Raw genomic sequence first — 72,089 nt, 5'->3', positions numbered from 1 at the left:
AATACAGGAAGTGGAAAATATTTGAGGGGCAAGGGAATTACTGGTTCTCTTCAACCCTTTGTCAACAAAGCACTGGACAAATTCAGTTTCTATTTCTTTTATGCATCTCAACTTGCTTTATAATCCTGGTATTATTTAATCTCCCATTAACATATTGCAGTGCAAACCAGAGCCGTCAGCATATGTCATCCAACTCCTGTTGCTCTCAATAAATAGGGCTTTTTTCAATCTTCATAGGATCATACCCTGATGAAGTGACAAGGCATTGTAGCTTCAAGGTACAAACAGTAATCCTCTGGAAATAAGTTGCTGTGTATCACTTACCCAAATCCATTTCTCTGTCACAGGAACAGTAATGACCTATTACAGTAATTTCATGAGGTAAAAAATGCAGAATAATGAGGCCCAGTGCAACCTAACTCTTCCTATTGTCAACATTGCCAGAGGCAACAATGATTTCTGATTAATACTGTATGACAGAAGATTTCATAGAGGCATTGTAAATGAGGTGATCCAGCACTAAGTAAGATATTTCGTTTTGGTTTCTCATGTCAAGTCAAGGAAAAGAAGTTTTGAACTGTGCATAGGCTAACAGTAAAATTACTAGTTCCCCTCAATTTAAAAAACTCCTGATGTTTTCCACCTAAGGTAAACTGATCTTTTCTACAGCCTCAGAATAGCAAACTCAAATCTGTAATCATAGAAGAACTCAGTTTTCCTGAAAACATAAAATAAGATGATCAGTCATAATCCAATATGAAGGAGTGATTATAAACTTAATTTTAGGAGACCCTGTTGCCTATTCTTACTTAATCAAGAACTAATAGAGTTTTGGGCAGACTTAGTTCTACTTTTATGGAAAGGTCTGCTAAATAATTATTACTTTGAAGCTGAATGAGGTTATGTTTAAATTTTTCCATTATGGTTGCACACAGTAATCTCTAAACATGTAAACATGTTTTGGCTTGAAAAATACATCAGAAGATGCTCTGATGGCCAAACTAATGACTGCAAAAGATCCATTACTGATTGTTCTGCTGTTTCATAAATGTTTCATTGCAACTGGTGCTGTGCTGAAATTCTTTTGTATTTTTTACATTCTCATTCAAGTCTGATGAAAAAGTAATTGTGTTCATAAGCAGTTTTCCCCCTCAGTTAATTTAAAGATGGCAGAGAGTTGAGTCAGAAGTCCATCTTTCCTTATACCATCATCGTCTCTCTAGAAGACTGCAACCTCCTTGTTTTCTCATGCTTCAATTAAGGGAAAACTTTTTGACAAAATTCTTCCCTTGTGGTTTCTCTCCTCTCCTCTCCTCTCCTCTTTTCTCAAAAGGGAAAGAGTAGGCAGTCCAAAACTTCTAAACCTGCCATGAATGAGCTAGTAGAACAAACACCACTTTTGTAGGGCTTTCCCCCCTCCTCCCACTGAAAAAATTGGAAGACATATTTTGGCACAATAATAAATTGCAATCACTAAGAGAAACTGAGTGGGACTGTGACATCTGGGGTGATGGTTAACTCTTTATTTGTGCCATGTCCCTTATGGAAAACTGTCAACCACTATTTTGCTTGACAAATAAAGCATATATATACTGTCATTATATAAATTCATAATGTAAATGGCTGTGAGAAAAAGGGGCTGTTCAGAAGTGATCTCTCAGTTGTGGAACACACCCCTCACCCTGGAAAAAGTTGGATCCAGAGACATGTTCTTCTGGAGCCAGGTAAATATCTATATTTCCCCAGACAATTAAAATTATACTGTGGCTTTATATTAATATTTTTATCTCTGTGGAATTCATGTCATTTTAGTTGCCTCCCAAATGCAAGTTGCTCCAGTATATGATTTTCAGTGATAAAAAGTGATAATGGCCATGCAATGATTTCATTATAAATTTAGCTTTAATGAAGAATAGCATTCAGAATATTCCATATTTTTCTTCCAAATAATATGTAAACTATCAAGGCAGATTATGGTAAAGTTGAAATCCTGGGATAATCATTGATTACTAAAATAATAAAAATAGTGAGTACAACCCATTTGTAAATTCAGCACCAGTCTTATGGAAATTTCATGGAGGATGGATTGATGGAGACTGATCCTATCAGTCACTACCAATCATTATGAATATATCCAATCTCCAGAATCAGAAGAAATGCAACTCTGTATACCAGTGTGGGAAGAACAAAATAGAATACAATTATTGTGCTCCCATTTTGGAGCTTCCAAAAATATCTACTTGGCCTAAAAGAAAGCCACCGTCTTTTCTAATCGAATTGAATTATCCATTCAGTCGTATCTGACCCTTGGCAATTCCATAAGCCAGGTCTCTCCATGATTTCCAATCTTGTACAGCTTCTTTCAGTTCCTTTATATTTTGGCCTGTGTCTGCTTTGATTACATCCAACCAGTGCATTCTTTGGCATCCTCGTCATCTTTTGCCACTGACCGTTCCAATCTAGTATCAGGCTGTTTGTTTCTTCCCATATGAGAACAGGGTCTCAAAAACTGATGCATTTGATTTCACTTTGGGAGCCATGCTTCTGCAACAAACTACAAACTTAAAACAAATAAACCTTCTCCCATGTGCATTCCATTCCTAACAGCTGATGCCAGCCCAATAAAACTGTAATATATTTTATTGCAAGCTTTTGGCTCTCAAGTGTGCCTTTCAGAACTGGTATCATTTGTTAGAGGGGCACTCTGTGATGCAGAACTCAGGACTGACCACAAGAACTTAGAGCAGTGTTCCTGAAAGTGTAGTTTGCAAACTGTTACTAGTCCGTGATGAGATAAGTACTAGATCTGAGAGTACACATGTAGAAACTTTTATAGCAATTTGTCATTGTTGCAACATCCAAGTGTGTGAACCGCAGATGCATTACACAAGCTATAGACAAGCTATTGTCAAACTTGCACGGTGAATCATATGCAGTGCAAGCCATGTTCCAGTCATGCGCAGAAGAACCATGTTACAGTGTTTGATATTTTAATGTTAGTTTGTCAACTGTAAGCCAAAAGTATATAAAAATCTGGGAGGATATAAGCATTTATTTTTATAACTTGTGATTTTTACATTCATTTTAATTTTTAATTAAGCCTGATTTTTAATTTATAGTTTAACATTATTAGCTGAATTAGAGAAATAAAATTTGTAATATTTATTTTTAACCCTAAAATTTCCAAAATGCGGCAGTAGTAGTAAACCAAATGATGATGATGGAAGTGATTCTGAAGAAATGAAAACCAAAAGATTTCATACTAGTTTTATTTGGAAGTATGATCCATCATACAGTTTTGTACCCATAATTGATTAAGAACTGCTAAAACCAGAGTATGTTATTTGTGGAGATGTACTTGCTAATGAAACTATCAAGATCTAACTGACATTTACATAGAAAGCATACAGAAGTTCAAAACCGAAACAATTATTTGAAAGAAGAGTATTGGATTTAAAAAATTGACAGAAGCAGATGTTCAATATTTTACAAAATAAATATTAGCTCATTGCAGGCTTCTTATAAAGTAGCACTTTGAGTTGCTAAGACTAAAATATCTATACAATTGCTGAGACATTAGCTAAAAACTGCATCAAAGATGTTTGCTTGGGTGAACCTGTCACAAAGAAGATAGCTCAAGTACCACTTTCCAAGGACTCCATAGCTTGACATATTCAGGAACCTGCTAATGACAGAGAAGACCAACTCATAGAACAAATAAAGCTAACAATTATTTTTCATTGCAACTTGAATGCACAGATATTATGAACATGGCAATTCTTGAAGTATAGTGTGATTTAACATGATGGTGATATGAAGGAAGTTTTTTTTTTCCTGTTTCATTGCTGACAAACATAACTAGCTCTGAACTATATAAAACTATGAAGAATTAAATTGTCAAAAATGTGGTATGTTCTGATGGTGCAGCTGCAATGACAGAAAAACATTTTGGAGTGGTTACCTAAATTAAAGAGTTTGGGCCAGAATGTAAATGAATGCTCTGCTTCCTTCATCAAGAAAGTCTTACAAATAAAGAATAGAATAGAACAGAACAGAACAGAACAGAACAGATGAATAAAGTCACCTGAACTAAATAGTGTGCTTAGTTACATGGTAAAAACTGTGAATTACTGTATACAAAAGTGAATGTATTAAATTCAAGATTATTCTCTTCATGATGTTGTTTATGATCAGTTTCCATATTATCACATAATAAAGCAGTAAAGAGGAGGAGGAGGAGGAGAAGGAGGAGGAGGAGGAGGAGGAGCTGCATGCTGAGGTATGATGATTATTGTAGGGAGAAATTATGTTGAAAATATTTGAACTATGGAACAAACACTTAGAGTTTCTGTTAGATAAGAAACCAGCTTGTTCCCAGATGTGAATATGATAGCCAGACATGCTTATTTTTCTGATATCTTTGGTATTTTTATGATCTTAATACTTCCATGCAAGGAATGCAACATGTTTTTCAATGGCAGATAAGATGAAAGGGCAACAGTAAAATTTAGAAGCTTGGAAGGACAGTGTTTCTACACATTGTTATGACATGTTCCATAATTTAACAACGATTAGCAATGAAGTCTTACACATCTGTGAAAAGTTATCACCAAACACCTTATGAATTTGATAGAACATTTTGAATTATACAGCAAAAGAAGATCCACCCATAGGGAATTCATGGATCTAGAATCCATTTCTTTCAATAAAAGATAATTTAAATTAAACTGTAACTTTACAGGACAAAATATTGGAACTGGCCACTGATGAAGGATTGAAGATGATTTTTGAAAATACAGCATCACTTGCCTCATTTCGGATAAAAGTTAAAAATGAATATCCTGAGCTTGCTGAAATTGCTTTAAAATCTCTTCTTCCGTTCCAATTAACATAATTTTGTGAGACTGATTTCTCTACTATGAAAGTTATTAAAACAAAACATAGAAACAGTTTAGTTATACAGTACATTATCCCCTACAAGTAAGTTGTCATCAATCCAACCTAGGTTAGATAAATTAATAAGCAAGAAGCAAGCTCATTGGTCACATTAAAATGTTAATTCAATATTACATTATTAAATTATCGCATTGCATTAAATTATTACATTTAATATTGTTATTAATTATTAAATATTGATATACATAGTGTTCAATCAAAGTGTGCATATAGGCATTTAATATGGGGAATTGCTATTTCCCTCATAACATTCTGTTTAGTTGCAAATGCAAAACAATAAAAAGTTACAAGTGTAATAGTGATTTTCTATATTAATTACCTTGATGCACACTTTCGATGAATGTATATAGTTTTGGTAATTATTTTCTTTTTTCCTGTGTTATGCTTGCTCTAATTATATTCACTGAAATGTAATTTTATGTTTGTTGAAAATAATAATAAATTGTATTTTGTACACATTTTTTAAATTTCACTTTTCTAATAATTCATTTTTATTTCATGTTACAAAATATTAGTCTGCAACAGATTATAAAAAAAAATCCTTGTCCTTCACCACAGATTTGAGAAGCACTGACCTAGAGTATCTTCAGACTTCTAACAAGTAAATATCAGATCAAGTGTATACAATAATTATTGTTTTTTTATTTCATTTGATACATACCTGCTGCAATCTGACAAACTCTCAGCTGTTTACAGTACACCTATTTAAAAAGGCAATAAAATATCCATAGTACAGTAAATGAAACAGAGAATAAGAAATCAATACAATGCAATATAATAAAATATCTATGATAAACAAATGAAATAAAATAGATGTAAACTGGTCAACTATCCATAAAGCCAGCACATGGATATGAAAGATAAAAACAATCTAATGTATTATAATCTAGTTTGCTATGGCATGAGTCACACCCAAGAATGGTTGATGTCTCCTTTTAAGAATTAATAGTAGGGGTCTATCAGGGTGCAAAGTCAGTTAACAGCTTTGACTGCATGTTGCCAAGCAACAAGGTGAACCCAATGTAATTTGTTTCTTAGTCTACTTCACTTAAGTATAAGATTACTAATGTATTCAATGTACAGAATGTTGATTTTATTCTCTATAAAACCTGATCTATTCTTCAACTAAGCCAGAGGATTGTTTGCAAACTACTGTATTATAGGAGTTTTTTTTCTTTGCTAAGGTTTTAATATAGCTCATTTACTCAATAAAATTTGTGGGATTTAATTCATTTGCTGCTAATAATATTTGTACCCGCACAAGAGCTGCAGAGGCTCTGATGCAGTCTCACTGGATATGTGGAATTTTCCAAACAGTCCCCAAAGTATTATATTTGTGTATATATACTTAACAGAGATTATTTTTCTTAGTCAATCACTTACCCAGAAATAACTAATATTAAATGAACAATTCCCCAATAATGAAAGCACTTGTATATGCATTCAGTTAACTGTTGAAGGTTATCTCTGATTCAAGCACTCAAAATGCAGATGCAATACTTTCTTTGACCAGCTTAATACATGCACATATAGAGGCAAATAGGCAATTTGTTCTTAATAGTGAGCAGCTCCCGAAATATAGCACTGAACAGCAACATTTGTGAGCAAATTGCACAAAATACACTGAAATAAAAAGCTGATATATTTTGCAGAGTAAACAGATTTCCTTAAAAAATGAAAAAACCAAGTCTGCTAGTGGCCTCACTTTTGGTACACCCTGTATATTAACGGAGGCTGGATTGAAAGAAGTTGAGAGTGAAGTTAAAGCTAGAGGTAGAAGCTTCAATAACCTACACTATGTTGACACTACTCTAATAGATGAAAATGCAAATGATGTGTAAACTCTGTTAATGAAGGTCTAGGAACACAGTGAAAAAAATGGGACTAAGATTAAATGTAAAGAAGACCAAGCTAATGACAACAGGTACAGCAACCAGCCTTAGAAACTACAACGAAGATTTTGAAATGGTGGATAGCTTTTGCCTTTTTAAGATCAACTATCAACAGTAAAGAAGCCAGCAGTCAAGAAATACAGCACAGACTAGCACTTAGTAGGATAGTAATGAAGGCCTTGGAAAACATATTCAGATGCTGTGGCATGTCTGTACCTACAAAGATCAGAATCATGCAGATACTAATTTTTCCTGTGACATTCTATGGAAATGAAAGTTGGCACTGAAGAAGCAGGACAGAAAGAGTATTAACAGTTCTGAATTTTGGTGCTGCAGATGACTCCTGAGATAACCAAGAAAATAGCAAATGGCTCATAGAGGAATTTAGTTGAGAGCTCTTACCTGAGACATATATGCAGGCTCAAATTATCATATTTTGGACCATTTATGCAAAGACGTAGCTCCCTTCAGAAGTCCATAATGCAGGGGATGGGGGAGGAAAAAGAAGATGAGAATGATTAATAGCAAAGTGAATAGATTGAATTACAACAGTACACCACTAGATGATGTGAAGGTCAAGCTGGGAACAGATCATCCAGGACAAGGTCTACCTTTATGTTTGTTAAGAGTCAACACCAACCTGATGCCACATAATCAATCAATCAATCTGGCAGTCATACTTACTAGGTCTAACAGCATCAGAAACAGTAGCACTAGTGAGTCTAATCCAGTGCAAGTCCCTTGAAACAGTCCTAATCTCCCTTTTTTTGGTCTTTCATCAACTGTAATGATCAGAATGGCTCCTCACTTAGCCAACTGGAGGTCAAATTCCTGTCCACTGCTTTGCTTAAGCACTCTGGCTCCCAGATCATACCACCTGAGTGCCAATGGCAACATGGATTTTTTTTTTAAGTGAGAAAAATAGCAAGGCAGTGTTCCAATCAGGTTGACTGGAACACATTTGTCTCAAGAACAGAATATTCAGAGTACATGATCTGAGCTCAAAATAGCTGTCACTATAGAAAGAGAGAGAGAATAAATAAATAAAATGTATTGGCATGCACTGGGGTCCCAGCCAAAAGAATGCAAAAGAGCCCCAAACTAACTAAGGTTATGGTTGTATGCACTTAGAAATGTTAAATAGGAATGATAAAGAAAGCAATGTCAATCATACTGTGATTTTACAACTGGAATGTAGCGTCTGATAACACTGTAGGCTGCCCAAGCACTTCGAAATTTCATTTTACTAAAGGGACTCTATAGCCTTTCCCACCCATCTATCTATCTATCTATCTATCTATCTATCTATCTATCTATCTATCTATCTATCTATTTAATTTATATTACCGCCCATCTCCCCTGATGGGGGACTCTATACTATAAAAGCTTTATAGTACCCATGATGCTATGACTCTACACATGGTACACAGCATTAAAATCCCAGTGCAGGTATTATCTTGAAGAACAGCTTTTACAATTGCAGCAGGGGAGGAAAAGGTTCAAAACTTTTCCTCCCTGATGCGATCATGATAATTATCAACAGCCTTCTGTCCATTCCAATTGCTTCTCTTTGCACTACAAAAGAATCGTGTTAAATAATATAAATTTGTGTTTGTCCTGTTTGGCTCAAATCTTTAGGCACCATTTTTCCCTTCAGGTTGTTGCTGTTGTTGTTGTTATTAATTTTAGAAATGGAGGAAGAGCAGCAACAATAATAATTTAAAAACTAGAGGGGATATGAATAAAGATAAGGAGAGGCATATGGTTGATGCCTTATAGCGGGGACAATAAAGAGGCATTTGCTGTGCAAGTTGATTATCCAGGTTGTGCAAAGAAGATGGGATTTTTGACTTGCTGAGCAAGTACAGTTTTCTTTTGAGCTTGACTCTTACATCCATTGAGTTTTCTTGGCAAACATGTCATCTATCTATACATTCAACTGCCTTTAGATGTGACACCCTACCTGCCTTCAACACTAATCAGAATGAGAGGTTATCAGAAATATGGAACTTGTAGTGTAGCATTCTATCTTACTTCTCATCTCATCTCTCCCTTTATCTTTTATTTCACCCTTTACATTTCTTAAGCAATTGGTAGAAATATAAAAAAGATCAAAGTCTTCTTCCGCCTTCTGCAGATATTTTGGAACTAGCTGCTAACTGTCTGGAAGCTGTAGTCCCAACCTGTCCGCAGGCCACCAGTTTAGAGAAAGCCTATCTAGTTCAAAGCAATGGTCTGAATTAGGACACTGCTATAAAATATTGATAAAACCATCTTACAGAGATTAATTTGTGGAGGGCTAATGCTATATATATGGCATAGAAACAAACAAAGGGGGGGGAGAAAAGGAGTAAGCAAAGCACCTGATAGCCCTGGAGGGGCAGGAGACAGGTAAGAGGAATTAGACCACTGTCTTTTCTCTGGTGTGAAGGGAGTCTGTCAGAGGCACTATGAAAAGTAATTGTTTATGGGAACCTGGTGCAACACTTCCTCCATTTCTAAAATTAATAACAACAACAACAACAACCACCTGAAGGGAAAAATGGTGCCTAAAGATTTGAGCCAAACAGGACAAACACAAATTTATATTATTTAACATGATTCTTTTATAGTGCAAAGAGAAGCAATTGGAACAGACAGAAGGCTGTTGATAATTATCATAATCGCATCAGGGAGGAAAAGTTTTGAACCTTTTCCTCCCCTGCTGCAATTGTAAAAGCTGTTCTTCAAGATAATAGTTGCACTGGGATTTTAATGCTGGGTACCATGGGTAGAGTCATAGCATCATGGGTACTATAAAGCTTTTTGGGAACTCAGCAGCATATTAGTCACAGAAATATATACAGTAAATAAACCCACTGTACCAACTATGTCGGAGGAGGAATTTTCCTCAGAAATGCAGGAATATAACAGCAAAAGTTAAAATACCCCCTCCCATATACTATATACTCAATAATGACAGTTATTAAGAACAGCTAAACTCAATAATGCATGCCAAAGAAAGAATGCATTTCCTGTCATGACTTGTTGCTTGATCCGAATCTGAGAAGGAAACATCATCATCTGCAACTATTTAAATTGTGCATTTTTTATAGTACAAAAGAATTGCTACTGGAGCTGATGAAAGGTGATCCAGTTTAGAGGAGATTTGATCAATCCTCTCCTGGAATCAGTCCCTGAATTAAATCTTCACATCAGTTTGAGGTGTTAAGGGGAATCATGTGCCTTGAACTCCTGCAGAAAGATTCAAATGCCACTTGGAGATTCAGGGGAGTTTCTGGGTTTGCAAAGTTTTAAACACAGTGGCAGATTGGTTTTCATAAACCTGCTTTGCTCCTTTTGCAGGAGGTGGTGGTTGTGGTGTTGATCTTCTACCTTTCCTTTTATCTGCTTTTAACTTTCAGTCTATTTTTCTGAACTACAGTATAGTTCTTACTAGTCTCCATTCTGTCTGCAGTTCCTAAGGTCATTATCCCCATTTTTATTACTTTTCATTCCCCCCAAAAAAACTAATTTTAAAATTCTGTTTTATTTCTGCTATTTATCTGCATCTGTCCATCATGAGAGAATGTATTTATTATATTTTAGACCATCCATATCCCTCTAGACTGATGTTTTTAATTTTTTTTCTCTCAGGACCCCTTCCCAATTTTAAAAAAATATGGAGGACCCAAAAGAGCTTTTGTTTGAATGGGTTATATTTATTGATATTTACCATATTAAAATTTAAAATTGACCCATTCATAGAATATTTATTTATTGAATCATATAAAAATAATATTAATAAAATCGCTCAGATCCATTCTAAGTTGGACTCCAAGCATGAGGCAGGGTCTGTGGAGATGCCGAGGGAACGGACTTACCCTGTTATCTGGGAGCTGTTTGATCCTGTTGGGCCCAAAGAAGTGGACAGGATCCTCTGGACTGTAAACACCACCACTTGTCAACTAGACCCTTGCCCCTCCTGGCTAGTGAAAGCAGCTTGGGAGATGACATGCGGTTGGGTCCAAGCAAAGGGAAATGCATCATTGAGAGAGGGGGTGGTTCCAGTGGCCTTTAAGGAGGTGCTGGTGCACCCCCTCCTCAAAAAACCATTGCTGGACCCTACTGTACTGGACAATTTTCATCCAGTCTCCCACCTCTCCTTTGGTTGAGAAAGTGATGGTGCTGCAGCTCCAGAGGCTTCTGGATGAAATGGATTATCTAGACCCCTTTCAGTCAGGTTTCAAGCCAGGATATGGAATGGAAATGGCATTGGTCACTCTTATGGATGATCTCTGGTGGGGGCAGGATGGAAGCAGTATATCCATCCTGGCCCTTCTTGACCTCTCAGCGGTTGTCGATACCATTAACCATGGTATCCTTTTGGGTTGGCTCAGGGAGTTGGGGTTGGGTGGTGTAGATCTGCACTGGTACACCTCCTTCCTCCAGGGCAAGTTCCAATTGGTGTTGATAGGGAGCAAGAGATCCGGCCCGCGGCCCCTCCTATGTGGAATGCCACAGAGTTTGGTACTCTCTCTGCTCCTTTTTAACATCTACATGAAACTGCTGGGCAAGATCATCCATCATCACAGGATGAAGTATCATCAATATGGTGATGATAGTCAGTTATACATCTCCATCCTGGGTGAAGCAAGTGATGCTGTGACCATCCTCTCTCGGTGCCTGGGGGCTGTTGGGGTTTGGATGGGGAACAACAGGCTTCAGCTGAACCCTGGTAAGACAGAGTGGCTGTCATGAGTAAGGATGGCGAGCAGGGGGCTCCCATCCAGGCTGTAAAGCGCATGCATAGTACTGAGGAATTAGGTAGCCATTCAAAGAGACACAGATCGGGCCCGCCTTAGCCTTTGGGGTTTATATGGCTGGGTTTTTCCCACGCTTATTCAGTTTGTTAGGATTTTCTGTCATGTAGCAGTAATAAAACACTAGAGACCTATTCTTGTCTCAGCATGGTTCCTGGCTGTTAGGACAGTGGCTGTGGATGGGGACTCCTCAGTATCCAAGAATTTAACATCCTTAGTGCTGGATGGGGTTGCACTGCCCCAGACAGACCCAGTGCAATCTGGGGGTCCTGCTGGACTCACAACTCCTGCTCAAAGAGCAGGTAACAGTCATGGCCAGGAGGGCCTTTGCACAAGTTCATGTTGTGCGCCAGTTATGCCCTTTCCTGGACCGGGAGGTGTAATGAATGCCTATTCTAAAACAATATCAGACTCATGAGCAGGAATTCAAAGATATCTGATTTATTAAAGAGTAGTATGCAGGATCACAGAGAAAGCTGAGAATGGAAAAAGCACGCCAAATGCAACTTAAAAACCCTCGGTACAAACAAGATCCCTCCCCCCGTAGAATCTTCCCAGGCTCACAATCCCAGGTGCTCCTAACGGCTTCTGATGGTCCGTGGGAAAAGTCCTTGAACAGAGAACATAACCCAAACACATTCCATTGTAATGAACACAGATACAGAGTGTGGTACAAGGTTTCACAGCAGCTCCCTCCCAAACAGAAACGCGTGTTAGCGCCATGGCATGTGAAATGTTACGATGTACAGTGTACATTGAAACAGTGAACATGACAGGACCGGGAGGCCCTTCACATGGTCACTCATGACCTAGTCATCTCCCATATAGACTACTGCCATGCGCTCTACATGGGGCTACTCTTGAAGAGTATCTGGAAGCTACAGCTGGTTCAATATGTGGCCACGTGGGCAATTCTTGGTGCCCCTAGATTGGCACATATTACACCATTGCTTTGCAAGCTACATTGGGTACCAGTCTGCTTTCAGGTGCAATTCAAGGTGCTGGTTATTACCTTTAAAGCCCTTCATGGCATGGGCCCAGGGTACCTGAGGAACAGTCTCATCCCTATTGCATCAACCCGTCCCACCCGATCATGCAGAGACGGCATGTTACAGACCCATCTGTAAGAGAATTCCATCTGGCGGGGTCCAGGAAGTGCACCTTCTCTGCAGTGGCTCCCACCCTCTGGAACATCTTTCCCCCAGAGATAAGACAGATTCCATCTCTTGTGGCCTTCCAAAAACAACTGAAGACCTGGTTTTGCCACCTTGCTTGGAGCGGGAAGGGAAGTACTCACTCGTGGAGATGGCTAGTGCCCTAAAATGGCCCTTTAGATATACATGAGTGGTACCACAACTATCATCATCATCTGGATTTTATACTGTATTAATGCTTACGTTATATTTGTATCTGATGTTTTTTTATGTTTATGGTATTTCAATGTTTTTATCTTTATTGTAAACTGCCCAGAGTCCCCCTTTGGGAGGATATGGGTGGTGGCAAAATTTAATAAATAAAATAAATAAATAAATAAATAAAATCCATTAGATATTAACATAAATATTTTTCAGGAAAAACTATATTTTTAAAAAAAATCAAAAATAATGAGAAGAGTGATATTGTTTTAAAAGTTTGTAAATATCTTCAATATCTGGTAAATAATTTTGATTTTGTGAATCCCTAAGAGGGTCTTGAAGGACCCCCAGGGGTCCTCAGACCACACTTTAAGAAACACTGCTCTAGACTAATAATATACATGAATGGGTGCTTGCGGTTAGACTATTCCCAATATAATCTACAGGTAGTCCTCACTTAATGTTTCTGTTGTTAAGCACAATATCACATGACCGCACCCTTTAGCAATGGAAATTCTGACACTTCTCGTTGCCATTGTTAAGTGAATCACCATGGGTCATTAAGTGAGGACAGCACGTGGTCACCACTTGTGACCTCCTGCCGGCTTCCCCATTGACTATGCTTGTAGGAAGTCACAAAGCAGGTTGCAAATGGCAATCACATGACCGCAGGACACTGCAACATCATAATTGTGTGCTGGACACCTAGCACCCAGATCGCATGACCACGAGGATGCTGTGACTGAGGTCCAATCATAACTACCACTCACTGAGAACCATTGTAAGTTCAAATGGTTGCTGAATGAGTAGTCATTAAGCAAGATCACCTGTAATGTCTTTATATCTTTATATCTTAGTATAATATATGCACAATGCTAAAAAATACACACTTCCTAGACTTTAAGAAATGTTGCACAAACAAGAAATAATTCCTAGAAGGGTCTAACCTTGACAATGAATTTTGCTAACAAGCTGCCTGTTCAGAAACACCATTACTTGAAGGGCGATGAAATCTCAGTCTTCAACAAACCCTTACTTTTTAAACAGTTTTTGAAAGTGTTTATTTTTATGTTTGAGTAGGGCTGTTTTTGTTTTGGTTCAGCATAACTTCTCCATAGACTCACTGCTCAACAATCTGAAGATTGTCCTAACATCATTTCCTTATCTTATTCTGCCAAAAACAAAGCAGCTGTAGAGATTTTTATGTTTTCCCATTATAGCTTATTTTCAGTGCCATTTAACATCTTGCTTCCTATTTCTGGAAACACATGATCCCATGCCACTGAAATTGGTAGATTCCCTACATGCAAATAGTTCAGTGAAGAGAATGGAAGAAAGCCAGGCATACGATTCACAATGAAAATGGGAAGAAAATGGCAAATTCAGCAAAAAGACAACTCATCAGCTTTCAGTCCAAGGCTAAGCATGGCTACTGAGAAATTAATTGATTATACTTTTAAGTTATTTTCAGGCAATTATTCTTATCTCTTCAAATTATCAGCTTGACTTTTAGAGCTATTTTACTGCTATTCTAATATTTTGAATGGACTGGAGATCATCATCATTATTATCATCTTCTTCAAATAATTAAATATATTTAGATTCATTTTCAGCTCAGTCTGTAAGCCACTTAACCATAGTGCTTGGATTTATGACATTTTAAGCCTCTATAGAATGCAATTCTAGCCATTTCTCCTTGGAAGTAAGTTCTACTGCTTTCTATCTGGCTTTTTTCCTAATGCACAGGATTGTGTTGTTGCTCAATAATGTACTATTTAAACAAGAATAAAAGCATTCCTTCCATTCTTCCTAATTGCAAATTGTCTATCTCTGGTTATTTTGGCTAAGTTGGAGAGATGTACCCGTTTACATTGTCTTCCACCATTGGCACTATTTAAATTTATTAAACTTGTGGAGATGTTTATTAAGTATCACCATTATAAGGTCATTAAAACCAATGAAATTAGTTAAGGGTAATCATAAAATATCTGGTTTAATTGTTCTTCTTCACCCATTTTTCATCTTCCCCAAATATTACTTATTCATAATACAGACTTTTCATATCTAGCCTTATGGCACTGAATAAACTTCAGGTACTTGCTTTAGTCTAAATCGATTTCAACTTAACTGATGCACAACAGCCTTGGCAGTGCCATATAAGTTCCCATGATGGAGAATTCATTTCTATTTGTTACACTTTTTAGTAATTCTTGTGGGCCTCCAGGTCCTACTGAATGCATTTCACATTGACACACAGATATAAATGTTGAATACAAAATCTGCACTCCTGAGCAATTACAGAGCAATGGAGAGGGAGGAGATGAGCAGGATTTATCAGGGCCAGGTGAGATCATGCAAGTAGGACACAAGATTAACAGTACAAATTCCCCTCCCTCCCTCCCTCCCTCCCTCCTTCCTCTTCTTTTTCTTTGATCTTAGTAGCAGCAGGCATATTATATGGAGGGATAGGATGGCTTTCAAAACCATCAGTCTAACATCAGTCCTAGTTTTATGATCTCTGATGTCAGATTTCTAATGTTAGTCATGCACCAGCTGCAGATCTTTCCTCTTCAGACTTTCATAGCAGCCACTTAGGAAGCTCAATTTTTTTTTTCTATAAATTGACTTCTTTCTCTGTGTGTTCTCTGAAAAATCTGATGGCCTCAGACAACCTAGTTACAACTTTTACTTCATAAATTCTGGGATTAAGTCCTACTTAAAACAGTGGGATTCACTTTAGGATAAACAGCACCTATTCAATATGCCTACCCTGGCAAAATACTTCTATAGACTCTGAACACTTTAACATCCTGTTTCATTGTCTGTCCCCACGGTTTCCTCCCTCCCTCCCTCCCTCCCTCCCTCCCTCCCTTCCTGGACTTTCTTTTTACATGTGCACAAAGGGAGAAAGAGAAGGAGAATGACATCCAGAAACTATATGCCATTATATTTTAGGTAAAAAACTTATTTAATCATGGTCTTCACTGTAAGATAGATAGATAGACAGACAGACAGATGACAGATAGATGGATGAGAGATATCAGTTCAATCATGTTCGATTCTTGGAGACTGGACAAGTCCCTGCAGTTTTCTTGGCAATATTTTTGGTTTGCCATTGCCTCCTTCCTAGGGCTGAGAGAAAGTAACTGGCCCAAGGTCACCCAGCTGGCTTTGTGCTTAAGGCAGGACTAGAACTCACAGTCTCCCCGTTTCTAGCCTGGTGCCTTAAATACTACACCAAACTGGCTCTCATAAGTTATATAGTTGAACTTAAATTCTTATCAGTGCTGCATTGGCCAGAATTAATTTGACTCTTCATCCTAATTTACTTTCTCTGCCTATTTATTATGTGGCCGCCATCCTTATGCAGCTTCTGTCCCAGGAATTGCTCACATTAGGATTGTCTCCATGCAGCTCCCTTGTCTATAGCTGGCCCTCCTGTACCACACCAGCATGGGGTCTGCCTTTGATGCCTGATTGACAAGTCATGTTAACTCTCAAAGTATGTGTCCATTGTCTTCAAGATAATCATAAGCTTGTTGTTTTCTTCCCTCTGAATCAACCATTCTTTTAAACCATTATCTGTAATCTCTATGATAGATACTATGTGCTGTTTAGATACTTTCCCAAAGCTAAAACTCACAAATTGTGCAACAAAAAAAAAAGGGGGGGGGGGGGAGATACTAACCAGCCTCAGAGAAGAATTGTTTCAAAGATTTAGCTGAAAAAATAAAATGAGTACTAACATACATATGTGGGGGGCCAAAGCAAGGGAAGTGAGTGAAAAGCTCTTAAGTATCAGTGATTGAAAAACAGAGAAAAACATCATTTAAAGGCCTGTTAAATTGTCATTCTTTTCTTTTGATACTAAATTTCTTTTTGTTTTGTTGTGTGCAGCTGGTAGAATGATGACAAAGCGGCTTGCAATTATCTGAGTGACATTAGAAACCATCTGAAATGGACACTAAAGGAAGAACTCAGCGTCCCCCATCTGCAATTCCAGCTTTGCTTGGCACCAAACCAACTTCACAAATATACATTCCTTTTTTCTTCCCAGTAAATCCCATGGCCAATAAATGCTGCTATGGCAACGAAAGCCTGGAAAGCCAGGGGGGCTTGGATATAAACAGAGTTTAAAAAAAATGTTCTGGAAGAATTGTGTTGTAGAATCACATAATACTGCAGGCCTCATGACATCCTACAGGTTTAGAACAGCTCATTTATTTCCCCATCTCTCTTTCTCTCTTGCCCTCTCTCTCTCTCTCTCTCACACACACACAAACACACAAACATATAGAACTCCATCATGCTATGTGCATCATGCTATGGAATCAGGCTTCTGATGTGTCAGTTTCTAATTACTGTGTTAAGATTTTATAATCAATTATTGTATAATTCATTCATGCAGGTACATTTGTTCCTAGTCATGCAGGGCTTCCTAAAAATAGTTTCTGAAAGAGAAGGCAAGAGTCATAATAAATGTTAATGTTCCTGCCGTTCTCCCCAATCACCCCCAAATCATTTTTCCCCTCAAAACAGCTCTATGCAAGAAATGTAAAAGTTATATTCTTAGATTAGTGCATTAAATAGTTCATACTCGTTTAGTAAATCATATATTCCATACTGCTAGCTTAATAAGATGGGAAGCCATGCATGAAATGACTGCCAGGTTAATGACACAGACAGGCATGGGTGGCATATATTTGCATAAAAAAGCACCGAGTATGCTCCTAAATCCTTTAAATTAGTCATCAGTTCTTAAATAGCCATTTAACTAAGTCTTTGCTGAAAATCAGAAAAAATAAGTAAAGTCCTTTTCCATTAAAGAGATGAAGTGATGTAGGAGCAGACTGTTGTCTGTTTCCCATTTACAAAGCTAGACGTGGCATCAGGAGCAACTTAGCACAACATTAATGAACAAAGATGTGATGTGTACATAGAAGTTGCATATACTGTATATGAAGTGGACTAGTCTACCTCTACCATTATTCTTCTTAATTAAATCTGAATAGATTTTTTTAAAGATACAGATCAGATCAGGGGAACTGAAATGAAGCAGCAGAAATTTTATTTTTATCCTGCCCTTCCTTCAACAACTCCCAGAGGGCAGAGTAGAAAATGAATTGGATAGAGAAATTGTGAATGTCCCAAGGACATCCAGTTCACTTTATAGTTATGCAGAGTGTTGAATCCTGGTTTAACAGTCCTCATTCAGCCCTCTGACTGAAAGAGACTTTCTACAGCTTTTACAAAAGTGGTTGGTAACTTTTCAATATATTTTTTTTTTCCTTTTGACATATTATGATACAAATAAGCTATAAGCTATAGCTTATCTATTTATTGCAGTATTTGTATACTACTGACTCTGACTGGACTCCTGGTGGTTTACAGACAGCTACATTACACCATAAAATCTAAACAGAAACAATTGTCTAAATCATAACAAAGTATTATCGCCCAGGTGTTTATCCTTAGCAACATCACAGATAGAATGCTCTGTAGAACAGCTCTGTTTGACTATCTTTCTAAAACTCATTAGGGAGGGTACCATCCAAATTTCTGAGGGTAGTCTAATTCATGGTAAAGGATCAGACAATGAAGACCATTACTTTCAAGGCCTTTCTCCCAGATACATACATGGGGGAACCCATAACATTCTTATATAGGAAATTTATGGTGGATCAATTGGCACTACACAAAGCAGGCAATCCTGAAGATAACAAGGTGCCAAGCCATGTAGGATTTTATAGCTAATAGCCAACACTCTGAATTATACTCAGAAGCCTATTGGCAACCAAGCAGTGCTGCAGCTCTGGCACAATTCTGGCAGCTCTCCCCTACCAGAACACAGGCTGCTGTATCTGTACTAACTCTTCAAAGGCAATCCCATGTAGATTGTATGTGTGAGGTTCCAGCCAACCTCTGACTCAGAAAACAAAACTCTTTCTGAATCAGAGGGAGAAAATTGTTGCAAGTGGAAGGGGCCTATACCATATGGGAGAAGGAGCTGTTGGCAATCAAGGTTGCATTTGAAGTCTGGCGGCACCACCTAGAGAGAGCTCAGCACATGGTAGAGGTGAGAACTGATCACCAAAACTTAGAGCATTTAAAGACACCCTGGAACTTGAACCAGCTCCAGATTCTTTGGTCTATCTAGAAAACCCAAGTATGAGAAGGGTGCTCTCCCCCTGCCTCCTAGTCCAGTAATTCCTGTAGAGAAATTCGCAGCAACCCAAGCTGGTGATTTGCTCCAACAACTCCAGAAACAACAGCAAAACGACACATGCACCAAAAAGCACGCGAAAGAGAAGGAAGCCTGATCGGCTGCAGAAGGGAATAGGCACACAAAGGATCAGCATAAAAGGCAGATGTGCGAAGAGCAAGCTGCTGGAGACAATCAATCCTTTGAGCCTGCAGTTCCAGCAGAAGAGTCCTTACCCGCATTGGAAACCTTGTCTGTAGCCAGAGGGGAATCAGTGCCAGTGTTTCCTATCAGAGAGGACTTGGATCCTGCAACTGCTGCCACAGAGGATCTTCTCCCTGCCTTACCCAGTAACCTCAGCCTCACGTCCAGCTTCGGACCTCTTCATCACCATTGTGTGCATTCCAGTCATGCTTCCAGCCTTGCTTCAAGTTTCCAGCCATGTCTGGAGTCTCCAGTCCAGCTTCATCATGCTTCAAGTCCTCAGCCTTGCCTTGGATCTCCAGTTCAGCCCATCATGTTTCCAGCTCCCACCTTATCTGAAGTCTCCAGTACAGAGTCGTCGGGCTTTCGACCTTCAGCCTTGCCTTGGATCTCCAGCCCAGCCTAGCCGTGCCCTGGTTGCCCAACATTGTTCAGGAACTTCACATACATCTTGTTGTTAATCAGGTTTTCAACCTTATCTAGAACCTGTGGTCCAGCCCAGTCATGTTTCAAGCCCTTCACCTAGTCCAGAACCTCCATTCCAGCCTAGTAGTGTGCCTAGTCTCCAGCCCAGTCCAGAATCTTCAGCCGAGTTCAGCCTTGCTTTGAGTTCTCAGCCTTGTTCTGAGTCTCTAGTCCTGAGCACCCAGCCCAGCCCAGTATCTCCAGCCGAGGCTAGCCTTGCTTCGAGTTCTCAGCCTTGTTCCAGGTCTTCAGTCCAGAGTATCCAGTCCAGCCTGAGTCACTGAGCCCAGTCCAGTCCTGCCGCTAAAGCCAAAACTTGTCCAGTGGGACTAGTTCGGTCTCGCCCAGCTTCCCAGTGCCAGCCTAGTTCGAGTGGTGTTCCAGATTGTGGATGTTCATCCATAGTTTCAGTAGTGCCACGTGCCCTAGTTTCTCCCAGTCTTCCAACTCCCATCAGCGTATCCTGCTCCGCTGTTTTACTACAGTCTCCTCCTGCAACCTTGCCGGTTTCCTCATTGTTACCCAATTGGTCTTGATTAGAACCAGCCTACCTCTTGACCTTAAGGACTTATTTATTGTAAATAGTTATTTAATAAAGAGTGTTTTTGATGATAAATTTGCCTGGCCGCCTCATAGTCTGAACAGGACAGTATGCAGTTGGCAATCCTAGAGACACCTCAACTGGTGCACCAGCTCAGTTTCAACATCTGTCAAAATAAATTTCCTTTTCCCACTCTGTAGTCAAAATTCATAATTTAGTCATTCCCTGGTTGGAACATTGCTCAACTTTTTCTTGAAACATGGTTGTTTGGGGCTATTGCCTAATGTATACTTTTTGCTCTGCCTTTAGACCCTGAATTCCCTATTCACTGTCTTGAACTGGTTAAACATTCAGAAAAATGGAATACCTCTATACAAGGAGCTGTTTGTACATTGTAGATTCACACAATCATGCTGGTATCTCTCTCCAATGGAGACCCTACACATAATCTTGGCTATTTCAGATATCAGTGCTCAACACTACAAGTTGAGGGTGAGTCTTGCTCAGGATTTAATATTGAAAGGGACACTGGCTGTGTAATACCATTTCTGTGTTAACATAATTGTCACACTGATTAATAATATATGAAATAGAGTATAATAATGGTAATATAATTAAAGAGAGCCAGTTTGGAGTAGTGGTTAAAGGCACAGGAATAGAAGTCAGAAGAACTGTGAGTTGTAGTCCTGCCTTAGGTACAAAACCATCTGTATGACTTTGGGCCAATCACTCTCTCTCAGCCCTAGGAACAAGGCAATGGCAACCACTTCCAAAAAATGTTGCCAACGAAACTGCAGTGATTTGTCCATGTGATCATCAGGAGTCAAGCCTGAGTCAAAGGTACCAAACAGTACAATTAAAAGTTTAGAAGAAATGAGTGCAGGTGAATCACATCTCATCCACGGATATAAGTATGCTGAATCTGCATACCAACAGCTATTATATTAACTATTGTGTAATGTTATATATGCATTTCTTTATAGTTATTTTAAACATGTGTATACTGTTGTCCCTTAAAAATAAGTTCACTGCCTTTCTCTTAAATTATATCTGATTTTAAACTTTGCTCTGCATTGAGTGTTCTCTATGTCCTATATTTGTATTCTAAACTTATGATACTTTATATTCTTAAATACTGTGTTTCTCAATATTACTTCATATATTATTGTGAGAAGCACTGATTTTAGATAAAAAGAATAATGATACAGCTTGAAGAAAAGAAGAACAGCAGCTTTTGAAAATACAGTATTTGTCATATTGTATTAATATTTTTCTGAAATATGACATATTAGATATAGTTTAATAGTTACATTACTAGAACAGTATTAATGTTTGACTTATACAATATATTTTGTTGTTGAATTATGAGGATTTGAAATGGTTATTAACTGATTTTTTAGGACTTGCATCTTATAGGGTTTTTTTTTAATGATATTGCATTTTGTGCATTGCCCATGTCATAACTGTGATACCACAGGATTCTTTACTGATTTTGCCATTTGGGATGGGATAGTTGTAAGCATTCAAACCCTTCAGATGATCTAACTCCATTGATTCTCACCATGATATAACTAAAATATTGCATTCTGTGAACTGTCCCTTCCCCTTCATACAATAATGGAGATCTTTCTGTCTCAGAACTGATTCTCTGATTCTCATCAAGTCACAAAAAGTGAATCAATTGAAGTCAGTAGGAACTTTTCCTTAATGGCTGCAGCATATTAGAAAATCCTTACTGAGATACAAGGTTTTTATCAGATGTTAATCACAGGTGCAGCAAGCAAGCTGTCTGAACTTACAAGTGCCAGGAACATCACTTTCTTTCTTGGCCATCACTAATGCTATTGGACCACAACTTCTTTATTCACTATAACACCAAGACTGATTCAAGAACTCTATTGTTCTTATTCTATAGAACAAAGATGGCCTTCAAGAGAATGGGATCACTTGTTTTAGCAAATCATTGAATAGAGAACTATAAAATTATAACAGCCACACAAGTATATATTTTGAATTCCCTCTTTTCAGGTAATGGAAAAATTCCTAAAATGTTCTTCTAGATACTATTCATTTACTAATGGCCAAGTAGAGAAGCAATGTAGGAGTACCAGCATCTTTGTTTTCAAGTCTCGGGATCCAGTTATTCAGGGATAAATTCACTGCTTCATCCAGCATACTTTTTAGGTTCTATCCTTTTTTATAACATGGAAGTAGATATGATGTCCATGATCCATTCCATGAGATTTGTGATTCAACAAAGCTGTGGAGTATTTCAACCACACTACTAACTTTCAGTAGAGAGAGTGATAATTTCCCGCAAACTTTAATTATCTTCTGATTATGTTTGATGGAATTATGTACTGTAAAACACAGAAGTAAATATTTTATAGGAATAAGAGGTACAACTACAATATCCTTCTTCAAGTTCTCCATCCAAAGACTTCAGTAATTCTGCACAATACTGTAGTTATCCATTTAATGACAGAGTACAAAATGTCTCACATTGATTTAAATAGACCTGTTGACCTATATTCATCTTATATAGAAAAGGCAGTAAGGGAGAACTTGGTACAACTCTTCCAAATATCTGCTTTAAATCTATGGTGCTTGACACTGTCAGCTGATCAAGGTGAGAGTAACTCATAATGAAGCAAAATGGGCAATTGATATACTACCATAGTAGCAGTCAACAGTCTGAACAAACCATTTCAGGTCATCAAATGTTCTTAGCATGGAATGGAAAGAATACTTGAGACACAGCATTGAAAGAAAAAGAAAAAGATGACAGGAAGGAAGGAAGGAAGGAAGGAAGGAAGGAAGGAAGGAAGGAAGGAAGGAAGGAAGGAAGGAAGGAAGGAAGGAGTAAGTGAGTGGGGGGTAAAAAAACTGTAACTGCTTTCCCAAATAGTTTTGGTTTTTTACATTTAAATATTGTATTGGCAAAGTATAACACTTCAGCAAAGGATCGTTACCTTGTCGTGGTGCTGGAGCTTGAGCACCTCAATGATGCCATGATCTAAACCGTGAAGGGCCATCCAAGACAGGAAGGTCATGACAGAGAGGTCAGACTAAATGCGATCCCTGGGGAAGGTAATGGCAACCCACCCCAGTATTCTTGCCGTGAAAACTAAATGGATCAGCACAACCAGAGATATGTGGGTATACCATTGGAAGATGAGACCCCCAGGTCAGAAGATGGTCAAAATGCTACTGGGGAGGAACAGAGGATGAGTTCAACTAGCCCCAGATGTGATGACGCAGCTAGCTCAAAGCCGAAAGGACGGCTAGCGGCCGACGATGCTCGTGGTGAACGGCAAATCCGATGTTCTAAGGATCAACACACCATTGGAACCTGGAATGTAAGATCTATGAGCCAGGGCAAATTCGATGTGGTTATTGGTGAGATGTCAAGATTAAAGATAGACATTCTGGGCGTCAGTGAACTGAAATGGACTGGAATGGGCCAGTTCACATCAAATGACCACCAGATCTACTACTGTGGACAAGAGGACCACAGAAGAAATGGAGTAGCCTTCCTAATTAATAGTAAAGTGGTTAAAGCAGTGCTTGGATACAATCCAAAAAACGATAGAATGATCTCAATTTGAATTCAGGGCAAGCCATCTAACATCACAGTGATCCAAATATACGCCCCAACCACAGATGCTGAAGAAGCTGAAGTAGAGCAGTTCTATGAGGATCTGCAGCACCTACTGGACAACACGCCTAAAAGAGATGTTATTTTCACCATGGGAGACTGGAATGCTAAGGTAGGCAGTCAAATGACACCTGGAATTACAGGTAAGCATGGCCTGGGAGAACAAAATGAAGCAGGACACAGGCTGATAGAATTTTGCCAAGACAACTCACTCTGCATAACAAACACTCTCTTCCAGCAACCTAAGAGATGGCTTTATACATGGACTTCACCAGATGGACAACACCAAAATCAGATTGACTACATCCTTTGCAGCCAAAGGTGGCAGACATCTATACAGTCGGTAAAAACAAGACCTGGAGCTGACTGTAGTTCAGATCACCAACTTCTTCTTGCACAATTTAGGATCAGACTAAAGAGATTAGGGAAGACCCACAGATCAGCTAGATATGAGCTCATGAATATTCCTAAGGAATATGCAGTGGAGGTGAAGAATAGATTTAAGGGACTGGACTTAGTAGATAGGGTCCCAGAAGAACTATGGACAGTAGTCCGCAACATTGTTCAAGAGGCGGCAACAAAATACATCCCAAAGAAAGAGAAAACCAAGAAGGCAAAATGGCTGTCTGCTGAGACACTAGAAGTAGCCCAAGAAAGAAGGAAAGCAAAAGGCAACAGTGATAGGGGGAGATATGCCCAATTAAATGAAAAATTCCAGAGGTTAGCCAGAAGAGATAAGGAATTATTTTTAAACAAGCAATGCACAGAAGTGGAAGAAGACAATAGATTAGGAAGGACACGAGACCTCTTCCAGAAAATTAGAAACATTGGAGGTAAATTCCAGGCCAAAATGGGTATGATCAAAACAAAGATGGCAAGGACATAAGAGAAGAAGAAGAGATCAAGAAAAGGTGGCAAGAATATACGGAAGACCTGTATAGGAAGGATAACAATATTGGGGATAGCTTTGATGGTGTGGTCAGTGAGCTAGAGCCAGACATCCTGAAGAGTGAGCTTGAATGGGCCTTAAGAAGCATTGCTAATAACAAGGCAGCATGAGATGACAGCATCCCAGCTGAACTGTTCAAAATCTTGCAAGATGATGCTGTCAAAGTAATGCATGCTATATGCCAGCAAATTTGGAAAACACAAGAATGGCCATCAGACTGGAAAAAATCAACTTATATCCCCATTCCAAAAAAGGGAAACACGAAAGAATGTTCAAACTATCGAACAGTGGCACTCATTTCACATGCCAGTAAGGTAACGCTCAAGATCCTGCAAGGTAGACTTCAGCAATTCATGGAGCGAGAATTGCCAGATGTACAAGCTGGGTTTAGAAAAGGCAGAGGAACTAGGGACCAAATTGCCAATATCCACTGGATAATGGAAAAAGCCAGGGAGTTTCAGAAAAACATCTATTTCTGTTTTATTGACTATTCTAAAGCCTTTGACTGTGTGGACCATAACAAATTGTGGCAAGTTCTTAGTGGTATGGGGATACCAAGTCATCTTGTCTGCCTCCTGAGGAATCTGTATAACGACCAAGTAGCAACAGTAAGAACAGACCACGGAAAAACAGACTGGTTTAAGATTGGGAAAGGAGTATGGCAGGGCTGTATACTCTCACCCTACCTATTCAACTTGTATGCAGAATACATCATGCGACATGCTGGACTTGAGGAATCCAAGGCTGGAGATAAAATCGCTGGAGGAAACATTAACAATCTCAGATATGCAGATGATACCACTTTGATGGCTGAAAGCGAAGTGAACTGAGGAGCCTTATGATGAAGGTGAAAGAAGAAAGTGCAAAAGCTGGCTTGCAGCTAAACCTCAAAAAAACCAAGATTATGGCGACCAGCTTGATTGATAACTGGCAAATAGAGGGAGAAAATGTAGAAGCAGTGAAAGACTTTGAATTCCTAGGTGCAAAGATTACTGCAGATGCTGACTGCAGTCAGGAAATCAGAAGACACTTAATCCTTGGGAGAAGAGCAATGACAAATCTCGATAAAATAGTGAAGAGCAGAGACATCACACTGACAACAAAGGTCCGCAGAGTTAAAGCAATGGTGTTCCCCGTAGTAACATATGGCTGCGAGAGCTGGACCATAAGGAAGGCTGAGAGAAGGAAGATCGATGCTTTTGAACTGTGGTGTTGGAGGACAATTCTGAGAGTGCCTTGGACTGCAAGAAGATCAAACCAGTCCATCCTCCAGGAAGTAAAGCCAGACTGCTCACTTGAGGGAATATCAAAGGCAAAACTGAAATATTTTGGCCACATCATGAGAAGACAGGACACCCTGGAGAAGATGCTGATGCTAGAGAGAGTGGAGGGCAAAAGGAAGAGGGGCCGACCAAGGGCAAAGTGGATGGATGATATTCTAGAGGTGACAGACTCATCCCTGGGGGAGCTGGGGGTGTTGACGACCGACAGGAAGCTCTGGCGTGGGCTGGTCCATGAAGTCACGAAGAGTCGGAAGCGACTAAATGAATAAACAACAACAAAAAGTATAACAACTAGAAGATAATGATGAAGTACCACCAAAAATATAACATTGCTAATATAATCAGAAAAGAATATACAAAATAATAATTAAATGAGTGACATTTGAAGAAACTAAAGATATATCCCTGAAGTGTTAATATAAAACCAGCTCAACCCTTTAACATATTATTAAATCTAGCTATATAGACCATCTATTGCTCCATTGGTTTTAACACAATATATTATTTCAGTACAATGATATTTATATAATATACTTAGATTCTTAATATTCTATTATTTAGGTTCCTTAGAGTAATGAATATAGATAAGGGGGAATGGATATTCTATCAATATTAATTAAAGTTTCCAATATTAATGTTATAAGCATTATGATTATTGACTTTTCCCAGAATAGTTTTCATCTTATAGTTGCTTGCCTCAGCTGTAGGAGAAAAGTTTGATCAGAAGAAACCTGAAGTCAACCTATGCACTCAGGAATTTTGGTTGTTTTGGTTGTTTTCCTCTGTTTGTTTTTAAAAATTTGCATTTGCCTTGCTGATACAAAGGATGAGTTACAGCAAATTGCATTCTTATTTTGTATTCGGGGTTTTAAAATTACTTCCCTTAAATGAACTTTCTGAAGTGGTGCTGCATTGCTAGAACAGAAGAGGGTCATCCAGAGGATAAGCTGTATAATTTTTCCTTTTCCTCTTCTACTGCATACTCAGGATCCCAAAGCTGCTTGGCCCAATTTATTTGTATCCAATATGGTTAGCATCACTCAATTGCTAAAGACAAAAATTGTGACTTGCTAGATTACTTTTTCATGCGTGGATCACACTCCAAGTGATGCTTGCCTCTTTCTGCATATGGTACAGTAGACTGCCCGCTTTATGCACTCCTTTCAAAATCTCTCCCCCTGCCCCTCCATTTTGCTCCAGACACTTTTCAAAATCTGTTTATCTATTTATTTTATTATTATATAACATATATTAAATGTTTATCTATTTATTTTTATTATTGTTTATTGTGAATGGTTTATCCCATCCATTGCAAAAAAAAAAAAAGATTACCAAAGTTGCTTAGAATATCAATGGTAATATCAGTTTTATAATCCATTGTTTCTCTACTGCGCTTTTTTTGTTGCTTATATGTCTGCCTTTTTGCTGTGAGCCAACTAGAGCTGTGGAGAATATTTATTGTTTTATATAGACGTATGCCCCACCTTTTTGTTTCTTCAACAGACAAGGCAGTTTGCAGTATTAGAAGAACATAAGCATTTTAAAGAATGGAATGGAATGGAATCTCTTTTAGATTTGAGATTCTATGACAGGGTGATAAAAAGGAATACTGAAGGAGTAGAGTACAGCTTATTCTGTTATCAAACCATGAAGGAGTTCTAACAAGTTGGACTACTCCACTGTGGTTTTGGATTCAGTTTAGTTATATTCTATGTAATTGTACTTATGATCTTGGGATCTGAAAAGAGAAGAAGATAAGGAAAAAAATAAAAATAGGAAAAAACTAAATATAATTGGCTCCACCTACTGCACTTTCATTCACATATAATTACCTCTCTATATTTGATTATTCTTCCCCTTTTACTGAATATGGGTGCTGAGCAGGAATAAAGTCCAGGTAACATAAACATACACTATTGTCACTTATGAATGAATCCATCTAACACCTACAGATAGATCCTATATCACTAACTATGCACTATTTATTGAGTGATGGCTGTTGATATCTTCCATTTAAATTCTGTTAAACTAGAATGGAGAATTATTAGAAACAGCACCTTCAGATATGATTACCATTTTGCTTTAAAAAAAGGTATTTCAACACTAACATAGTTATACAGTTTTCTTACATTCCATTTTGTCTTCCCTATAATCTCTATGAAAGGGGCGCGGTGGCGCTGTGGGTTAAACCGCTGAGCTGCTGAGCTTGCCGAGCGGAAGGTCGGCGGTTCGAATCTGCGTGACGGGGTGAGCTCCCGTTGCTAGTCCCAGCTCCTGCCAACCTAGCAGTTCAAAAACATGCAAATGTGAGTAGATTAATAGGTACTGCTTCGGCAGGCAGGTAATGGTGTTCCGTGTAGTCATGCTGGCCACATGACCACGGAAGTGTCTACGGACAAACACCGGCTCTTCGGCTTTGAAACGGAGATGAGCACCACCCTCTAGAGTCGGACACGACTTGACTTAATGTCAAGGGAAACCTTTACCTTTACTATAATCTCTATGATGGCTAAAACTGCCATTTCACAATATGAGAATATCTATTCTAGTACAGGGATTTTGATGGAATCAAATGATGTAAACAATTTTTTGCTGCCATCTAGACTTTGTCCAATTTTTTGCAGCCCTGATATAATAATCCTAAATAAACTCATTTGTGTTTGAGCTCTTTTTTCATGAATGCTACCCAAAACTTTTTTCTATGTGAAGTGATGCAAAAGAAGGTACCCCCATTTTACTTATAGAAGCCCACCAGACTGAAAGTTGAATTTTACCATGATTATTAACAGGACAACTCCCAATATGATTCTGAAGATCACAGAGCAGCCTATGTTCCCCAAAATGTCACTGCTGTTATGCAATTATGTCACTCTGCTTAATGATAAGTTTAGCCTAGATTCCAATGCTTTTACCATTTTTCAGACTTGAGAACTTCATTACAAAACATAATTTCACAACCACATAATTTAAAATCTAAAGTTGTTTGATGGACATCATTTTTTTTTCTTCCAAAACAGGCATAAAATTCTTCAAAGAAGTCACTTCAAGGAAAGTTTGGGTTGCAGAGGATAAATTTAAAAATAATTTGAAACACACTGGAAGACCATGTCCTGTTCTTCAGAATCTGTAAGATTAGGTGATGATTTATTCACAAAGATTTTTTTTTCATATATTTAAAGGGATAAATCTGTCCAGGATAACCCTATCAGATGAAAAACCTCAGATATTTTCCTAGTGGAAAAGCATCTATTAGAAATGCTATGATGTAGCTATTTCCAATAGCTATGTATGGTTGTGAAACATGGACTTTGAGGAAGGCAGATAGGAGAAAGATAGATGCATTCGAATTGTGGTGCTGGAGACAACTACTATGCATCTCATGGACAGCAAAGATTACCAACAAGGAAGTCCTAGACCAGGGCTGTAACTAAGGGGGGGGCAAGCGGGGCATGTGCCCCGGGTGCCGTGCTGGGGGGGGGGCAAAATGAGTGCTGGGGGGTGCCAAAATGGGCACGTAACCCATGTTTGCCCCAGGTGACACAGACCCAAGTTGCGGCCCTGTCTTAGACAGAGTCAAACCAAAAATATCCCTGGAAGCCAAGATCACCAAACAAAAATTGTCATGCCTCAGTCATGTTATGCGAGCTGACTCACTAGAAAAGACAATTATGCTGGTCAGTGGTAAAAGACGAAGGGGCTGCCCTACAACTCACTTGCTTGACACCATCAGAAGGGACAGTGGAATGACTTTGATGGAACTAAAGGAAGCTGTAAGAGATACTAGAAAGGCATGGAGAGCATTGATCCACAAAGTGACCGAGAGTCGGACATGACTGAACAGACAGACAAAGACAAATAATGGGGTGGGGGAGGGGGAGAGAGAGAGAGAAAGAAAGAGAAAGAGAATCCTTATCTTTCTACATTTTCTAAGGCACAGCATGTTTTAGCAAGGTAAAGGAAGTTAGATGGAACTGAGCCAATCTGTATGCAGAAATGTTTTTAATTCATTACTCTCAATTAAAATGAATGAAGGTAAAGATTGCCCCCAAGTACATCAATCAGAGAAAGTACTTGCAGCGGGAAAACAAGAGGCAAGATGTACACACTGGAGAACTGGTTTATGTATTAGCAAAATGTGCAAGATAATCTACATAATAGATGTCTTATTACTCATCATGCATGTGAATAGTTACAAATACTAACAACTGTTCTCAACAAAGCAATGTTTAAAAGTACTGTTTTGTTTATAACATCTTGAAGTATTGCTACCATTTCAGACCTTTCTGTATCTGACAATGAAATTTGTAGGAAAAAAAAGTTACACTGATTTAAAATGAATTATGTTGAAGGTTTTGGTGATGTTTATTAACCTTGTGGGTAATAATAATAATCCTTTTGGGTAAAAAATGGGGAATTTACAAGGCATCCTCAACCCTTTTAAGAATTATTAATAAGAATTAAGAAGTATATTTGACAATTTCCAAGTTTTATTTCCCTGAAAGAGATTTTTTAATTCTTTTATTATTTCATTTTTAGAATGCTTTTGTACTGCTTTTGATGGAGCTTTATAAGCTTATTTTGTTACAAGTTTGTGAAGAATGCTGTTGTTATCTGTTGCCCATCTCCCTGTCACTCTGTATTTTTCCTTGACAGCCCATGTTTTCCAACTTGGAGTGGGGGGGGATAGTGGTAGAAACCACCATAATGGAAGAGTCACTTCATAATTTCCTTGGAACACAGGGTCCACATTTCATTCCATGGTCATCCTGTAACTAAAGTAAGTATAAGAATTTCATACCTGCTCCCCCACTGGAAATCTGGCCAAAATAATCTCCAAATAGTCCAAAGCAATTATTTTTTCATCAAATTGAAGGAAGATGTTGTAAAAATACAGAATAAATCTTAGGTTCACTATTAATGTAATTCACATAAAGAGCAAAAGTGCCTAAGAAAAGATAGGAAGTGTAATGATTGCCTATCCCAATAGACTCAGACTCACAAGCAGGTACTTAATGATATCTGATTCATTAGAAGAATAGTATGCAAATACAGAGAAAGCTGAGAATGAGCAAAAGCGCGCCAAATACAAACTAAAAACCCTCGGCTCAAAACGTAATCCCTCCCCTCGCCCTGCCGTTGCACCCCCACCCCCCACCCCCAGGTGCTGTTAACCGTTTCTGCTGATGTCCTGGGAAAGCAACCTTGAACACAGAAGATAACCCAAACACATTCCAATCCAGCTGCTAACATATAACAATCCCACGAGATGGAATCGTCATCCCCTCCCAGACGAAACACGCATCAGCCAAATGACATGCAAAACGTTACAATGTACCAGCAACATTGGAACGGCGAACATGACAGGAAGATAGTTCTCCATTCCCATTATAACCATACAGAAACTCCACCTGGCACACTTTTTCTACATGTTATGTTAGGTGAAGAACTGTTCATAAATATGCATCATCAAGTCAGTTTCATCTCCTACTTCTTGCATGGACAAATGCCTTCCATCTTGACCTATCCCCAGTGACAATCCCCAGTTCTTCCAAGGATAGGCATCTGCTACTAATTGCAATGATGAAAAGTTATGAAATATGTGTTGTGACATCAAGATGCAAACATTATCACATGTACATAAGTTTGGGGGTGTCATGTTCACTGTTTCAATGTGCACTGTACATCGTAACGTTTCACATGCCATGGTGCTGACACGTGTTTCTGTTGGGAGGGAGCTGCTGTGAAACCTTGTGCCAAGCTCTGTATCTATGTTCATTTCAATGGAATGTGTTTGGGTTATGTGCTCTGCTCAAGGACTTTTCCCATGGACCATCAGAAGCCGTTAGGAGCACCTGGGAGTGTGAGCCTGGGAAGATTCTACGGGGGGAGGGATCTACGGCGGTTTTGAACTCTGCCCTTGAACAATTCCTTAGAGCATACATAAATTACCATCAGGACAATTGGGTGGGCTTGTTGCCCTTTGCTGAGGTGGCTTACAACAATGCTGTCCATCAGAGCACGGGGCAAACCCCTTTTCGTGTGGTTTCTGGTCACGACTTTGTTCCCATCCCTGAGCTGCCACAAACCCCTCCCCAGTCCTGTTCTGCCTCTGACTGGGCTGTTAAGCTGGCTGATTCCTGGCCAGTGATTCAACAGGCTTTGGCTGATGCCCAGGCTGCTTACAAGTTTCAAGCCAATAAACGTCGTTCTTTGCAACACGATTTCAGAATTGGGGATCAGGTTTATCTTTCTACCAAATTCATCAAGTCTCCACAGCCCTTGAAAAAGCTTTGCTCCCAAGTTCATTGGTCCTTTCCCTATTGTTGCTCTTATCAATCCAGTTACTGTTAAGTTGGACCTGCCTCACAATTTGAAACGCTTGCACCCTGTTTTCCATTGCAGCCTGCTCAAGCCTGTCCACCATTCTTCCCACTGGCATCCCCAACCTCCTCCTCCTGCTCCGATCATGATTGATAGGCAACAGCACTTTGAAGTCAAGGAGGTCATTGATTCTCGCAAGCTTCGGGGCACCCTCCAGTACCTGATCCGCTGGAAACACTTTCCTCATCCTGAATGGGTGCCTGCTCGCCACGTTAATGCTCCTGATTTAGTTAACCATTTCCATTTGGGTTACCCATTAAAACTTCTGCTTAATGCTTTCTTTCTTTTGGGGGGCAGTATGTCATGTTCACTGTTTCAATGTGCACTGTACATCGTAATGTTTCACATGCCATGGTGCTGACGCGCGTTTCTGTTTGGGAGGGAGCTGCTGTGAAACCTTGTACCACGCTCTGTATCTGTGTTCATTACAATGGAATGTGTTTGGGTTATGTTCCCTGTTCAAGGACTTTCACATGCCATGGCGCTGACACGCGTTTATGTTTGGGAGTGTCCTAACAGCCAGGAAACACACTGGTCTCTAATATTTATTGCTAGTACTTAACAGGAATCCTAACAAACTGAAGAAGCGTGGGAAAACCCAGATATATAAACCCCAAGGTTTAAGGCGGTCCTGATCTGTGTCTCTTTGAATGGCTGACCAATTCCTCAGCGCTACGTATGCGCTTGACAGTCTGGATGGGAGCCCCCTGCTCGCCATCCTTACTCATGACAGGGAGGGAGCTGCTGTGAAACCTTGTACCACGCTCTGTATCTGTGTTCATTTCAATGGAATGTGTTTGGGTTATGTTCTCTGTTCAAGGACTTTTCCCTCGGACCATCAGAAGCCGTTAGGAGCACCTGGGATTGTGAGCCTGGGAAGATTCTACGGGGGGAGGGATCTTGTTTGTACCGAGGGTTTTTTAGTTTGCATTTGGCGTGCTTTTTCCATTCTCAGCTTTCTTTGTGATCCTGCATACTATTCTTTAATAAATCAGATATCTTTATGAACCTGTTCATGAGTCTGATAGTGTTTTAGGATAGGCAATCATTACAGGGGGTTGCATTATAACAATATATCCATGGAAGTACTCTGTATTTTCCCCGACAGTCCCTTCGTAAAAACCTCCAGAGATGGAAAACACACAACCTCCATAGCTAAACTTATTGCTTATATAAAAATGAAATCTAAGTAGCTACATTATATATCCATTATTTCTGGTCCTGGTTTCTGTGGCCATGGAACATAGGTCATGACTATCTTCTCCAACACCAAAGTTCAAAAATGTCAATACTCTTCCTATCCTGCTTTTTCAAAGTCCAACTTTCACTTCCATAGAGTGCTGCAGAGAAAACCTTGGCTTGCACTGTTCTGAACTTCGTAGGCATGGACACATCATGGCATTTGAATATTCTTTCCAAGGCCTTCATGACTGCTCTACCAAGTGCTAGTCTGCAGCATATTTCTTGACTGGTTGTTCCTTGATCCTGTAGATGATTGATCCCAAAAGGCAGAAGCTATCTACCACTTTAATATCTTCATCTTCTCTGTAGCTTCCTTGTATGTACCTGAACACAGCTGTCATGACTTCCCTAACTCATTTTTATTTCAAACTGAACATCCTACTTTTTTTCAGCCTATACTCAGAACATGTCCTCCAAGGATATTCCCATGCTATCCCTCATATTGCCCATCCACTTTATCCAATATCTTTTACTTCTTTTACTTCCTTCAGTCTTGTCAAGAATAGTCTTTCTTCTAGTCCATTATCTGCTCACATCATGTACCTGAAGTATATAAAGTTTTGTTTGCTAATCATTGTCTCAAGGGAATAGTCAGTCTGTATTTCTGTATTTCTTTTAGGTCCAACTGATTGGTTCTTCTTGCAACCATGAAATGCTTTGATGGCCTTTAGCAGCGCTGCCCCAGATATAGCCAGATGTGAGACCCTCTTTGTGAAATTGGGCTTGCTATTCACCTACCTTCCTCCTGCATTATGGGAGCAGCCCTGCCCAAGCTCCTTGCCTTTGTGGCTGAGTTGGTGGTAGAGGTCATACTGTAACTAAATAAATACAAGAGTGTCCCATCTCACCTACTGTATGAGAATTTTGTGAACATTTCTCTTCTCCTTTGAAAAACCTCTAAAGCAAATTGATTTCATTACTTTGAATGAAATCTGACAGGGAAAACATGCAAGAAAATTTCTATTTAGTTAGGAGGTGGCATATGACTGGATGTGAATGTTCTGTCAGTCATCTCTCCAGCTGTCAGAAAAAAAGATAGAAAATCAAATGGTCTTTCTCTGAATAAGAAAACTCTGGCAAAGAAATGTTAAGGCAGATTTTAACACAATATAAGAGTAACTGAAAGGTGATGAGTAGGAAATTGCACTGTTTCAGCAGGAAGGGAAGAGTTGTTTTATTTGGATTACGATTCAAAGTGGAAGAAGTACTCTGGACTTTTAAGACTTGTCCTAGACTGGAAGTGAGCCTTGTAAGTTTGAATTCTGAACAGAAATTTCAGAAAACTTTGATGACATCACTCTCCTCCACTGGAAAAAGCCATTGTCTAAATGTAGGAAAATATTCTGAAGTATTTTATAAATGTAACAGTTCCAAAGGAAAACACATCATATATCTTCATCAAATTACATGAAACAATATTTGGACCATGGCAATTCTTCTCACATCAGAATCTTACATTCTCCCGTTCCTCATCCTGTTAAAGTTATAAACCCTGACTTCATAGCAATTGTAAGTAATCTCTTAGGAGAATAGCTACCAATTTTTCCTTCATTGTGGTTTGGCATCTTTCCAGTAATTGCATTGTAAACACAATATTCTCTGCTGATGGGTCAACAGGGAAAATAAAAATGGTCACTGGGAATACAACAGCTTGACCTTATATAAAATGTGCACGCACTATAATATATCCTTCATGTATACCTTTGTATTTCCTGCAGGCCATGCTACAGTCAATCAGAGTGTGAAGCTGAATTGCAGCTAAATTCTAATAAACAATCTGTATCCATGACATATGGTTCAGACTGAATACAAGACTATGTTTCAATTATCAGGTTATCATAGCTGAACGTTTGTATGTATACGTGTGTGTGTGTGTGTACACACACACACACACACATATATAGCTAAATAATTTGGAAAAAGCCTAGATTTGTGATCCCCCATCAAAGTAAAAAAGAGATACAATGTAAACAAAGCCCAAACAATTTCCAAGCATTTTTTTCCCTTAATATGGCACAAGTGGATGAGAATGATCCATTCTCATCCACACTGCAACTGGTTTAGAATGATCCATTCTCATCAACCAGTGTGACTGGTTTAGAATGTCAGACATAGCATGGGGAAGTGGGGGTAAGTCTGATATGGAGCAATTGGTAGTCAGGCGACTTGTAGAGAGACATCCAGGGCCCTGGGAGGAGAGGCAGTGTACAAATGGAGCTTTGCTCCTACCCAGGGCCGCAACTGGGGAGGCAAGTGGGGCATGTGCCCTGGGCACCATGCTAAAATGATCACTGGGGGGGGCACAAAAATGGGCATGAAATCCATGTTTGCCCCAGGTGACACAGACCCTAGTTGCAGCCCTGCTCCTACCTGACCAGGCAGTGGCAAGGCGAAAGGACAGATTTGAACTCAGATGAGAAGGTTGACCTGTTGTGCATTACTGAAACCTGGCTGGGCACAGAGGGATGTGTTCCTGCACTAGCCATGACTCCAGGGCTGGGATGGGGGTGTGGCTGTTGTCATCCTGGGTTCTCTAGCAACCTTTAGGGATGCTGCCCCAGATATAGTCAGATATGAGCCCTCTTTGTGAAATTGGGCCATGGAGGTCAGTTGGGCTTGTTTTTCACCTACCTTCCTCCCTGAAGTATAGCAGCAGCCTTGCCTGAGCTCCTGGACTCCATGGCTGAGTTGGCAGTGGAGTTTCCAGATTGACGGTGCTGGGCAACTTTGATCTGCCTTCTCTGAAGCAGGAGTCAGAGATGGTTGGGAGATTCAATAAGCTCACAAGCTTATTGATGGCCTGACTCACCAGGGTGTGTGTGTGTCACACATTGGATCTGGTGTTTGTCTCAGGGCAGTGGCAAGGTGATCTGGGGCTGGGAGACATTAGCATCAGTCTCTTGCCATGGACAGATTACTCCCTATTGGTCCTAGAGTTCCCTGTAGCTGCCTTTCACTGCAGGGAGGATATGCCTATTCAATCAGCCTGCCTCAGAGGACTGATAGACCCACTAGGGTTCCAGAGGGAGCTTGAGGTTATTCTTGATGCTTGGGTGCATGGTTTGGCTGAGGCCTTAATCACAACTTGCAACAAGGACATGATGAGGCTTTGGATCATATCACACCTGTGCAGGATCTGTGACTGTGGATCTCATAGGGTTATCTGGTTTATGGATGAGCTCCAGGAGATGAAACAACACAAGAAACTGTGTTTCTAGAGCACTGCTGGAGGAAGATGAAGGATAAAGCCAACCAGGCATAGGTAAGAGCCTTTATTAATACTTACCTTGTGGTAGTAAGAGCAGTGAAGCATGCTTACTTCTCCACACTTATTGCATCCACAGATAGCCAGCCAGCAGCCCTGTTTCAAGTGACCAGGGCCCTCTGGGAAGCAGGGGCTGGGTGAATCTTTGCAGGGTTGCTATGAGGACTTTTCCAGGTGCAATTCAAGGTGTTGGTGATCACCTTTAAAGCTCTATATGGCACACAGCCAGGTTATTTGCAGGAGATCTACCCACCCCACTAGGTCAGATAGGCTAGGCATGCTCCAAGTCCCTTCCCTTAAATTATGTCATCTGATGAAACCTTGGAGGTGAACCTTCTCTGTAGCTGTCTCAGCCTTTTGGAATAATCTCCCACCTGAGATTCAAGGGGCCCCAAACCTTTTAACCTTCTGGAAAGCTGTGAAGACCTGGCTCTTTCCTCAAGATTTGGCAAGTATAGGGGTTGAGTCCATAGTTGTTTTGGTGCCTGGTGGGAAGAGTTGTTCTGTTCTTGTTTTTATTGGTTGTTCTGAGCCACCTAGGATCACTATGTGAGATAGGCAGCCATATAAGTTCAATAAATCAATAATATTTTGTAAGTTATCACTGCTTGAAGGACATTCCTGGACAGTTTTGTATGATATGGGGAAATTCCCAGGCATTTTAAAAAAACTAGTAGACAAGAGGGTATGCAGCCAGTATTTAAACAATGTTGTCTAAGATAAACAGCCCTTCATGAGAAAGAATTTTAGATCATGTACAAAATAATATTCCTAATAGAGTTGACACCATCTATATTGGTAAACTAAGAAAGCTCATGTGCATAGAAAATGTAAACAGTGCATAGGGGTATAGTAAGTCTCACAAAATGTACATTTTTAAATGCATTTTCATAAAAACAAATATGAATTTGTAAATGCAACATAATTCATAGAGAATTCCAACATCTGAAGAACAGCTAAATTTACTTTTTGCACTATATTCTAGGACAGTGTTTCTTAAACTTTTTTCTCTCAGGATCCCTTCCAACTTTTAAAAATTATGGAGGACCCCAAAAGAGCTTTTGTTTGTATGGGTTACATTTATCAACATTTACCATATTAAAAATTAAAATTGATGCATCCGCTGCCATTACCACTTCTCACAATTGTTTGATGGGATTTTAATATTGTATTATTTTTCAACATACCATAGGCTGGCAAAGAATTTTGATTTTGCAGATCCTGAGAGGGGGGTCTTAGGACCACACTTTAAGAAACATTGTTCTAGGAGATATAAATAAAGTTAGTACAATCCTATTTGATTCATTATATATTCCTATTTGAAACACACAGAGAGTAGCAATGCTATGCTGATGCAGCTAACTACTCTTTGAGTTCTTCCATGATTACAGTTGATCTGCCCATTGTGTGCCACCTCAAGACAGCTATAGAAATAATGCTAACCCATTTTCTGTGTCTATGCCATCTTCTTTGTTGGTATACCTGCTTTCTTCCACAACAGCAGGGTAGTTAGTTAGCAATGTTTCCCTAGTAGCAGATGTTTATACTGCCATGTGTTTCTTTTCATTCTTCTGCAAAACTGAATTTCTTCATTTTAAACTTCTCAAAAAATCTTCCAGGCCATCAGGCCTTAAAAATTATGGCAAAGTTGGTGAAAAAGCTCACCCTTAATAGTCCTAGCACTGTCCCTTGTCTACAGCAGACATTGTTTGCCTATTTCTAAAGAGTAAGGACTTCTTATTAGCCATACATTTTATTTTCCTGATATTTTTGTTTTCAGGAATAGCCAGAGTATTTGTGGACATTGAGATATCACAGCAACTCATGCAATGCTACTGTATGAGAATATTTCTTCACTTTATCACAAAGTGTTCTTGTGTATATAAGGTAGGAAGAATACTGTAGTGGCATGAAAGTATGCCTGTTAACAGATAGCTCTTATATTGTAGCTGTAATCTGTAAAATGATCTCAGACTATTACCCTGCTGGCTTATTGGTGATAATGAGAAATTTTGCTCACACTGAATTAATTGAGAGGCTAATTGAAGGATCTTTGTCATTGGTGTATACATTTGTTGTGCAGTTTATTTTTAGCAGAAGTCAGGCTAGCCGTCTAATGCTGGGTGAAGAATACACCCTGCATCTTGTGTAAAGGCATAATGAAGACACTTAGCCATTAGAAGATTTAATTATTGTTGTCCATATTCATATTACAGGTCCCTAGACAATACTGTTACTGTCTCTTGCAAAAACATTACAGTGCTGTCAAAGCAGGGAACAGTTAATTATCTGAATGTTGGCAATGTGGTGAGCCTACATCCCATCCAAATGGCTCTCATTTCAAGGATCAGAAGCTGCCACTCCCTGCAGCCCGATGGGCAAGGTACTTCACGCTGCAGAGTTAATAGCCAGCAGCATGCCAGACAGCTGATAATGACTTTTTAACCAAATTAGTTTCAGCTTTGTATAGGAAAACTGAGTTCTGGAATCAGAACTGCAGCTAGGCAATTGTAGACCTTGGACTTAATGAACTTAGGGGGCCCTCTTTAGAAGGCCATGTGTATCTGTGGTGAGGAACAGCACTAAAATTTGTTTTCTCTCTCCTTCCCCCACTGTGGCCTCTACATTCCTGATACATTAAAATAAACAGGTTTTAATCCTGAAGAAAGAAAGACTTAGAAGCATGTGCAGTTCCTACTTAGTACTATCATCATATTTCCTGAAGTAAATGGGATTTTGCTTCTGCTGTTCTGTAGCTAAATTCATTTAGTTGAAAATAAGTACCAATACCATTTCTTAGTAGGAAAAGATTAGATAGATAGATAGATAGATAGATAGATAGATAGATAGATAGATAGATAGATAGATAGATAGATAGGGGAAAATGCATTTAAAAGCAAAGATAATAAAATGGCTGTCCCTGATTACTGTTTGTTTGTTTATTTGTTTGTTTAATATAGCCATCCATCTCAGACCAGTGACAGTACTGTGGTTATTGTTGTTTTTGTTAAAATAGAATATTTTTCAGTGACAATATGAACTTTGAGGACATACAGTAAGTATTAATGCAGGGCATCCTGTCCCATCAATTGGAATTTTAATATACAGTAGTTGATCAAGTATCCGACTGGAGCTGGGGAAACCCCAATTCAAGTCCTTCTCTAACCTCAGAGCTCATTGAATAATTTATGGTCAGTCATTCTTTCTCAGCCCAAGCTAACTTTCAGGGTTCTTGTGTGGACAATAAAAGGGGACACCTCCATGTAAGCAGCTTTATGATCCCAGAGGAAAGGGGAAAATAAATGTAATGTGATAACAATCATTTGCCTATCCTTGTCAGGCTGAATAGCCTTGGGTTAGCTAAAGCAAACCAATTCACTCTGGCGATTTTTAGTACTTAGCGCAGGGAGCATGCAAACATGTGGAAAATGTTTCCCAAGTTGGTCTTAAGTCCTCTACAGGAAGGGAAAATGGCAGAATGCCTTTCAGACCATTTTGGTGGAAAGATCACCAAAATAGATGGATCTTAAATGGGAAAGTAAAGCAAAGCTAAAAGGAAAATAAAAGAAAACCTTAAAATGGCTATAAAAATGAAGACAACTAAAATGAAAGTTAAACTAAAGAAAGGTGGGCACTTCTGAAAAGCAAAGAAATTTTCTGTGAAACATCTCCAAGTCCTTACTAAAACATCAGTCAAAATAAATCAGATCAATGGCTGATATGTCTCTTCTCCTTGTAACATAGCTCACTTCCATTGTCAAACATTCTTATTTTAAGGGTAATCTATCAGAATTCCAATCTTAATTTCAGAACTATGTCCAAATATACCCTCTATTTTGCCATCCCATTTGAAGCCATGGATGTCTACGGCAGATGGGGGAACAAATGACAAAATGCACATCATGACATAACAACACTCTGCCTCTTATGTTTTTGAGTTGTAACATTGCATACAAATATATAAGGGACAGAGCTTGTATCTGGATGTCACAATGCATGTTTCATCATTATGGCAAAATCTTGGCTTGCTGCAGATGTCCTATTTGAAACCTTCAAGTCAGAAGGTATTTTGCTGATGTGAAGTGATGCAAAAGTATGTTGGGAGGACCAAAGCTAGTTGTAATTTAATGCAGGCAAAGATAGTGCTTCCATCAATCTTTAAGTACAGTTGATGGCCACTATTATCTGCAGTGCATGCATGCACACACACACATTCTAATTTTAGTGAGGAGAGGAAGCATTGCTATTTCATTGATGGTCTTCCTGATAATCCTAAAACATCTTTGCCAAAGGCATAAAGCAGGCAAAGCTATATAAAGGGTGCACACTAGAGAGTGAGTTCACAAAAGGTATTGATCTCTGGACTTCTAAAGAGTAAAGCCTCCTTCAAACCAAACTTGGCTCCTGGTGACTTCATGGACACAACCATACAGTTTCCTTGGACTTCTGGTCTCCCCAGATTTTGAGCCTAATAGTAATTTAAGAGATTCAGGGGCTTGTTTTTAAGTGACATATCCATGGAAACATCCATTCAAACCTTGGTAATCAAGGCCATAGGTTTTACCAGGATATTCTGGTTACTACTGGTTTTGCTTTAGCATCCTTGACCAGGGCATTTTCTCTTACAGTAGCAAGCATGTAATTGCATTTACTGTTCCAAGTTACCAAGATTAATGCACTTTGACATGAAAGAGCGCCTGGGAAATTTGAAAAGCATGCTGTCTTACCTCAGAGATGGTAGAAACTACAGCTTTAAAAAGAAAAAGATACAAAGATTCATGTTATACTTTACCACCTGCAGTACAGATTCTCAAGATTTCAGCTGGATATTTCATATAGAAACTCATGTTTTTGGTTTGCTTGTCTGTTTGTTTTTCAAAATCCAGACCTACCGCAACTGCAAAACTTTGTACCTTGTTATAAGCCTCATTAGTAAACAATGTGAGATTGAATCTACTTCAGTGTTACTGCCCATATCATTAAAACACAATTGCACTGATCCTAGAAGTGGGAAGGTAATATATCCATAAGGCCTATTTCTACACAGCTGTGAAGGGAACACACAAAGGATGTACATTGCTTATTTGGATTTCTTTTCTTCATACTGAATTGTAAGTAGTTTATATACTGGGCTTTCTTTCCCAGAGCCCCTATTACAGATTTTAACAGCCCTTGATTTTAGCCTGTCCATGATGTTTGAGGGCAACAACAACAACAACAACAACAACAAAAAGCCAGTTTGGTCTAGTGGTTAAGGCAATGGGCTAGAAACCAGCAGACTGAGAGTTCTAGTCCCACCTTAGGCATGAAAGCCGGCAGGGTGACCTTGGGCCAGTCACTCTCTCTCAGCCCAACCCACCTTACAGGGTTGTTGTTGTGGGGAAAAGAGGAGGAGGGAGGAGTATTTGGTATGTTCCCCGCCTTGAGTTATTTGTAAAAATAATAAAGGTGGGTTGGAAAATATTTTTTTTAAAAAAGGGAGAACACAAGCTATTATCCTCAAACAGCATATTTTCATTTTAATTGTCCTTCACTGATTCTAGTCAAACAGGAAATCTAAGTTATTGTATGAAAGGGAGACAATATGTTTTTGATCCAGGCAACTGGGCTGCACCCTGAGCTATATCCAGTGTTTTAAATGATAACCAGGCTCCCACAGTAATCATGTTGCAAAGCATTGAGAGTGTGGGCCACTGTACTTTGTGCTGACTGAAGTTTCTGGGAGGTCTTTAAGGGCAGACCCAAGTAAGGTAAACCTTGTAAGAGATGCCAGTGGTGTGAGTGAGCATCTTCAGAATTCCTTGCTTTTGGTAAGGCCACAATTGGTGCACCAGCAGAAGCCAAGCAAAGGGCCCTCCTGGCTCTTCCCAGGTTTCATTATGAGCCTATTTAATAGAACCCATATCAGAAAATATGTCTGTAAATATGTCCCCTTCTCAAAACTTTCACCTTGAATATTCTGGAAAAAACAAGAAGTACTCCAAGGAAATCAGATAGATTTAGTTTTGGACTTCTGTTTTTTACTTTGAATATAATGGCCATCCAAAATAATTACACCAGGATTATTTCCCTTTCCCTTGTGCAATATCTGGTGCACAGTGTACTTGATAAACCATTGTCCTCATGCTATTAAAGTAGCTTTTTCCCCAAGCCACCTTAATGGATTAAAAACAATCATGTTTCTCTGTGGATTTACTTTTTTCCTTAATTCATGCCACCTTCAGTTGATTATAACTTGTCCTGATGGGAGTGGGTTTTCTTTCTTCTTTGTAGCTTTTATTCTGTCTCCTTTTTACACTTTTGATTAGGTCTGTACTCTCCATGTAATATTGTAGCTAATAGGGCTGTATATAGCAATGATTCACCCATTTGAATCAAATCTTGGATTCAACACCTCACATTAGGTGCCTTCAAACTGACTTAGCAATTTTATTAACTTTTATGGAAGCACACAGAGACCTTTACCAATCATATATATTAATATAATCATCTTAAACCTGGCTCCCCAGCTGAAACTCAGCAGAAGCTTCCTAGACAGTCAACCCAGCAAGAGTAGACAAGAATTTTTTATTTTATACCAAGATGAAGTCGCTGTAAATAGTTGATTTCCTTCTGTCAGTATAGAGTGTAGTCCCATATTATACCAATTCAGTTTAAATGTGAAGCTTTTTGACTGTTCAAATTATAATTACCTGGTTGTACATTTTCTGCCTAGTAATTTGTAGTTGTCCTCAGTTTCATATCTCAATTTGATAGGGCTGGTTGAAAGAACATTCTCATAGGCTGAATTCACACTTAACTTAGTTATTGAATTAACCCCTTTGTGAGTTCACATTGTACATTGAAAAATAAATAAATAACAAACCAGACATACTACACATAGTATGCTATGTGTAGGCAGATACTAACCTTTTGACTTAGATAAACATGTGTGAATCTAGTTTACACATGTGTTTCTTGAGGGTGTGCTTAACTCCCCAATAACATTGGATAACTATGCAACCATCATTTACATTAGTCTTTATTCTTGTGCTTCTGTGAAACTATTTTTAATTTCCTGTAAGTTTTGTTTTAAAAATGCAAAGTAAAAGAAATAACCAAAAGTGTAAATTGTACTTAATGTTGGGAGAAAGCAACAATAGCAAAGGGATGTGAATCTTCTGAAGAGTATACTTCTTCATATTTCAGGGAAGAACAAAAACTTCAGGTGGAACTATATTCTAATCTAATAATTCCTAATCTGTGATCAGAGGCCAAAAAGGTCCACAAAGTTATTGTGGATGTTCCCTAGTGTGGATGCTCAAATAAAAACATGTTACTAAACATGCTAAACATTTCAGATGATAGCTACACTTTGCAAAAATATGTTGTTCTTATTGGAAATACTGTAACATTTTGGGTGAGAGCAATACAAAATTGCAAAATTCAGAAAAATCTCATCAATCTTTGGTGAGTTGGTATATATGTTATGGTGCCACAGAGTTTCAACCCATAAATGTTGTAGTCACCCTTAAACACTTCAAATGATGATGTAATAAATTGCATATAGGAAAAAGTTGGTAGCCATCATTCTAATCACTGCAAAATTGACAGATCAGAGATTATAGTTTGTGAAACATCCAGCCATGGATACACTATACTGAAGTATAATGACACTCTAAAGCAAAGTGTATGCATTTGGGAATATTGTAGAACTCTGAACAACCTGTGAAATTTGGCAGTTTGTTTTCCAAATCATCACCTTTTTTCTCAGTTGGTGGGTAGGAGTTCTGAGACCAAGGAAATATATTCAACATTTTAATGATCACCAGAGCAGTACAGTTTTACACACTTGTATATATTTATTGAGCAACATTTCCTTTAATTAAAAAATGTAATCCTATGTTGGTATGTAGCTGTGCAAGCATTATGTGCTGTATAGCTCTACGTGATAAACCAAAATGACAATATAGTACATTTGTGACCTTCAGGGTTTTTCCCAGTTCACCTGTACTTGCAACATTATACCTCATCTTTTGGAATTGGACCTCTTTATAAATAAAGCCATATTTTCCACTATATTCCTTAATGTGTGTTCACAGAGCAGCAATTTCATGTTGGAAAAAAAAAAATTACAGCAGTATCCCATAAGTTTAGAAAAAAAAAAGTTACCAATGCTGAATGTCCACATTTGTTAGAAATATCACTAAATGGGAGCAATGATTGTATGAAGGAGAAACTCCTATCTATCTATCTATCTATCTATCTATCTATCTATCTATCTATCTATCTATCTATCATCCAGTAGTGAAGACAAAGGACTGTGTTTATTATTCAGTTACAGATTACAACCAGATACTTTTTAGCAAACAAAAGCTCTATTATTAGTATTCTGTATCCTCCAAGTACAACTAAAGGAACAGGACATTTCCAACCAAAAGTTATAATGCTATCCACATGTTGCATTTCAGCAAAAATGTTCTGGCATACTGTGAATGATCATCTTCTTTGTACAGTAAGCTGCAACAATATTTTGTTCAGAGTAGGTAAACAATATTTTTACCTTGCCAAACAACATTAAATTGATACACTATTGGTTCTGCTCACTTGCAAAAAGGAATGTCAGATTCCAATAGACAGAATACATCAAGATATATTTCACCAGACTCAAGAATTATTGCCTTATAGAGACATCTGCTGGTAAGAAGAATATTATGAAGCGTGAATATTTCCTCTCTCCAGTTAATACAGAAATTCCCACTACCCTTTTTACTCCAGTCTTTCTGATGGTCACATCTCTGTATATAGTCTTAAGAAGACCAATCTTTATAAGACTCACAAAAGCTATCTCCTTGGTTTCATTATCTGCCTAATTTACTATTTTTATATTATTAGTAGTAGCAGCAATAGTAGTAGTAATAAAGCAAAATATGCTATGTTGATTCATCAGAAAAATTCCGAAATCAACACTCAGTAAATACTTTTACAAGGATCAACCAAACATACACAACACTGCAGACACACCTTTCATTTCATTAACTTATATGTTACCTATCACCGAAGGTTCTGAGGAACTTACAATATAAATATATATAAACATTAAAATCTATCCATCTAAACATTTTAAAAAGAGCAGCATAAACCTCCTAAGACCCCAAAAGGCCAGAAGAAAAACATTAATCCTCCTAAACTGTAATAAGAAGGGGTCTTTTCAACTCCAGCAGCATTTCACTGCACCATGAAAGCCCCATGTTTTGAAATCTGCAGATTGATTAACCAGGCAGTGTTATAAAAAGCAGGTGGGAGGAGAAGGAAGAAAGAGAAAAAGCTTACTTGATGGTGACATTATAAGGTCTGCATAATTTCTTTTTGTTGCCTTTTTAAAAACCATTTAACCACTCAAAATCAGTTTCCAGCTTTCCTAATATCAAAGCTGCTGCTATATTTCGCTTTCCTTTTGTTCTCTTTTTATCAGCAGAACTTGTTTGTTTCAGATGAAGCAGGAGACAAATTCCAGGGACACCACGGTTTTGTTTTTCAAAACTGGAGGGTTGAGCCCTTAGATGTTTGTTTATACTCCTGAGCAGGCTCCCCGTGCTGAATCTTTTTCATGGATTAGGTAGGTAGGGTTCAGGTCTTAAAATACTTTTTTTTTAAAAAAAATCTCTTTCTAATCTCAAGCCTAGAGGAAGAGCCAGAGAGGAGTAATCTGGCCTGAGAGGATAAAAGGCAGCATTTGGATTCCAGACATGATGAATGAATCTGTCAGTTTTCCTTTCTTTTTCCCAGGCTGCTGCTGAAACAGAATATTGGACAAGAAGAACAGTTTAGCCTGATTCATTAGAATTCGTAGCATGATCTTTTGGAAGAGAACCCATGTTGCCACCAGTATGTGAGGGTGAGAAATGTTTTGTGTTGGTTGTCTTCCATCTTTGTTACAACATATGTTGGTAGGCAGGCACTGGAAGATTGAATATTTTGCTTGGATATATGTAGCTTCATTTCAGAATTACACAGTAAGCAGAAGAATCAATGGTGTGTCTGAGTGAGGGAGAGAAAGATCTTTCTTCTCTTGGACAATAACCTCTCTAACAGCCTTCACCCTGTCTTGCTTCAGTTTCAATTAATTCTTAAGGGAGGATATCAAGAAGAAACTCCTTTGATTGGGTGTTTTCAGAAGGGGACATGTGATTACCTAGAGTTCTTTCAAACTGCTGGGAGAGAGGTGTAACAGAAGATAATGACAAAAGGACCAACAACCTCATCTACTTCCAAAATTAATGTAAGCTCTAGAACACCACGTGGGGAAATCCTTAAGGCATTCTCAAGCAGGATAAGATTAAAAAAAAAACAGAAGCCTCTTTCATAGGTAAATAAAACTTTTAAGAAATTGATTGGCTTGTTTCAGCATAATAGGGAATTGGGTGGCATATAAATTTAATAAATTATTAATAATGATTATTATTACTTCTATTTGTCCTCCAAACTATTTGTCTGGATTATTTCTATAATCCAGAACTGCAGACAATCATATAAAACATTTCAAACAATCTTTTTCTTCCGCAGTAGGGGTAAACCAGCTTTATCCTCAGAAAGTTGTCTACCTTGTTCTAGATTCTATCTTTTTTAAATGAGGGAGGATATACATTTTTGCCCAATGAAATTCCTGTAGTGTGACCATTTTTTCCTCATGATAGGTCCAATGGCTAATACTTTGGGGTCCATTAGTTCTCTCCTAATGTCTTTCAACATTTTGGAGCTTTTCTTTTTTTCTTTCTTTCTCTCTCTCTCTTTCTGTTTTTATGTTCTTTTTTTTTTTTTTTTGTTATGACAAACATAACATTTCTCAGATCTGTGGGGAAAAAAATCTGCTTCCCTGTTCTCAACTTTTTTAAAAGTAATTTTCAATAGCTAAGCTATGTACGGAATGCAAGGAATTCAAATGTGTCAGTTCTTTTGACAGTATACATGTCATTTGGAAACAAAAGCTTTCTCACTTTTGCAATGACATGCATGTAAGAATATGTGCAATCAGGCACACCTCCCCATTGTGCCTCTTTCTAGCTTTTCTTTCTTTACATAACATCCATTATGAGAGATCAGATGGGGAGGAAATAGCAGCCTCTCCATTTTGCTTAGACCCTGTTCTGTGAACTGCTAATTTTATAATCAAGAATCTTAAATCTAAATTTGCTTTCTCTCTCTCTCTCTCTCTTTCTCCCCTCTATAACCCTTTCCCTTTTTTATGGTGCTCTTGAGAATGTAAGGTTGAAGGTATAAACTATATTATTTCTGATCTTTGCAAGCTACATTGGGAGATTCTTCATTGGAAGAATGGGATAAAAATCTTACATATCGCAAAAATATGATAAATGAACAGAAATAAATAAAAGGCTCTTGGTCTGTTCATAAACAGGTCAATTATTTTGTACGCAGGATGAAGGCGGTTCCATTTCCTCCAGTATTGTCTTTTCATGGCCTAACCAATTGTTGGAACATGAAATGTACTGACTCTGAATCTGAAAATGTATTGCTACTGAAAAGCCCTGTGCTCCATTTCCCCCCCTAAATCCTTTAAAATCATCCATAATAAAGTAACACAATAACTTTTGAAAGCTCTGTGCTCCAAAACTTTTTCCTAAATTCCTTTAACTCATCCATATTCAAGTAACACAGTATCCTTTGACAATATTTTGTCATTTTATCTGATTATTGAAAAAGTTATTCTTTCTTTATAAATTAATGGAATTTATTCTTTTTTCCCTCTCTGTTTTCAGATTAAAATGTAATGGAAGAGTTTACTTTATTGGAATTGCTAAAGTGGCTTCTGAAAAGACAAACTTGCCTCCTCCAAAATGTTACAAACTTTCAAGAGCCATTGGAAATAAACTAAGATATAGCAAAGAATTTGGAGATCTGGACAAGTAAATTTATATAAAGGACATACATGGGACATTCGAAATGAATTCTGGCTAATTTATATGACCCAGTTCAAAGGTGGAATGATTTTTCAAAAATGGTATGTTGCTTAACTTTTTATCTTGTTGTGAATAACTATTGAAGGAATAAATGGCTATACATCTGGTTATTACATTTAGAATTTAGAAAAGCCAGCTGGGGGACCTTGGGCTAGTCCCTCTTTCTCAGCCCTAGGAAGCAGGCAATGGCAAACCACTTCTGAGATCTTGCCAAGAAAACTGCAGGAACTTGTCCAGACAGTCACCAGGAGTCTACACTGACTCAAAGGCACAAAAAAGGGAAAAATAAAAAAAGAGGTACTATTTGCTTGCCATCATTTAGAAATTAATGGAAAATTCTCATGTTACCAAGGTCCTCCAAATTAGTTTTCCATTTATTTCTTTTTTTTCTATGTAATCCAAATTTTGGGTGCCATAACAGTTTACCACTGAAAGCATGAGAAATGCATGATGTTGATTTCATGATTTGTATGTTGAAGCCATTTTGATTCCGTTGATAGTACTCACATACTAAAACTAACCAGGAATGTGGTTTTCCTTTCTTATCTTTTATGACAGCAGTTTTTGTTCCATATTCAAATTAAGTTGTTATAAGTTTTGAAAACAGAGTACTAGTTTATAGAGGCTGATAGATAAAGGCCCACTTATGGTGAATAACACCATAAAACTTGATGTATGTGATATGACTATAGTGTTTTCATTGACATTAGTAATACAAACTCCCAACAAAAGATTTTAAATTATTTACCTTTCTAGTTCAGCACATGTGTCCTGAGCCAATTATCATGAGATACTGCCTGGAAATTAACCAGTCACATTGTGCTCCTCTCTTTCGATTTACAATTAGTAATGCTATTAATGTTGTTCCTGTACTTAGTGTTACTAATTATATTGCTATGAACTAATGGAGTTAAAAATAGCAATAGGCATCAACTACCAATTAATGCTTAATGAGAACACATAAAGTCTGGCATTGTAATGAATATACAGATTATTGTTCCTTTGGAATAGTACAAAAAACAGGTATACCCAGGAAACAGTGATGGAAGGCAGTGGTTTATCTTAGACCAGCCTGTTCCAATCTAGCACATTCCAGATATGTCGGAATTGCAACTCCTAGAATTCTGAACCAATGTAGATGCGGCAGGGAATTCCAGAAGCTACAATCATAAAATATGTGGTGGGCTCTAAAACAGAGAAAGGTATTTTAGATAAAGAAAATAGGGTAGAAGTATTTAAGGCCTGTCTGTTGCATAATGCTGACTGGCATTAAGTCCAACGTTTTTTCACACCATGCATAATTAACATCTAACTTAAGAGGTATTGATATTGATCGCCTAAGATGGCTTTTCAAGGGGATTAGACAACTGCATAGAGGATATATTCATTTCATACTCTTATGCATGATATTTAAATAGAATCCAAACACACGAGAGAAGTCTGTTCCTGAATCCTAATGTATGGATGAGCATAAATGGTTTACCATCCCTATTAGTTGGACTGATTCCTTACATCAGGATTTTTAATACAATTTTATGGGGGAAAAAACCACTTTAAAATATCAGCATTCATTTTGATTTGCAATGCTCCCTATCATACAGAATTTTGTCTGCAACTTCCCAACTGTTGGACATGAAAGTTCTACAAGTAACTATTTTTTTCTTAGCAATTTCCTGATGTTTTATATTGTACTTTGTTACATTTCCTTATACAGGCTTTTATGCATAAATTTATCGGACAGAAGTAAGCTCACTCTCTCGCTCTCTTTGCCATGTACAACATTCAGAAGCATGCATTCTTTTTCAAAGCAATCTCTCCCAAATAATTTTTTAAGAGATGCTCAACACTCAAACATGCTGGTCAGAATGCCTATTTCCCTAGCAAAATAAAGACTTAAATCTATTTCACTGATGGTAAGATGATCTATCACATGTTGAAGACCCTGAATAAATTTAATTGCCTGAAAAATAGATTTTTGATGCATTTATCCATTTAAGTGTCTTACATTAAAAAGAAAAAGTAAAGAAAAAAGAAAAGGTAAAGTCTTTGTACTTATAGAAACTTGTGAAGTTACCTTATGCTGAACCATCTGGTCTTCCAACTCAGCATTGCTCACCAACTAGCAGTTTTTAAGGTAACCTTGAATATCATTTATGATCAAAAGATAGAGCCCAAGTCCAAAAATTAATAAAGAAGCAGTGATTTTTCATAGCAGAAGTTGAACTTGGAACTTTTATGCAAAATAAGAATTGATAATCTGACAGGCCCCAGCTGTTGTTACTCTCCAATGAGCCCTAACCAGCATAGTGAATAGTCATGGATAGTGGGAATTATAATATATGGTATAATCTATCACTGATTGCTTGTAGAAGGCAAGGATCAGCTGTATTGGCACCATGAAAGACTGGCAAGGAAATAGTGATGTGGACTCCTTTTTTCTCCTTACACATATACGAAATACCTCTGTAAAAAGGGTTATTTAGGTAATATGTGCCTAAACTGGCAAGTTCAGAAAAGGTTGCCTAGGAAGATTTGTGTGTTGTGTATTGTAAAGTTCTCTCATCTGTGAGCCTTGGATGTGTACCCCAACCTGTAACAATCTGTACCCCTACATATAACAAGTAAGTTTAAGAAAACAACACAAGCCCCCTAATCTAACACCTGCCAAGGCGGGGGTGCAATGGTTGCACAGAAGAAACAAAGTTTCTGATAAGTGACTTTTTGCTAAGAGTATTTTTATCTGGGTTCCCAAGTTATTGACCAGATATTACATCAGACCATCCTCAGTTGTTGTCATATAGGAACCCTGGCTGATTTTAAAATATGTCTGGCTGAGGGTTTACTGTAAGAGGTTATGACCAAGTCCCTGATAAGTTTGCTCCCAAACTATCTATATTCATTCCTTACTGAGAAAAGTGTAAGTAGGTGGCAAAAGCCATAGGGAGTTCTGAACTTCAGCGTAGACCTTAAGCCAAAGGAAGAAGAGGTACTGCTGGCTCCTGGGGTGTGTGTCTGCTAACGTTTTGGGGGTTCCTGCTAAGCTAAAGAGACACCATTGGTATACCTTTCCTTCTGTGTAATTCTATTAATATTTAATAAAATTGTTTGGGGCATTTCACTCTGCTCTGAGCTTATTGTCTGTGTAAAAGAACCTGCTGTCTCCCAGCTGGCCAGTGGGGTGGCAGCACACAGGCAACCCATGGTCTTTAAGCTGCAAATACCCTCAGCCCAACCACCAATCACACCACCAAATTTTAACAACATTGTTTTGTATGATTTGTCCTCAAGGGTTTTTGTTGTGATTGTTGTAGTTGTTAAAGATGGGACAGGGAACAAGAGGACTTTGGGAGGCTTCCTCTTCCCATTCCTGCCCTTAAAAATCTACTCCTTTAACCATCTACCCATGTGTAAAGGCTGAGACAAGAATCAAGTTCCCAGGATACAAATGGCTGTTAGGCAAACACACTACAGTGTCCCAGTCTCAAGGCTACCAATTCCCATCCTTTTTTTTAAATAAGAATTTTATTAAGTTTGAAACAAAGATAAAAACTGCAAAAAGCAAAGAACTACAAAAAGAAAATAAAAAACTAAAAAAGTATAAAACACAAGAAAAAAGAATTTTGAAGATTACATAAAGAGGTGACTTCTGACTTTCAACAAGCAATTTCCATAATCAATCCCTTATTCTATATCAAACTAAGATCACATTATTTCTATAAATCATTCTATTAACACATAAAAATCACTAAACACAATTGCTCCTTCCCCTTATATTAAAAGCAAAAGAAATATATAAACCTCCAAATCAACTTCCCCCACAAAACATTTATTTAATTTTTTCCTTCCTACCAGTATTCTGTATATTTCTGTCCACTAAGTTGTTGTTTATTCGTTTAGTCATTTCCGACTCTTCCTGACTTCATGGACCAGCCCACGCCAGAGCTTCCTGTCGGTCATCAACACCCCCAGCTCCCCCAGGGACAAGTCCGTCACCTCTAGAATATCATCCATCCACCTTGCCCTTGGTTGGCCCCTCTTCCTTTTGCCCTCCACTCTCCCTAGCATCAGCATCTTCTCTAGGGTGTCCTGTCTTCTCATGATGTGGCCAAAGTATTTCGGTTTTGCCTTTGATATCATTCCCTCAAGTGAGCAGTCTGGCTTTATTTCCTGGAGGATGGACTGGTTTGATCTTCTTGCAGTCCAAGGCACTCTCAGAATGTTCCTCCAACACCACAGTTCAAAAGCATCTATCTTCCTTGTCTCAGCCTTCCTTATGGTCCAGCTCTCACAGCCATATGTTACTACAGCGAACACCATTGCTTTAACTATGCGGACCTTTGTTGTCAGTGTGATGTCTCTGCTCTTCACTATTTTATCGAGATTTGTCATTGCTCTTCTCCCAAGGATTAAGCGTCTTCTGATTTCCTGACTGCAGTCAGCATCTGCAGTAATCTTTGCACCTAGAATTACAAAGTCTTTCACTGCTTCTACATTTTCTCCCTCTATTTGCCACTTATCAATCAAGCTGGTTGCCATAATCTTGGTCTTTTTGAGGTTTAGCTGCAAGCCAGCTTTTGCACTTTCTTCTTTCCCCTTCATCATAAGGCTCCTCAGTTCCTCTTCGCTTTCAGCCATCAAAGTGGTATCATCTGCATATCTGCGATTGTTAATGTTTCTTCCAGCGATTTTAACTCCAGCCTTGGATTCCTCAAGCCCAGCATGTCGCATGATGTGTTCTGCGTACAAGTTGAATAGGTAGGGTGAGAGTATACAGCCCTGCCGTACTCCTTTCCCAATCTTAAACCAGTCCGTTGTTCCGTGGTCTGTTCTTACTGTTGCTACTTGGTCGTTATACAGATTCTTCAGGAGGCAGACAAGATGACTTGGTATCCCCATACCACTAAGAACTTGCCACAATTTGTTATGGTCCACACAGTCAAAGGCTTTAGAATAGTCAATAAAACAGAAATAGATGTTTTTCTGAAACTCCCTGGCTTTTTCCATTATCCAGCGGATATTGGCAATTTGGTCCCTAGTTCCTCTGCCTTTTCTAAACCCAGCTTGTACATCTGGCAATTCTCGCTCCACTATAATAGAAATCAAATTATAAAAACATTTAAATTGTTTACTTTTATACTTAATAATACTATAACAATCTTAAACCTATTAAACCTAAAACCAAGCAAATATTATATCTTAAAAATCTTAAAAATCAAATCTAAATCGAAAAGCAATCCAGTAAATCTTAATCCAAATAAAGAAAGGTAAAATCATATGAGCCTTAATATCAATCCAAATAAACATTCTTAATTCTCTATCCCACCTCAAAATAAACCAAAACATTTACATATTTCCATAGTACAGACAAGGCATTTTTCATACAGAAATCTAACAGCCCAACTGCCCCCCTTGGAAACTCAGACTTCTCAGTAAAAGAAAAAAACCTCCCACAGAACAGAGTCTCTTCCTTCCTATAACATCCCATCAAAAGAACAACTGCATTTGTGATTTGAAACTCAGTCTGTTCTTTTAACTCCTTCAACACCAAAATCTGGTCATCTGGCACAACAAGAGCTTCAATGTCACTGTCAGTAGAAACATCTCCTTCTTCATTAGAATTAACTTCTTCCACAATCTCCTCAGCCAGATGAAACTTTTTTAAGCTGATATGTTCTGCAATGTCCCAAATATCTTGCAAAATAGCTTGACAGGTATCATGAAATATCTGTTTAAAAATCTGTTTAAACTCACCACAAAGCTCACAATGAAACTCTGAGAAAGTCTCCTTGAAATCCTCCATATTTCAGGCAGTAGATTTTGGCACCCCCTAGATACTTCACTGGCAAAATGTAGGAATTAATGAGTTAACAGAAGATCTCTGAAAGTTGTTGACACAGGAGAAAGTATGCTAACAAGCAGCTCTCAGAGAAAGTGAACAGAAAACAAGTTTCAAAACAGCAGATTCCACTTGTAGGAAAATGTCAAATCCTTCAAATTCAATACAAAAATAGCAGGGAAGCAATTATTTATTTTCAATCCTCTTCAATATCCAAATGGGAAAACAAGCCAAAGTTTAAAAAGATTTTTGAAAATTAATCCCAGAAATAACAACAAGCACCAAGAGAGATCATTTCTCCTTGCTATAGAAAGTCTCTCTTAGGGTACATAACTTAAAAAGAAAATATAAATTGGGTGATTTAGAAATGGGGTGGCTCGACCTAGTGTCCTTTAAGGCTACAGCATGGCCTGGAAATGATGATGTCCCAGCCTCCTGGCAACTCTTACCAAATCGGTGTGAACGCTGTTTGTGATTCTCAGACTGCAAGTCGCCATTCCAGAGGATAGATGGGATGATTCTGAGCATTTTCTTTGTCTGTGAAGATACTCCAGGCCTTGGGAAAAAACCTGCCTGTGCCCCAGAAAAAAAAATGCACTGCTGTCAGTTCTGTCCACGGACTCACAGACACAGCTGTTCAGTCAGCCATATTCCCACCAGAAGTCCACTACCAAGTACCATCCTAAGCATCTGTTAATTCAGAAGGATGGGAAAAAGAAATCTTGACTTTAATCCTTGAAAACATATAAAGGTCTGACATCTTGCCAATGGGGTGGGAAATCAATTGTTGTGTTTGAGGGTTTATTCATGTCTGCAATAATGATTCTAGAGATGATTCTAGAGATTCTGAGATGTATCTGTAAGTCGTCTGCCAAATCAGTGGTTTGCCACTGCCTCCTTCCTAGGGCTAATAGAGAGGGACTGGCTCAGCCACCCAGCTGGCTTTGTGCCTAAGGCAGGACTAGAACTCACAGTCTCCTGGTTTCTAGCCTGATGCCTTCATCACTGCACCAAACTGGGTGTCATGATTGCCTATTCTGACATACTCAGTCTCACAAGGGGATTCTTTATGAAAACTGATTTATTGACAGAATAGTATGCAAATATGAAGAAAGCTGAGAATGAGCAAAAGCGCGCCAAATACAAACTAAAAACCCTCGCTTCAAAACCAGCCCCGCCCTTCCTCCCTCCTAGCAACCACCCCTCCCAGGTGTTAGCAACCGTTACCCACATCGGCCTGAGAAAGTAACCTTGAACAGAGTCACTAACCCAAACATACATTCCACAGTTGCAGCAAGAAGATTACAGCCCGGCACGGCTGGAAATTTCCACCCCGCAAACACGGGGTAGAAAAGTGACATGCGAAACGTTACGATGTATACGGAACATTGAAACGATGAACATGGCATATTGCCCCCCCTAAAAATGCAAAATTAAGGAGCAGGCTTATCAGGATAGGCAGTATGAAAACGGGTAACTAAAACAGGTGAGCGAACATGGTGGGCAGCAACCCACTCAGGATGCGGGAAATGCTTCCACCGAACCAGGTATTGTAAGGTAGAACGAAGGCGTCGAGAATCTAAAATTTCTTGTACTTCGAAATGCTGCTGTCCATCAATCATGATAGGAGCAGGCGGGGAGGGGTGTGGATGCCAGCGGTCCGACTGGTGGCAGGGTTTGAGCAAGCTGCAATGAAAAACAGGGTGCAAACGTTTCAGATTGTGAGGCAAATCCAACTTAAAAGTAACAGGATTGATTTGGGCAACAATAGGAAAAGGGCCCACGAACTTAGGTGCGAGTTTCTTAGAAGGTTGGGGTGACTTAATAAATTTTGTGGAGAGATAGACTTTATCTCCAAGTTGGAAAGGTGGTTGAGGTGCCCGTTTGGTGTCAGCATAGCATTTATAAGTGGCTTGGGCATCAGCAAGAGCTTGCTTTATTTTTGGCCAGGAGTCTCCCAGATGTGCTGCCCAGTCTGCAGGGGACGAAGGAGAAGTTGGTTGAGGCAGCTCAGGAATGGGTACAAAGTCACAGCCGAAGACAGTGCGAAATGGCACCTGACCAGTACTCTGATGCACTGCATTGTTATAAGCGACTTCAGCAAAGGGGAGAAGATCGACCCAATTATCCTGCTGATAATTAACAAAAGCACGTAAATATTGCTCCAATGTAGAATTAAGAGCCTCCGTGGCTCCGTCAGTCTCAGGATGCGACGCAGTGGATAGGGCTTGTTTAGTGCCCACCAATTTCATAAAAGCCTGCCAAAAATGTGAAGTAAATTGTGTGCCTCTGTCAGTCACCAAACGGGAGGGGCATCCATGGAGCCTGTACACGTGTACAAAGAAAAGCTGGGCAAGCTGCTGTGCTGAGGGAATGGAAGCACATGGAATGAAATGAGCTTGCTTTGAGAAAAAGTCTTTGACAACCCAAATCACAGTTTTCCTCTGACTTGGAGGCAGATCTACGATAAAATCCACAGAGATTTCCTCCCAGGGTTGAGAGGGACTGGCCACTGGTTGGAGCAAACCTTGAGGCTTGCCCACCTTCCGTTTGGAAGCAGCGCAAACAGGGCAGGAGGCAACATAGTCCTTAACATCCCGCCTTATTGTGGGCCACCAAAATTGGCGTCTAACCAAATGAAGTGTTTTAACAAACCCAAAATGCCCCGCTAGTTTGTCATCATGGCAACGGAGCAAAATGTCTTTGCGCAAAATTTCAGGTACATAGAGGCGATCATTCTTCCAAGCAAAATCCTTGTCAAAAGTAACATTGTGTACATTTGCTTGTAACCAAGTGTCAGATTTCAGCTGGGAAAGAAACTGTTGTTGCAAATCTGAGGGAACTGGCAACCGTCCCAGACGGGGTGCACCTGAAGCGTCTGAGCGCTGTGCACGAGTCTGGCTGCGAGTGACCGCTGCCAGACTCAATTGAGGTTCTGTCCGGAGAGTTCCTATTACATCCAGCACAGTGCTGGAGTCCTGGGGTCTGCGGGACAGCGCATCAGCCAGAAAGTTTTTCTTCCCTGGAATAAATTTCAACTTGAAATTAAAACGGCTGAAGAATTGCGCCCATCTGATTTGCTTTGGGTTGAGCTTGCGAGGAGCACTGAGTGCTTCAAGGTTTTTGTGATCAGTCCAAACCTTGAACGGATGGGTAGCTCCCTCCAACAGATAGCGCCAAGTGTCTAAAGCAGCCTTAACAGCAAAAGCTTCTTTTTCCCAAACGTGCCAGCGCCTTTCAGTCTCAGTGAATTTACGAGAGAGATAAGCACAAGGCTTCAGGCACCCGGATTCATCTGCTTGCAGCAGGAGAGCTCCAATGGAAAAATCAGAGGCATCCACTTGCACCACAAATGGTTTGTTTGGATCTGGATGTTGCAAAATGGGTTCTGCTGTGAACAGATTTTTTAGCTTGTCAAAAGCCAGCTGGCATGCAGGCCTCCATTTCAATAACGCCCCCGGATTCTTTGATCTCCGGGTGTCCCCCTGCCCCTTAGTTTTAAGCAACTCAGTGAGGGGGAGGGCGGTGTCCGCGAACCCCTCGATGAAGGACCTATAGAAATTCGTGAAGCCCAGAAAACTTTAGAGTTGTCTCCGTGTACATGGTGCCTTCCATGCCAAAATGGCCTCAATCTTAGCTGGATCCATTTCAATACCTTTGTCTGAAATTCTATACCCCAAATAGTCAATTTGAGATTTATGAAAAGCACATTTAGGCAATTTCGCATATAATTCAGCTTTTCTCAGTTTGCTGAGCACCTGTCTGACCAGCTTTACATGCTCTTCCATTGTTTCAGTATAGATTAATACATCATCCAAATATACTAATACACCTTTGAACAAATGGTCATGCAAGACCTCATTAATCAATTGCATAAAAACCCCTGGCACTCCCGCCAACCCAAAAGGTAACACCTTATATTGAAAAGAGCCTAGGGGGCAATTGAAAGCAGTTTTCCATTCATCCCCCTCCCTAATGCGAATGCGGAAATATGCCTCCCTCAGATCCAACTTAGAGAATATTTTCCCCTTTGACAGGTGTGATAACATATCTTTGATTAATGGGACTGGATATTTATTTAATATTGGTACTGCATTCAGCCCACGGAAATCCGTACATAGTCTCAAAGTTCCATCCTTCTTTGGTCTGAATAGGACAGGTGCCCCCACTGGGGAATTTGCTGGTTCTATAAAACCTCTAGCCAGATTTTTATCCACAAACTCCCTTAGCATTTCCAGCTCTTTCTGGGTCATAGCATAAATTTTTGGCTTAGGCAACTTTGCATTAGGGAGAAAGTCTATGGCACAGTCAGTCTTTCGATGTGGCGGTAGCTGATCCGCTTCCTTTTCACCAAATACATCCACAAAGTCCTGATATTGCTCCGGCAACCCTTCTAACAGAGCGGTAGGGCAGTGCGGAGCGGCCACTGCCACCCTCCCCACGTCCCCGCTGTCCAATTCATCCCCCTCCGGGGCTTTATAAAATCCATCTGCAAAAGTCACAGTCCTGTGCACCCAGTTTATATGCGGGTTCTGTTGCACAAACCAAGGCATCCCCAAAATAACAAACGGGCCCCCCACAGGCGCCACCACAAAAGGCAGCTTTTCCCAGTGACTTCCCATTTGCAATGCCACCATCCCTGTGGAGTGAGTTGCCGGTTCTCCGTAGACTCATCCAATTGGGTAAAGATCATGGGGCGTTTCAACGGAAATGTGGGAAGCTCTAAGGCAGCCACCACGTCGGGGTGCATTAAACACCGCGAACACCCTGAATCCATCATCGCCCACAGTTCAACAGTTCGTGTGCGGGACCCCAATTTCACCTTCACTGTCAGCGTAGGGAAATTTCCACTCACCGAAGCGTGATCACGCCCCTCCTCTACCACCTGCCCAGTGGCGCCTCTTAGGGCAGGTGGCTGGCGTTTCCTGCCGGCTGAGACGGCTTGAGGTCCCCTTCGTCCTCATAGAAAGGAATGCTCTCCGGCTCCGTTTCAGCCATCGCTGCCTTCATCTTCCTGTGCACAGAGGGGGATTTTCCCGACGGCTTTGCCGGGCGCTCTTCAGTCTTCTTCTGCGGGCACGTCGCTGCTCAGTGTCCCTCTTTCCCACATCGCAGGCATTGCCCTTTCGCAAACCGGCTCTCTTTTTCCTCCTGCCAGGTCATCCTTCCCGCTCTGCCAGTGGTCCCAGGTGCCTTGCCCATCCTTGTCATGGCCATCTGCTTAGGGCCCCTCCTGGTTTGCGTGAACTTAGCCTGGGCTTGCTCGACATTTGCTGCCAGTTGTATCCAGTCGTATAGCGTGCCCGGGTCCGCCCTTCCTAACGCCCATCTCAGTAACTCCGGTCTCAGTCCATCTTTGAACATCTCTATTAGCGTAGTTGGTGACCAATCATCCACTTTCGCCGCTAGGGCTTGGAATTCGAGGGCATAATCAGCCACGGACTTCGACCCCTGGAATAGCTCCCGCAGGGCCACCTTGCTTTCTCCTTTGCTAACGGATCAGCAAAGTGCATTTTTAGCGCCCATAAAAAGTCTCTGAAATCATCCAACTCCAGGGCATCCATCTCGGCTAATTGGATAAACCAATCAGCTGCCCTCCCCTCCAGTTGGGTAGCTACAGCGTTTATCTTCGCCCTCTCCGAAGGGAACAGCCTCCCAAATTCCTCCATAGAGCTTTTTGCATTAGTCAGGAAGAAGGACAGTTTTGTGGGATCCCCATCAAACTTAACCTTGAAATCCCTATACCTGGCTCTTCATGGGCTGCTCCTCCTCTCTCTCCTCCTGGGCTCTGGAGACCTCTTCTCTCGAGGGGGAGGGGGACTCGCAACTCCAACCTTAGGACTTTTCTTCCGATCCCTGCTTCGTCCCCTCCCTGCATTTTCCGCCCGCCACGGGGCGATGGGGACGCCCGCCTGGGACTGCGCGGCGGCGATCCCCCCCAGTACCTCCTCCAGTCTTTCCTCCTCACGCTCGAGGAGGAGGAGGGAGAGACAGATGGGGATGACCATCTGTAGCAATGTTCCCTTCTTCCTCTGTCCTGACTGCCCCTTGCAAATGACATCCCTTCCATCTTCTCTTCCAACGACTTTACTCTGGCTTCTAGCCTCTGGGATTTCCCACTGGCCTTGGAGCCGTCTGAATCACTCCTCCCCCTTATGGCCATGTCTGGGGACAGCGGATACTTTGCCTTCACATGTGCCTGGGGTGCTCCGGACAGGGTTCCCTCATCCTTTCTGACCACCTTGGACTTTACCGCTTTCGCCGTGGCTGAGCTGGCATCTGAGGCTTCCGACAGTTCCTCTGATTCAGGGGTGAGGGTCCTTTCCCTTCTTTGCCTCATGGAATCCATCTCCCCCACACTGGAATCCTCACTCTCTCCCGAGCGGGAAGTAGTTTCAGTCATCACTAACTTTATTTCCTCACAGTAGCACTGGAAGGAGGTTAGTGGTAAGGGTTTTATGATTCTCAGCTTTATGTAATGATTGCCTATTCTGACATACTCAGTCTCACAAGGGGATTCTTTATGAAAACTGATTTATTGACAGAATAGTATGCAAATACAAAGAAAGCTGAGAATGAGCAAAAGCACGCCAAATACAAACTAAAAACCCTCGCTTCAAAACCAGCCCCGCCTCCCTCCCTCCTAGCAACCACCCCTCCCAGGTGTTAGCAACCATTACCCACATCGGCCTGAGAAAGTAACCTTGATCAGAGTCACTAACCCAAACATACATTCCACAGTTGCAGCAAGAAGATTACAGCCCGGCACGGCTGGAAATTTCCACCCCGCAAACACGGGGTAGAAAAGTGACATGCGAAACGTTACGATGTATACAGAACATTGAAACGATGAACATGACACTGGGTTTATGTATTTATATTTGTTTTGAGCCTTCTCGATTGCATGGCATATTTGTTTTGTAACATATCTGAGAACTTTATAGGAGAGCTCAACTTCTCTATTGAAAGTGAATGGGAATATATAACAGATTTAACTATAATTACTGTATATTATGTTATGGAACAACTGTTAGGTTGTATTTTTGATAAGCCCTTGACTCTCTGTCAACTCCTAATAAAAACTTGCCCAAAGGTAGCTGTTTTCTCTCTTTCTCTCCCCCACCCCCTTTTTCCCCTTCCAAATGAGTTTTAAAGAGCTGTTTGACATCATCATAAATGTCAAACTCAGAGAGCAGGGAGCTTACCAGAGAAATCCAACCCAATGTCTGTCAGCCAAAACCTCTCAAAAATAAGTTGTGGGATAAGGGAGGGAGAGGGGTTAAAAGAATCTATTTAAACTATGAAAGCACACTCAGATGACATGGGTGTAGCATTTGGCTACTGATAGACACAACAGTAAGGAAGCACTTGAAGCAGCTGTGCCAAGACTACAAGAGAATGTGGCACTTCAGTGCTTCATAAAGTACCCACCCAAATGTGTCTGGGTAGCGTTTATTTTACTGTGAAAAGAAGTTCCTAAATAATAGTTGTAGACATGGTTCCATAACATGGTATGGTACTGATGAGCAGAGAAGGCAGCTGAAAGTCTAAAAGATATCAAGAGGAGGAGGAGGAGGGGGCTAAATCAGCAAACACATTCAGACATGTTTCTTATATAACTAGGACTCTTGATGTTTGACCAGGAAGACAGATCTTCAGCATGCTTGGAAGCAAAAGAAAAGCCCTTTAGCAGCACAGTCCACTGGGGGTAGAGGGGAAGAGGGAGGAGGGTGGAGGGCAGGCAAGATGGCAGACAGAACATCACAATGCAGGTGCTCCCCCTTGGGGGGGCGGGGGCTTGCATCACAATGCTACTGTATGTCTGCCATCTTGTGACATGTTGGGGGGAAGTCTTACTCAGAAACATAAAATGGATCAGAACTGTGATGTTGCCAAGGCTTCAGTTTATATATTTAGAGGCAGGTTATTCAACTAGCTTTTATTAGTTAGGGTTTTTCAATTTTTAATATTATTAATTTATTTTTATTATTATTATTATTATTTTTATAGCTTTCGTGTTGCAAAACAGCATCCAGAATGGCTATGTTTGAACTGGAACTGATTTCCTAGCACTATCAGTCTTACATGTATTTATTTATTTATGAGTCATTGGTGATGCTTATATATCACCAATGACTCATAATAGTATATAAGCACAGTAAAAAATAAACAAACAAATATACAAATGGACTCAAGCAATCTTATTCAGGGCATTAAATTTTATTTAATCTTGTATGTTAAAAATAAATAGAATTGTTTTTAAGTTGTCTTTCCAGAAAGCTTAATAAAATGCATGAAAATACTTGTCTTTTATCAATATTGATTTAGATTTAGATTAGTTTAGACTCAGACTTACTATACTTTGAGGAAACTTACTGAAATCAGGAAATTTATTATAGGAGTGACTAAATCTGGATCAAGTATTTATAAGCTTGTTTGTTTTCTATCCCACCTTTATTATTTTTATAAATAATTCAAGGCAGCGAACATATATAATACTCCTTCCTCCTCCTATTTCCCCCTCAACAACAACCCTGGGAGGTGAATTAGGCTGAGAGAGAGTGACTGGCCCAAGGTCACCCAGCCGGCTTTCATGCCTAAAGTGGGACTAGAACTCATGGTTTCCAAGTTTCTAATTCTGTTACCTTAACCACTAGACCAAACTGGCTCTATCCAATGGGGTAGGGAAGAAGTATTTTAACATGAAAACTAATGTAAAATGCTAAGTATCCTCAAGATAATCTATAAAATAAATGTACATTTCAGTGCATAAAAATTAGGTATATACTTAAGTCAATATGTGTCATTAGGATTTTATTAATATTTTAAAATTCAAGACAGAAGTATAACACTGCTGATTTCATAGCTATTATTTATAGTAAATGCTTTCAAATCATATGGACAGAAGATACAGGTGGTAATATTTATGGTAATTAGGATTTAGAGAAACAAAAATGGGTAAATTTCATAAAATTATAATTCTCTACAAGTACCTTCATTTTCAGTAATAGTTTACCCTATATCTCATTAGCAAAATAAGCTGAATATATTCTCTCATTTTATATCCCTTTCTTCGCTTTGGCTTCAACAAATCTGATTGGGTGAAGAATGCCATGAGGCCTTATCATTATACGGACTACTTGATATTGGATTGGCTGAATCATATTTCCCCAAAGAAGAATCCACTATAAAATAACAGCAACACCATGTATCAAAGCAGCTACAGAAAAAGGAAGCCAATAGGAGTAAAATATTGTTGTTCTCTTTCTTTGTGAACCAAAATATTGCTCAGATCATAGTTATGCGATAATATATGCCCTATATTCAAAGCTAATATGTGTTCTTTATTAAAGATAATTCTAGAAAGAGGTTTTCTAAACAGATCAAGTCTGGCATTTCTCCTATCAAAGTGTAGCCAGAAAAACTTCAAACACAGTAATTACTATATCTTATTTTATTCTTGTTCACTCATATGTCCAATCTTTCACCAGTGACATTTAGATGGTTTCCCCCTGTCATTTGGTAAACCCAGTAATACTATTGGCAGAGTAAACTTCAATCTCTCTTTAGAGCCAGTTACATGGGATGCTCTTGAGCAAAAGGGTTTCCCAAGGTGTAGTTACTTATCAACACAAGATGGTGCTCTATTCTTATGAAACTGCTGGTAAAAGCAAAGGTCAAACATTTCCAGAACTCTGACCATTTTAGAAACGGAATTTCTACTTCAGAAACCCCAAGACTACTGCGGCAATAACTTGGGAAACACCAATGACTTTTTTCCTAGATAACTTTCTTCCCTTACTGTATTTGTCAGCAATTTTTTTGACAGCAGTTGGATCTGGATTCCTTATTGATGGCTCCTACCTATTCTCTCAGGGTGAGCTGCCTTTTGATACATTTGTCTCCTCCCTACCAGCTGGATGTCAGCAGAACCCTGGTGTCCAGCTGGAAGAGAACAACACACATCTCTCTCCAAGGCTGCCAAAAATCTATTTAGATGATGGGTATCGAGGGATAACTGAAAAACACATTCAAGAATCCTTCCTTCTCCTCCTCCTCATCCTGCTCCAACTCCTCCCAGAAGGGATGCACATTATATCTTTGCAGCACCTTGTCTCAACTAGTGGAAATCTACAGCTTTTTTGAGCAATAGTAAGTCAGAACATAAAGAAAACAGTCTTCTTCAGCCAGGCTATTGCATTATTGAAAACCTCATACATTTCTTTCCAGAACAAAAGAGAAGGCAATATAGTAAAATATGTCTCTGGAAAATAGGTATGCATTTGTCAATTTTTTTATAAGGAGGACATCATTTTGCATATACAGAACTGGAGAAGAGGAGGCCCCTCTTTTTTTGTGTGGAAATCAAATACTGTAATTCAGGCAGTAGTAGCAGATGCCACAATGAAAGATCAAAAGTCTCTCCCTAGAACAGACTTGAAATCCATTTGTAAATATTACTGTAAATTTTAAAATATTATTTAATAGGTATTATTTGTGTATTTCTCATGCTTATTTCAGTCAACTTGAGAAACATTTTGTAAGTTCATATTTTCATATATAATATATTTGGAAATACATCACAATAATTAAGCCAATACAGCCTCATGTGGCGCAGAGTGGTAGGCAGCAGTAATTGCAACAAAAACTCTCCCCATGACCCAAGTTCGATCCCAGCGGAAGCTGGATTCTCAGGTAACCGGCTCAGGTCATCTCAGCCTTCCATCCTTCTGAGGTTGGTACAAGGAATACCCAGCTTGCTGGGGAAGGTGACGACTGGGGAAGGCAATGGCAAACCACCCCACTATAGTCTGCCAAGAAAATGTCGCAAAAGCAGCATCCCCCCAAAGACATGACTCGGTGCTTGCACAGGGCACCTTTCACCTTTTTTCAAAATTAAGCCAATGAAAAACTATCCAAACTTTCTCTTATAAAATCTCCTCCAAAATGATGATTGATGTCATGCAATTGACATATTTCATCTTTAAAAAACAAACAAACATGTTTCCTCATTATTATAACACCTCTATCAGGATTAATTAGAATCAGAAATGTGAATAAAATTAAATTCAAAAAAGAATGAGTTTGATATTAAACTGAAAATGATTTGCCTGGCTTCTGAAACCAATAAACAAATAAATAAACAAACCTAGTCTCTTGCAATTAAATGGAATAATATTGTGCATTCTTCGAGCTTCATAAATACTGGAAACAGCCACTTTCTGCTTCCTAACCTGTTATTTAGAAGTTTTATTATTCTTATTCTAATTAGACATTGCAGAACTGTTGATGTGTACATTTGTACATTGCATATAATTCCACTGGCCAAATAATTCACTTTTTTCTTTTTGTTTCCTGCCTACACATATTTTTTTTTTCAATGACTCATGCCTTGGTCCATCTACAGGTTTTATAGTCTTCTCCTGAATGAGTTCAAATGGGCAGTTTATAAAGCCATATATTGTAAAGCTGTATCATAACATAGAACAAAATTATTTTTTTTATTCTGTTTAGAAATGTTACCTTATAACATGTGCATATTCTGCCTTTAGAAAATATCAGTGTTTACACTGTTTGCAAGATTTAATGTACCAAAGGTTTAGTTTTTCCTGGGCTTGGTATAATGAGTTCCATAGATTTTTTCATTAGACTGGATATATAAGCAGAAACAGAATCTTTGATAAATGTCCAAGCCTCCTTTCCAACTGTTAGGACTGTTTGAGAGTTTTGGATAGCATGAAAGGAAGGAGTTTGGTCAGCAATTTTATCTGCAATTTTCAGAACATGGCTGTTCCTCCAAGAGTATATAAAATAAATATTGAACAAGTATCCCCAGAATCTAATTATGCACCCACATCTCCAAGAATGTGAAAGAAGGTGAGAATAAATACTTCAGGCATTCTGTTGATAATATTACTTTTGGGGTTGGGAAATAATCCTCAAGGATGTCCAAGAGATAATTTTTTAGCCCAGTACAATAAGATCTTCAGCAAAGGATCATTACCTTGTCGTGGTGCTGGAGCTTGAGCACCTCAATGACGCCATGAGCTAAACCATGAAGGGCCTCCCAAGACGGGAAGGTCATGACAGAGAGGTCAGACTAAATGTAATTCCTGGGGAAGGTAATGGCAACCCACCCCAGTATTCTTGCTGTGAAAACTAAATGGATCAGTACAACCAGAGTATACCATCGGAAGATGAAACTCCCAGGTCAGAAGATGGTCAAAACGCTACTGGGGAGGAACAGAGGATGAGTTCAACTAGCCCCAGATGTGATAACGCAACTAGCTCAAAGCCGAAAGGATGGCTAGTAGCCGATGGTGCTGGTGGTGAATGGCGAATCCGATGTTCTAAGGATCAACACACCATTGGAACCTGAAATGTAAGATCTCTGAGCCAGGGCAAATTGGATGTGGTTATTGGTGAGATGTCAAGATTAAAGATAGACATTCTGGGCGTCAGTGAACTGAAATGGACTGGAATGGGCCACTTCACATCAAATGACCACCAGATCTACTACTGTGGACAAGAGGACCACAGAAGAAATGGAGTAGCCTTCATAATTAATAGTCAAGTGGCTAAAGCAGTGCTTGGATACAATCCAAAAAAATAAAAATAGAATGATCTCAATTCAAATTCAGGGCAAGCCATCTAACATCACAGTGATCCAAATATATGCCCCAACCACAGATGCTGAAGAAGCTGAAGTAAAGCAGTTCTATGAGGAACTGCAGCACCTACTGGACAATACACCTAAAAGAGATGTTATTTTCATCACAGGAGACTGGAATGCTAAGGTAGGCAGTCAAATGACACCTGGAATTACAGGTAAGCATGACCTGGGAGAACAAAACGAAGCAGGACATAGGCTGATAGAATTTTGCCAAGACAACTCACTCTGCATAACACTCTCTTCCAACAGCCTAAGAGACGGCTTTATACATGGACTTCACCAGATGGACAACACCGAAATCAGATTGACTACATTCTTTGCAGCCAAAGGTGGCAGACATCTATACAATCAGTAAAAACGAGACCCGTGGCTGACTGTAGTTCAGATCACCAACTTCTTCTTGCACAAGTTAGGATCAGACTAAAGAGATTAGGGAAGACCCACAGATCAGCTAGATATGAGCTCACTAATATTCCTAAGGAATATGCAGTGGAGGTAAAGAATTGATTTAAGGGACTGAACTTAGTATATAGGGTCCAGGAAGAACTAGAGACAGAAGTTCGCAACATTGTTCAGGAGGCAGCAACAAAATACATCCCAAAGAAAGAGAAAACCAAGAAGGCAAAATGGCTGTCTGCTGAGACACTAGAAGTAGCCCAAGAAAGAAGGGAAGCAAAGGCAAAAGCGATAGGGGGAGATATGCTCAATTAAATTCAAAATTCCAGAGGTTAGCCAGAAGAGACAAGGAATTATTTTTAAACAAGCAATGCGCAGAAGCGGAAGAAGACAATAGAATAGGAAGGACAAGAGACCTCTTCCAGAAAATTAGAAACATTGGAGGTAAATTCCAGGCAAAAATGGGTATGATCAAAAACAAAGATGGCAAGGACCTAACAGAAGAAGAAGAGATCAAGAAAAGGTGGCAAGTATATATGGAAGACTTGTATAGGAAGGATAACAATATCGGGGATAGCGCTGATGGTGTGGTCAGTAAGCTAGAGCCAGACATCCTGAAGAGTGAGGTTGAATGGGCCTTAAGAAGCATTGCTAACAACAAGGCAGCAGGAGATGATGGTATCCCAGCTGAACTGTTCAAAATCTTGCAAGATGATGCTGTCAAGGTAATGCATGCTATATGCCAGCAAATTTGGAAAACACAAGAATGGCCATCAGATTGGAAAAAAATCAACTTATATCCCCATACCAAAAAAGGGAAACATGAAAGAATGTTCAAACTATCGAACAGTGGCACTCATTTCACATGCCAGTAAGGTAATGCTCAAGAGGCTACAAGGTAGACTTCAGCAATTCATGGAGTGAGAATTGCCAGATGCACAAGCTGGGTTTAGAAAAGGCAGAGGAACTAGGGACCAAATTGCCAATATCCTCTGGATAATGGAAAAAGCCAGGGAGTTTCAGAAAAACACCTATTTCTGTTTTATTGACTATTCTAAAGCCTTTGACTGTGTGGACCATAACAAATTGTGGCAAGTTCTTAGTGGTATGGGGATACCAAGTCATCTTGTCTGCCTCCTGAAGAATCTGTATAACGACCAAGTGGTTTAAGATTGGGAAAGGAGTACGGCAGGGCTGTATACTCCCACCCACCTATTCAACTTGTATGCAGAACACATCATGCGACATGCTGGGCTTGAGGAATCCAAGGCTGGAGTTAAAATCGCTGGAGGAAACATTAACAGTCTCAGATATGCAGATGATACCACTTTGATGGCTGAAAGCGAAGAGGAACTGAGCAGCCTTATGATGAAGGTGAAAGAAGAAAGTGCAAACGCTGGCGTGCAGCTAAACCTCAAAAAACCCAAGATTATGGCAACCAGCTTGATTGATAAATGGCAAATAGAGGGAGAAAATGTAGAAGCAGTGAAAGACTTTGTATTTCTAGGTGCGAAGATGACTGCAGATGCTGACTGCAGTCAGGAAATCAGAAGACGCTTAATCCTGGGGAGAAGAGCAATGACAAATCTCGATAAAATAGTGAAGAGCAGAGACATCACACTGACAACAAAGGTCCGCATAGTTAAAGCAATGGTGTTCCCCGTAGTAACATATGGCTGCGAGAGCTGGACCATAAGGAAGGCTGAGACAAGGAAGATCGATGCCTTTGAACTGTGGTGTTGGATGAGAATTCTGAGAGTGCCTTGGACTGCAAGAAGATCAAACCAGTCCATACTCCAGGAAATCAAGCCAGACTGCTCACTTGAGGGAATGATATCAAAGGCAAAACTGAAATACTTTGGCCACATAATGAGAAGACAGGACACCCTGGAGCAGATGCTGATGCTAGGGAGAGTGGAGGGCAAAAGGCCAACCAAGGGCAAGGTGGATGGATGATATTCTAGAGGTGACGCACTCGTCCCTGGGGGAGCTGGAGGTGTTGACGACCGACAGGAAGCTCTGGCGTGGGCTGGTCCATAAAGTCAGGAAGAGTCGGAAGCGACTAAATGAATAAACAATGACAAAAATAATAAGCCTAGTGGCCATTCAGACCCCTGAAAAGGTACCAGCTGGCTTAGGATTCCTTGGTTTGAAGAAATACAAAAATATCTGGTGGATACAATCCCCACCTGATATTCATATGCTGCTTGTATTGCAAAGGTTTTGGCCTCGTGCACTTATTTAGTTGGTATATATTTCTAACTAAGAATAGTGGAGAAATACAACATGAATTTAAAAATCCAAAGAATTGTTTTTGAGATAGAGATTTCCAGTGTCTGATAATTAGAAGTGTCTTAATCCACTTATGTGCATCGTCGAAGGCTTAGTACACAGTAAACATATTTTGCCTCATCCTTGTTTTTCTGCCTCCTTGCCTTTCCCATTGTCATATTTTATTCTTAGATATTAACCATGTGGCCAAGGAAGTTGTACAAGGGTTGCTAGTTTATGAAAACCTAGAGGTTTCATGAGATTATTAAACTTTAATTATAAATCATTTCGTTTTGTTGTATATTGGATGAAAATGTATTTCCATAGTATCTGAAAAATTCCCTACAACGCTTTCCTCCCACTCTCACTCATGTATTCCAAATGTAACAGTTAAAGACACTGAGGAATAAAAATCAGTTTTTTTAGAGCAGCTTTTTCCAACCTGGAATAATCCTAATGTTATGGACTACAGCTCCCATAAATCCTACCTAAAATGGCCATTGTCAGAAATAATGAGAACTATAGTCTTTTATCTATTGATCTAGGGCAGTGTTTCTCAACCTTGACAACTTTAAGATGTGTGGACTTTAACTCCCAGAGTTCCCCAGCCAGCTATTCTATGCTGGCCAGGGAATTCTGGGAGTTGAGGTCCACACATCTTAAAGTTGCCAAGGTTGAGAAATACTGCTCTAGAGGTTATATTGATTGCTGTTGATGTTTTCTTACACCTCAGCTGCTGATTGTACTGTATGGTTTGTTTCTATCTATCTATCTATCTATCTATCTATCTATCTATCTATCTATCTATCTATCTATCTTTGCTTTTCATATATAACCCTTTAATTGTTGTAAGGTGCCCAGAGTTATGTATTTGAGATGGGCAGCCATATAAACTGAATTAATTAATTAATTAATTAATTAATTAATCTCTGTACAACACAACATTGGGAAATATTGTTTTAGGGGATTATAGTACAAACCAAGCCCTGTGAATTAATTATAATATTATGATTCTGAATCAAAAGGAAAAATAAAAAATAACCCATGACAGGGACAAATCAGCAATTCCAAATGTCACTTTTATGTATGCATAATCTGTGGAAACTGAGCCACCTCCTTCTGTTTCATTTATACAAGAAGTGGTCATTATTAGGTCATCTTAGATACTAAGTATTTTGAGCTACCTCCACCTGGGATACTTTCATTCAAAACAAAGAATCAGGTAATTAGAGAACAATCAAACTAGGTAAACCCTTTGGGTAAATGCTGCAGATCCTTTTCCACTGACTTCTATGTTTGTCTTTCAGGGAAAGATTGGAAATTATCTTTGTATCATGCTGCTCTTGATCCAGGATGTCAACTCTACTACAAGGGAAAGGGAGCTAGCAGCATCTTCAACATGCTGTGAGACTAACCTCCTTAGGTTATCAATTATATCAAGAAAATCTTTTTACCAGGAAGAATGTTAGAATGTTTTTCATCCTGGGTCAGACATGTGCTGGGTCCTGAGTTGGCCAGTTTCCTTCCCCTGCATGACTTAAAGTTGTGCATTCCTTCCTGTTATTTGCTACAAATCTGATTGTGTCTGCTCTTCTTCCTCTATTTCCATGTCACAAAGTTCTTTAAAAAGGTTCCATCTTCCTTTCTCATTATTTCCCACGGTTCATCTCCATGGGCCATTTCTTATGGCTTCTCTGACCCAGCTCTTATTGAGAACCTAAACCAATCTCTATAGCTCTCAATGTAGCAAATTTTCATCCA

This window comes from Candoia aspera, chromosome 6 (assembly GCF_035149785.1).
Source record: "Candoia aspera isolate rCanAsp1 chromosome 6, rCanAsp1.hap2, whole genome shotgun sequence".
Taxonomy (NCBI): Eukaryota; Metazoa; Chordata; class Lepidosauria; order Squamata; family Boidae; genus Candoia; species Candoia aspera.
Note: the sequence above shows the minus strand (reverse complement) of the source record.